The sequence below is a fragment of the Callithrix jacchus genome, chromosome 2 (assembly GCF_049354715.1).
Source record: "Callithrix jacchus isolate 240 chromosome 2, calJac240_pri, whole genome shotgun sequence".
NCBI lineage: Eukaryota > Metazoa > Chordata > Mammalia > Primates > Cebidae > Callithrix > Callithrix jacchus.
This window is the reverse complement of record NC_133503.1, coordinates 103,117,883-103,189,971: the sequence shown is the minus strand read 5'-3', so window position 1 is coordinate 103,189,971 and position 72,089 is coordinate 103,117,883. Positions and strand designations below refer to the sequence as shown.

The following is a 72,089-nucleotide window of genomic DNA, read 5'->3' as shown; positions in this document are numbered from 1 at the left end:
GTTTACAATGGTGTTTAGTAAATCAATCAGTCACAAGGAAGCATGAAGGTAAAAATTATGTTTAAGGAATCATAGTGGATAACAATAAAAGACAACATATGGCATTAGAATAAAAGCAAACAAACAAATGACAGAAACTAAGGGAATATCAGTATTTTAAAAGCACAAGAGAAGGGAGAGGCAAAAGACTGAAATGAATCTAAAGAAATCAGAGCAAAAAATAAGTAATTGGTTCTTTGGTTATTAAAAGGAGAGATATTAAAATTTTTTTTTCAAGTTTTATGCTGCTTACAGTTCTTAAAAGAATCATCATATTTGTCTATTAGTGTGCCTCTGCTAGAATAGTGTCACTGGAGATATGACAGCAGAAACCAGAGAGCAGGGGATTAAAAAGTGAATTTGAGGCAATGAAGTAAAGACAGCTTGATTCCATAGAGGAGAGAGATAAGGTGACAGGTAGAGGAGAGGAAATAAAATAAGAGACAAGAACTTTCACAAGTAGAGAAAGATTTGAGTTTATGCTTTTCTATGTAAAAGATACATCTAAGAGGGAAAAAAATGAAAATACAATGTAACAATAGAATCACTGAAGAAACCAGGCTCTGCAAAAATCAGGAAGTGATCAAAACAGAAAGGAGGACACTTCTTATGAAATGAGAAGGAAAAAGGTTCAAATGAGTGCAGGTATGCCTAGGTTCGGGAAAGGGGTGGGGAAATTAAGGGACTTATAACATATTTAATGCTCACTGCTAGAGGACAGGGCACAGATATAAACGGCTTAAGCAAAGTGCTCATACTTTAGAATACTCCTAAGTGAAATGGAAAGGACACCCAAAGATAGGTAGATACTCACATAGAGTGCAGCTGCCCCAAAGACTTAGCTAAGGCTGTGGACCATAGATTTCTGGTTGCCCAGTCTGCAGAATGACATGATTTCTCCCACATTGTGAGCTATCATGAAAGCAGATTATTAGATTGACCCAAAGTTATGGGTTAGCAGAGTAAATGCACAGATATTCAAGACAGACAGTGAGAGAGAGAGATTGAAGTGCTGATACAAAAGTTTATACTATTTTAAAAAATTAAACATATAACAGCATTTGTTAAGTGAATGATATGTACTGGAGATGATGCTGAGAAATTATCTCATTTAATCTTGTGAAAGGTGTCAGAATTAAAATAAAGTCACTTGTGTCAAACCTTGACCAAATGGAGCCAAGGAGAATGAACGGAGAATTTTTATGCACCAGTTCCTGATAATAAGAACTGTCACAAAAGACTCTGCAAAAACTACAACCTTGCACAAAGGCCACTACACCATATACATGCACACGAATGTATTTCTGGGAGGACTGGCCAGCAACTGCCTGTCCAATCTTGGACTGACACCACCCTTGCTATTGATCATTGCAGCCAAGGGTAATTATTTGGAAAAAACAAAAACTTGTACAATCCTCCTTATTTTCTTTTAAACACCCTTGTCTGTCTTTACCTTCCTGAATACACCCAAAGTTTACTATTGCACGGCATTCCTATTGCAAGGCTCATTCTCAAATAAATATGCTGTTTTAGAAAGCCTCCCTGTCTATTATTTAGGTTGCCAGTCTTAACCACAGCCCTAAGTAAGTAATATTATTACTCCCACTGTACGGTATAAACAAACAACTACTACCTTCATTGCATTTTAGAGAGGTATGTTTGTTATGTCACCTTGGATAATGTAAATGAGATGCCAAACTAACAAAAGCTTATTTCTCACTCTGAGGTATAATAAATGTTTAAGATAATATCAGAGTGCTACTTCACAAATGTGCCCAGGGATCATCTTCCCTCTGTCTTGTTGCTTTGTCATCTTCAAAATATAGTTTCCAACTCATGGTGCCTGATGGCTGCTTCTGCCCTCACCATCTTGACCTGGTTCCAATTAGCAAGAAGTTAGATGGAAGGCAGAAACAGAACCATATGGCTGTACCTGCAACTGAAGAAAGCCGAGTAGCCCAGCTAAAATTGAACGGCTGTATTACTAAAAGAAGAAAGTAACTATTTATTTGCAAAGAAGGATACCATTCTGAAAACATTTTGAAAAAAGAGGCTTGGATAAAATACTGAACATTTTTCTTTTTTATCCTGATTTCTATAATTTCATGCAACTTACATAAGCGTCAATTTATCCCCAGTTTTTGAAGGGTGAGGTAGCATCTGCATAATAAAATAAATAAGCAAATACAAACTAAACTTCTGCCATAACACATTTGGCCAGGCACTTAATATCCTATTGTACTTTTTTAATCTCTTGTTTGCTAAATTACAATAAACATAAACCAAAAATGGGAAAGGATATCCATTTTTCCAAATTTAAGGTAAACGTTTGTTACCATTCTTCTATTTATTTAGAGGGGGGGGAGTGGAGAGAGAGAGAGGGAGAGAGAGACCTGAGGACTCACTTGCAATTATTGCTTTATCTGTTTTCTGTTTGGGTAGAGAGAGAGAATCCCTCTTCTTTTAATTGGCCTATATCCCAGAGCTGTCCCAATTTACTTAAGATGATTCCAAGCACCAAATTGCTCTTACAGTCAGGAAATTGTTCTAGATAATCGGGTGACATTTGTTTTATTCTTGGTTTCCCTTCAACTCCTAACTAAATGACTCTGCTCTAGCACCAGAGGGGAGACAGCCCACCCTATTTGCATGCTCCTCATTCCTCATCCCTTACAAAACTCTCTGCATATTAATCCATCACCTATTTCTTTAATCAACTTTACTTGTACATCCCTGGACTAGTTTATAGGTATTTTTTGGATCCTAGATGGCCAAATGAATGGAGCTTTTTCTCATAGTATCACAGGGAGAAGAAGCATGTTTCTTTCCATTGGCATTGTTTTATTCACTTTATGGAAGCTTTTGTTTTATTTAAAGTAAGAAAATAAAAATTCAGATCTATATAAGTAATGTTAGATTTCATTCATCTTTATTGTTTTTATGCTGTTATTTGACATGTATTGCATGTGCATCAGATAAAGGTATATAAGTATTCTGTATTACTTAGCTTTGATTTTACCCCACAGTTTCACTTAGTATTGACCATACTGCATTATGGTCAGTGATAACTTAATAGGACAAGTCATTTTTTTCCTTCTAATGTCCATCAGGAAAGGATACTGTATCTCTACCCAACCAAACATCCATGGTGTCAGGGCAACTGCCTGCCTGACTGATGGCACATTAAATTGCACTCTGCCAGGTCTCAGTTTGTTATAAACTCTCTGACACTTATTCTGACAGCATGATCCAATATCCAGTTTGATAATAGTTTTTATCTAATTGAGAAAGAGAGCTAGATGTTTAAAAATCACAATTCTAAAATGAATTTTGATTCAACCAGAGGTATCTATGTGCATATAATTTAAAATATCACTGAAGAGGCTTGGTACCCAGGAGAATCTCTTACTAAAACGAGTTTTAAATCCTGAAAAATCAGTATTGGTTACATCAATTCTCTTTAGACATGAACACTTGACTAATGTTATTTGCTCAATTTCTATTCATAAGGCAAACATAAAGTGATGAAATTAATAGTACAGCATTAGTAGTTAAAACACATAGCACTTCTATGCAGCAGACACTTCACACGTCTTCACAACAATCTCATGGAGACTATTAGTAACTCATCGTAAATATGAGGAAACTGAGCCACAGACAGATTAAGTAACCTGGCCAAGATTATATAACTAGTGGGGGACCTGTAAATTAAACATACAAGCTGGCTCCAGAGTTTGTACCCTTAACCATTATGCTATAGATGTCAAAAGACAAGTACTTTTTAAAATGTCAATATTCTTTCTTTGTGATTAGCTGCTTGTTAAGAAAAATGTTGGTAAATAGATGATAATGAAAGGGGCAGTTTGAGACAAGCATCTATGTTACCTTGATAACAAGGAAGACAAACAGAAGCACAAAGATAACCAGGAAAGCTACTGAGCCCTCTGCCTAAACCCTGTCTGTCTCTCAACAATTGAATGATCATTCTTCAGGATTTTGTTAATATCAATGCTGTATTTTAAAATTATTTCCAATGTATACCTCTTGATAGTGATAATAAAATTTCCTATATTTATGATGTTTTTATAGGTCAATTATATTTCTTAGTTTCTGTTGCTTGCAACAACTCCCAGTTTAGCACAGGCTGCAAATTTCCCCAATGTGCTGTTCACAGATTCTTTTGTAATCATTAATAAATGATAAATTTAAAACATGATCAGTCCTAACACCACCTTTTGTCACAAACCCCTAAATACCTCCTATAGCTTTGTTTCATTGCCACTTTATTCCTAGGCTTTATTTATGGTCCAAAATCTAGATTTAAATCTATATGACTATTTTCACATCTCTTCTACACTTGAGTCAATTTAGAAAACAATACTTTTAAATTGTGGCATGTAATTGAAACATAAACATCTATTGCACTTACTTTAGCCTATATTTATTGGTATATCTTTTAAGTTGGAAAGGGAAGAAGTGAAAAAATGTTTGGTCACTCATTCGTATTTACTGAGTACTTATTATTTATATTAAAAATTGAGTTTAGGGCTAGTGAAAACAACATTCTTATAATAGCACAAAAACTGTAGTATTTTATACTTAGTTTCAAGTAATAAAGCAATATGTCCTCAAAATGATCACCACAACCAGACAAAATTGGTGATATAAAGCAATATAAAATAAACAGACTTAAAACCACTCCCTGAAATGGCAGGGTATAAAATAGGGAAAGCCACTAATCACAAGTATTTCATACCTAAAACACTAATACCTTATATATATAATTATACTTTAAGTTCTAGATACATATGCAGAACGTGCAGATTTGTTACATAGGTATACATGTGCCATGGTGGTTTGCTGCACCCATCAACCCGTCATCTACATTAGGTATTTGTCCTAAAGGTATCTCTCCCCTCGCCCCCACCAACCCCCACCAGGCCCCAACATGTTCCCCTCCCTGTGTCCGTGTCTTCTTATTGTTCAAATCCCACTTATGAGTGAGAACATGCGGTGTTTCATTTTCTGTTCCTGTGTTAGCTTGCTGAGAATGATGGTTTCCAGCTTTCTCCATGCCCCTGCAAAAAACATGAACTCATTCTTTTTTATGGCTTTAAAGTATTCCATTGTATATATGTGCCCCATTTTCTTTAACCAGTCTGTCATTGATGGTCGTTTGGTTTGGTTCCAAGTCTCTGCTATTGTAAATAGTGCTGTAATAAACATATGTGTGCATGTGTCTTTATAGTAGAATGATCCATAATCCTTTGGGTATATACTCAGTAATGAGATTGCTGGATCAAATGGTATTTCTGGTTCTAGATCCTTGAGGAATCACCACAATGTCTTCCACAATGGTTGAACTAATTTACACTCCCACCAACAGTGTAAAAGAATTCCTATTTGTCCACAGCCTCTCCAGCATCTGTAATTCCTGACTTCTTAATGATCACTATTCTAACTGGCATGAGATGGTATCTCATTGTGGTTTTGACTTGCCTTTCTCTAATGACCAGTGATGATGAGCATTTTTTCACATTTGTTAGCTGCAACACTTCTCTTCTTTTGAGAAGTGTCTGTTCATATCCTTCACCCACTTTTTGATGGGGTTGTTTGGTTTGTTTCTTGTAAATTTGTTTAAGTTCCTTGAAGATTCTGGATATTAGCCCTTTGTCATATGGATTGATTGCAAAATTTTTCTCCCATTCTGTAGGTGGCTTGTTCACTCTGATAATCATTTCTTTTGCTGTGCACAAGCTCTTTAGTTTAATTAGATACCATTTGTCAATTTTGGCTTTGCCTATGCCTATGTCCTGAATGGTATTGCCTAGGTTTTCTTCTCAGGTTTTTATAGTTTTAAGTCTGATTCAGGGATTTGACTTCCTGATTTAGTCTTGGGAGGGTGTCTGTGTCCAGGAATTTATCCATTTCTTCTAGATTTTCTAGTTTATTTGCATAGAGATGTTTATAGTATTCTCTGATGGTAGTTTGTATTTCTGTGGGATCAGTGGTGATATACGCTTTATCATTTTTTATGGTGCCAATTTGATTCTCCTCTCTTTTCTTCCTTATTAACCTGGTTAGCAGTCTATTTATTTTATTAGTCTTTTCTAAAAAAAAAACAGCTCCTGGATTCATTCATTTTTTTGAAGGGATTTTTGTGTCTCTATCCTTCAGTTCTGTTCTGATCTTATATTTCTTGTCTTCTGCTAGCTTTCAAATTTCTGTGCTCTTGCTTCTCTAGTTCTTTTAATTGTGATGTTCGGCTGTCGATTTTAGATCTTTCCCACTTTCTCACATGGGCACTTAGTGCTATAAATTTCCCTCTAAACACTGCTTTAGCTGTGTCCCAGAGATTCTGCTACATTGTGTCTTTGCTCTTGTTGGTTTCAAATAACTTATTTATTTCTGTCTTAATTTTGTTATTTACCCAGCAGTCATTCAGGAGCAGGTTGTTCAGTTTCCATGTAGTTGTGCGGTTTTGAGTGAGTTTCTTAATCCTGAGTTCTAATTTGATTGCACTGAGAGATTATTTTACTTCCAGTCTTTTACATTTGCTCAGGAGTGTTTTACTTCCAATTATGTGGTCAATTTTAGAACAAGTGCTATGTGGGCTGAGAAAAATGCATATTCTGTTGATTTGGGGTGGAGAGTTCCGTAGATGTCTATTAGGTCTGCTTGGTCCAGAGATGAATTCAAGTCCTGAACATCCTTATTAATATTCTGTCACATTGATCTGTCTAATATTGACAGTGTGGTATTAAAGTCTACCACTAATATTGTGTGGGAGTCTAAGTCTCTTTGTAGATCTCAAAGAACTTGCTTTATGAATCTGGGTTCTCCTGTATTGAGTGCATATATATTTAGGGTACTTAGCTCTTCTTGTTGCATTGATCCCTTTACCACTATGTATTGCCCTTCTTTGTCTTTTTTGATCTTTATTGGTTTAAAGACTGTTTTATCAGACACTAGGATTACAATGCCTGCTTTTTCTTTTCTATCCATTTGCTTGGTAAATATTCCTCCATTCCTTTATTTTGAGCCTATCTGTGTCTTTACACATGAGATAGGTCCTCTGAATACAGCACACTCATGGGTCTTAACTCTATACAATTTGCCAGTCTGTGTCTTTTAATTGGGGCATTTAGCTCATTTATATTTAAGGTTAATATTGTTATGTACGAATCTGATCCTGTCATCATGATGCTATTTGGTTATTTTATACATTAGTCGATGCAGTTTCCTCATAGTGGCATTTGTCTTTATATTTTGGTATGTTTTTGCGGTGGCTGGTACTGGTTTTTCCTTTTCACATTCAGTGCTTTCTTCAGGAGCTCTTGTAAGGCAAGCCTAGTAGTGACAAAATCCCTCAGCATTTGCTTGTCTTCAAAGGATTTTATTTCTCCTTCACTTATGAAGCTTAGTTTGGCTGGATATGAAATTCTAGGTGGAAAATTCTTTTAAGAATGTTGAATATTGGCCCCCACTCACTTCTGTCTTGTAGGATTTCTGCATGAGATCCACTGTTAGTCTGATGGGCTTCTCTTTGTGGGAAATCCGACCTTTCTGTCTGGCTGCTCTTAATATTATTTCCTTTGTTTTATCTTTAGCAATTAGATGTCTTGGGATTGCCCCTCTTGAGAAGTGTCTTAGTAGTGTTCTCTGTATTTCCTGAATTTAAATGTTGGCTTGTCTTGCTAGATTGTGAAAGTTCTCTTGGAAAATATCCTGAAGTGTGTTTCCCAACTTGGTTCCACTCTCTTCAACACTCAGGTATACCAATCAATCAAAGGTTTGGCCTTTTCAAATAGTCCCATTTTCTTGGAGGCTTTGTTCATTCCTTTTCATTATTTTTTCTCTAATCTTGTCTTTATGCTTTATTTCATTAAGCTGATCTTCAATCTTCTGACATCCTTTTTTCCACTTGATGGATATGGCTATTGATACTTGTGTATGCTTCATGAAGTTCTTGTGCTGTGCTTTTCGGCTCCATCAGGTCATTTATATTCCTCTCTAGACTGGTTCATCCAGTTAGCAGTTCCTGTACCCTTTTATCAAGGTTATTAGCTTCTTTACATGATCCTTTAGCTCAGAGGAGTCTGTTATTACCCACTATTAGTTTTCCTTCTAATAGTCAAGCCCCTTTTCTTCAGGTTTGCTGGAGTTTGCTGCAGGTACTCTCCTGTTTGCCTTGGTATCACCAGTGAAGGCTGTAGAACAGCAAATATTGCTGCCTGTTCTTCCTCTTTAAGTTTTGTCCCAGAGGGGCACCCACCAGATGCCAACTGGAGCTCTCCTGTATAAGATGTCTGTCGGCCCCTGCTGAAAGGTATCTCCCAATCAGGAGGCACAAGGGTCAGAGACCCACTTGAGGTGGCAGTTTGTCCATTAGTAGATCTCAAGTGCTGTACTAGGAGATGTGCTACTCTCTTCAGAGCCAGCAGGCAGGAATGTTTAAGTCTACTGAACTACACCCACAGCTGCCTCTTTCCCTGGTGCTCTGTCCCAGGTAGATGGGAGTTTTATCTATGGACCCCTGACTGGGGCTGCTCCATTTCTTTCAGAGATCCCCTGCCCAGAGAAGAGGAATCTAGAGAGGCAGTCTGTCTATAGTGGCTTTGAGGTGCTGTGGTGGGCTCTGACCAGTCTGAACTTCCTGGTTTTGTTTATACTGTGAGGGGAAAACCACCTACTCAAGCCTCAGTAATGGTGGACGGTCGTCCCTTCCCCAAGTACCAGCATTCCAGGTGGACTTCAGACTGCTGTGCTGGCAGTGAGAATTTCAACCCAGTGGATCTTAGCTTGCTGGGCTCCGTGGGGGTGGGACCCACTGAGTAAGAACACTTGGCCAGCTCCCTGCTTCAGCCTCCTTCCCAGGGGATTGAACTGTTCTATCTTGCTGGGGCAACTCTGTTCTGGCACGTGGTAAAGGCAGCAAAGAAGGACTCCTCAGCCAACAAGCTCAGCTACATAGCACCAGGAAATCAAGCTGCTCCAGCCAGAGCCACTTTTTCCCTGATGCCATTTTTAAGACTAGAATAGGAAAAATATGTGAATTATGTGATCAAAATGAACAGAAATGCGAAATAATGCTCTCACAATTCTAGCTACTTTAAATACCAGCTAAAATTTCTATGTAATCATTTTCCTACATCATTAAAGCTCTTGATTCATACAGGTTGTGTTAGTCAATAGTTTTAAAAGTTCTGTATTCTCTTTCCAGGGTGCCTTTCTTTTAGTAGGCTATTATTGCTTTCCTTTATTATTATTGGTTTCATTTGAGCAAATTTTTAGAAGATATTTTGGAATAACAAGATTTGCATAAGTGATGAGAACAAGTAAAATAAAAAAAAAGAAGTAATTAATTGGAATCAAACATTTAAATCCCAATTCCAGCAAAACTCTCAATATCAAAATACCGATGATAATTACACTAAATAAGGACATCTCTACACTTCTAGGTGTTCATAAAGGTGTATCGTACCAGTATCACAGGTCACAAGTCAATACGGTGAGCAATTATGGAGTTAAACTCAGAAATAATCCTTCTATTCAATCTTCACAATACCCTACATTTCTTCTTCACTAAACATACCACTATTATAGTGAATGCTATTTATTAGACTATTTGCCTAATGTCTGCTAGCCTTAGGAAAAGTGCAGGGCATTTCAAACTGTCTCAGAAACCCAAGATTTGAATAAACAATAAAAATGTCAAATGACCATAAACAGAATACACAATATTTTTAAAGTAGTAAAAAAATCAATATTTTCTTTGCCTCCTATACATATTTACTAAGAGACTAAAATTCCCAAATATAACAATAAGGAGATATAGATAAGAAAAATGCAATACTCTGCCCACTCCACCCAGGGGGATCTTCCAAACAACACTGTGGAGAGGCAGGCAAAGGCCAAAACAACCATTCTTCACACAGTCCATGAGCTCAGAGGGTCAGGTAGCAGGGTAAGAGAAGATGCCCTCTCAGCTCAGCAGAGTCACATGAGAAATATACCTGCTAGCAACTGAGATTGGTGCTAGGTATATTTTCCTGCCTTTCAGGCAAATATAGGAAAAAGGGATTTGACCAAGTATACAGCATTCAGGTCTTGTCTGGCGGCACATACTTGGCTTGCATTTATCTTTATTACAGAAAACAAGAAACAAAAATATTGGTTGAATAAATTAAGATATAAGTTTTATAAAATATTATATATATGACATACAACTATTAACAATTCTGTTATTAAAATTATAATAAACAAATTAAAATTGAATAAATGGTTAAAAATTAATTATAATAAATTGGGTAAAACAATTATAACAAATGAAAATTATTATTACAGTAATATATACTAATACTCCAAAATATGCCACAGGGCAAGAATAAATGCTGCAGACACAAAAAGAAATATAAAGAGAGAAAAAATATTTAAAATACTTAACCAAAATGCAAGCAGTAATGAGTTAGGATTTTTTATTTTGTACACCCTCCCTTTTGGTAATACTGAGAGTTTAAGGGTCCCTCATATTCTAAGTGTAGGAGAGTTCATTGAAACAATATTCCTAGAAAGCCATTTGGTGTGTTATATCACAAAAACCTTTAAAAAAAAAAAGATGGAGCATTGCAATTCTACCCAATAGATTCTAATTACAGAATTACAGAATGACTTATTTATTCATTCATTAATGTGTTCATGCTATATATGTTGAAGCCAGACAAGTAGAATGAACACATTAATGAGTGAATAAATAAATTTTTAAGGAACTCAATTCTTAATTATTTCAGAGCCAATGTTAGGATTCATTACAATTTCCCAAACCTTTACTTAGGCAGTCATATAAAACTCATGTTCTAAATATACCACTTCATTGGGAAATCAGATAATGATACATTAATAGCTACCATCTAGTGTGTATTCTCATGAAATTATCTGGCCACTAAGAACCCTAAGAGTGAGAATTTATCCAAATTTCATGATTATATGTCTATATCACATCACAACCAAACTGTTGATCCAGAGTGATTTTCAGCTTTATATACTGAAAATACAGTGGAATTTTTTAGAATTAAGATTGACTTTTAAAACATTGTTTTTGAGCTACATATTCTGACATTACAAAAGTAACTCACTTAAGTGAATTTCTTACATGGTGCTGTTTTTTCAAAGAGAGTAAGTGACAGAACTTCAAGGGACACAATTTCAGTTTATATATGAACAACAATTTTGTGTTGAAGTACAATCTTCCAGAAGACAGGTGTCATAGGCTTAATTCACACCATAGTAAGAAGTTTAAATATTGGTAGGGATGATAATATCATTTCAAGATGAATCTTTTTCTAAGTTCAGATTTCTATTAGAAACAATTTTCTATAATATATCAACTTGTTTAGGGGAAATTTTTCTGAATGGGATTGAATAATGTTACTTCTTTGTAAGCCATACCAACAGGAAGATTCTTTGGAAAACAACTTCAAAACCAGTTCCACTTAAGTTGAGGTTAAAAGAAACCTCATTTTACCTTTTTAAGGGATATTACTATAGAAAGAAAAAAGTTAAATTATTGCTAAAAAGCATGAATGAAGACATTTGGTTAATTTGAGCAGATAATGAATTTTTAATATGAAATGTTTTGCCTACCCATTACACAAAGTGTTACCTTATCTAAGTTTCTTTGATTAAATGGCACCAGAGAGTATTCGAATTGGTTTCTGGCCAGTTTCATTATCATTCTTCAGAACATTAGGGAATGTATTAGATATATTCTTTGACCTTTTGAATAACATGTTGAATTCTAGAATGAAACACAGTACAAGCAGCCATAATTTTTTTCATATTATTAAGTTATATCACATTTCATTTTTCTTCTTTTATCCTGATGAATCCTTAGAAAAATGAACATGCTGTGTTTCAAAGACATGTAGAAAGCATTTCTCTTGAATATAGACACTTACAAATCAATCTCCAAATATCAGGCAGAAAAAAAGTGCCAGTCAGTATGTATAAGTGGCCAAAGTGATAAAAGGGATGTGTGTAAGGTATTTAGATTACTGCTTCTCCAACGTTAGAGTGCCTAAGAATCCCCTGACATCTTGCTAAAATTCAGAGACTAATTCAGGAGGTCTGGGGTGGGGTCCAAATTTTTTTCCATTTCTAAAAAACTCTCGTGAGAATGGCTATTTTCAATCACCCACTTACTAAGCATAAGCACTATTCAGAAAACAGAATAAACAGGGCTAAGGTTCTCATCTGCATCTTTGGGGGAAAAAAAGGTAGCATCTAGGTCAGTACAAAGGTTTTCAGAAGTTCATGTCAATCCTGGAATAGCTCTCTATGAATCTTTCCACAGGGTTTCAGGGTTTTCAACACAATACTGCTCACAAATACTCTCTTCCAGCTGGAATGCAGGAACACCGCCATATCATAGCCACTATTAGGTAGTACATTTTCTACTATTCTTAGGTGCAAGAAATGGCAATAAGAGCAAGCAGAAAAGCACGTGGAAACCCTTGCCCTTGTGTTCTTAAAAGCCAACTGCCTGCCTGTGTTCCAGTTGTGGACATGGGTTTTGCCTTTGGGAATTTAAGATCTAGTTGCGGAAATAAAAAAGGGCAGCTACTAATATGAGATTTTTCATGCCCAGGACAAATTGAAGGGGAATATGGTACTTGACTGTGAAGGAGAAAAATGATAACTGAGAGAGAATAGTGCTAATAAGGAATCAGAGACACAGAGAAGGTGACTGGAACTGGATACAGACATTAATGGTGAGATTTGTTAAAAAAAAAAAAGGAGCACGTACCCAATATGTCATTATAATATATGAGAACTATTGTATTCTTTACTTTTTAGTAAAATTTTACCAATTTACATCTTCCCACAAGATCCTCCTTAAGTGTCCTATTCATTCTATAACAAGGCAATTGTGAAAGGAGAGATTAAATAGCCCTCTTATTGAATGGGCACTTTAAAACTATCAGACATTTTCACTGTACCAAAAATGTGTCTTTTTGGAGCATATTAGACTTTTCTTTATGAGAAGAAGAATGATATGCAAGATATACACAGAGACTACAGTGGGTCAACTTGCAGAAGAAACCCAAAGCCTCCAGGGAGAGGAAGGACTGATCTCAGAGACCAAAGGAAAGGAAACCAGGATGTGGAGCCGAGTGGAGTGACAGGAATTCTCAGGGAGAAAAGGTACCCAAGATGCAAGAAATCATATCTATTAAGAAGTCATTGGAAACTGAGTTTGGAGACCTGGGCTTCTCAGACAATGTGATGGCTTATTAGGGTGGCTGATGGTGGGATTCATATAGACACAGATACCCCAGAATAGTGGTTTTGTTGAGGGAGAAATGGCTGAACTTAAAATATTCACCAAAAGGGGGTACAGTCCCGGTCCACAGAGTAAGGCACCACTGTGTCCTGAGCATCAGCAGAGAGAAGCCAATGTTCCCAGAATTCGCAGACCACTCTCTACACACTATATGTCTACAGAAAGCTATCACTCTAGTTGCTCTTGTACTGATTTTTAAAAGCAAAATTCTACCCACTCACTCACAATTAAATATGCTCCTGAAGTTCTTAAACAAATTAGAAGTTCAGGGGAAGGAATTAAAATAAAGACAATTGAACTTTATGGTATTAGGAATGTATGATTAATTAGAAAAATAAAAAAATAATAGCATAATTATATATTTATATAAATTATAATTTCTTCATCCATAAATATATGTGGATATAGGCATAGTACTAACTGCAAATATTCAGAGAACAAGAGAATGAAAGACTTTATTTTTATAAATTTTACTATCTTGAGAGCCTCTTCATAAGGCCAGTCCCAGAAAAGCTTCTAAGCACGTATGGGTATCTGGACTGAGTAGTTGCTGGACAAGAGCTAATACACTCTCCTCCTGCATTATTTAAAGAATGGAGCCCTCAAGCACATTATAGACTCTCTCCCTTTAGGTGAGATGCTGCTAATCCTGAAAAGGATGATATTCCATATAGGAGAACCTAGACCCAGAGTCCCTGCTAGAGGGAAAAATGAGGCTGGGAGTGTTAAGGTAGTCACATGGCAGGTAATCTTTCAATATCATGAAACACATATACAATCCATCTTAAAGAATCGACCAAAATCGACATATTTATGAAAACACCAGAAGACAAAGAACACAAGGAAAGACCAATTTGCCTTAGAGCATGCTTTGTCAACACACAACTTTAGTCACTGAGATAAACTGTGCATATTAAACTCTCTCATAGTTACATATATTTTTCTTTCTAAGGCTGCTGCCATCAACTGATATCAAATAATTAGTGAACTAAAAGGCAAATTTCAAAGACTTGTAAAATGTTGGCCACTAAGGCACTTAATGACTGGCAGATGCTCAAAACTAATACTACACGTCAAGCTACAATTTAACAAGTTTAAAACTAAATGAACACAGATTATCTTCTGGGGTGGTGTGTCCAAAAACAATTTGAGTCATGCAATTTTTCATTTTCTGTGTCTGGTTTATATTTTTAAAGCATATCAAGTAGCAGCAGATAAGAAGACATTATGTGTTCTTTGGGTAAAATGTTTGTTACATGCCAAGTTTCCACTCAATCTAAAGGACTTTTATAAAGGTGTGCACTTACAGCTGGATATTTATTTTACTATATCCATACTCAAGATTTTGTAATTCAGGCTAAATATCATAAGCCATTCTCTAAAGAATCTAATGTATCATTTGCAGACAGAAAAGTAGGGATAGAGGAGTGGAGAAAGATAGAGAAAACTGTGGAGGCATTCCCAGACTCACGGACTTATGAGCCTTAATAATGAGACCAACTATGATAATAATCCTTTTCCATTGCCAATAATCTGTGGCTATCAAACCAGCTGGAACCAACACTCCTGTTGTTAAATGACACATTCTAATCATCACCTCAGAGAAGAATTACAGAACACATATACAAGCATAAGTGTCTTCTTGGCCTTCACAATACTCCCTTTACATTGAGATGCGAACTCAGCATCAGCACACAGCCTGCTGCTTGCTTACTGACTTTAGAGCTTGCACATTCTGTGTAGGGCACAATAGTCATTGCAACAAATTAAGTAGTAAACAATTTAGCTGATCGATTATGAATTCAGGTTTTGAAGATTTAATCTAACTTACATGAGATCAGGTCTGCCTTTTAAAAACCTATGTTTTTGGTAGCCCTAGTATTCTGGTGTCCCATTTGCTCCCTTTTACAATTACAGTTCCAATTGGCACCAATACCAAAACCTCTACACACTGTTCAAGTCCATCCAAAACAGCCAAGAGAGTAATGTGCATATTGGTTAAGAGCATATACTTTCCAACCAAGCATAACTGAGTTCAAATTCTGGTAAAGCAATGTTGATTGATATCGGGTAAGCCAATTAGCCTATGCCTCAATATCTTAAATTTATAAAGGGAATAATTATGTCTCCAAAGGTTGATTTGAGAATCAAATTGGACATTACATGTGTAGCATTTAGCATAGTTCTTGGCACATATTAGTACCTGAGGAAAGGTAATACTTGTTGCTGTTGCAGCTCATGCTAAGCAGACCAGTGCTACTAGCAAGACTTGATTTCTCTGCACTCCCTCTGATTTCCATTCCAGCCTAAGTTTTGTGCCCTTTCTCCAAAGCTGTATTCTCTGTTGATATAAACAGAGAAAAATAAATCTTATCAGAGAATACAGCAACATGTTGTGGCGGATAATTTAGGAGGCAGGGTCAAAAACCTTAAAAATGTGCGTAGTTTTTGATCCAGTTAATTCATTGCTCGGAAATAAACCTGAAAGTCAATAGAGGGTGTGTGTGTGTGGTGTTTTTTTTTTTTTTTTTTTTTGATAAGAGTGAGCATGTTTATAATAGTAAAGATTTAGAAAAGAAATGTCCAATAATACGTGCCACCTGAATAAATAAGAAGCACACACAATTGCATACTCTGTAGCCATTAAAGTGGTATAAAAAGAATATTCAGTGTCATGAAAAGATGTTCAATTCAATAAATAAATGGGGCATACACTATGCATGAGGCAAGTTTTGGCCAATAATAATCTGTTTGCAAATATATTTACCACAGGACAGAATTTACCTAGTTGGGGGTCTAAGTTTTTGAAACCCTAGATGTTTTTCTCTACTTTGCAAGTTTTTATAAAATGAGCATATATTAATATCATAAGCAAAAATATTGAAATTTTTTAACATGCCAGGCCTCTGAAATACCCTTGTTAATGTGAACCTGACAGTGGGATTCTCAGACAAGGTGCTAAAAACAGGATATTGGTTTATTTGGCTTCCCAAATTGTATTATTCCAAACCAGCCACAGTTCCAAGTCTAGCTCATTAATAATAAAGGCAGATGAATTCTATTGTCACTTTACACTCTGTATAAAATATATTTTCTTGAAAAATTTAATAAATGCTTTTCTCTCATGAAAAGACCTCCTAAATGTCTTTAACTTAATACATTTTTTCTAACCACAATCTTAAACTCATTTAGATTTAGACACTCCTGTTATATTATTTTAACTAAGTTCAATGTTAATACAAGCAGTATATTTGAGGAATGTGATGAAGCAAGTTGTAAGCCATATGTATGGTCATAATGTCCCTTTTGGGGAGAGTTTCATAAAATATCAAACATCACCTTCCCTTAACAGATATATTTGTTGACAAAATCTTATTGCATCAGGGACATGACTACCACTTCCAGGTGCTACTTCTTTACAGTAAGTGCTTACATTTGCTCTTCCCTAAACCTCTCTAATTGAAGTGCAGTCCTACAGGCAGGGGAAGGATTACAGTTTTAGAGACTATAACTACTGAAGAAGCTATATAGTATCTCACATGTACACACACAGGCACACACACACAGCATAAATAACTGTATGGATGTTCAACAAGGTTTGAATTTGTCTACAACGATGACTTATTTAATCTTATTTAATTTGCCATTTGAAATTAACTTTGTTTCTAAATAATTTTTAAATTTTTATTTCTTTTTGTTTTGTTTTTCTTTTCTTACATGAGCCCTGCTTTGTTCGTGTTCCAAATGTTTGCTTAGATTGCCCACTGCATAAATCTAGCACTAAGCAGCCTGAATAGTAATTGAATAATGAACCTATGGGAATAAATATTTAAGACTTGGTACTTGGGGGATGGTAAGAGGAAAAATCTTCCAATATTATTACATGTTGTTTAGGCAGTCATTCATCTAAATGTTCAAATATGAAATGGACTGTGAACGGAGGAACGGTCAAGCAGGAAGGAAAAAATGAAAATCATGTCCTCCTTTCCTTTGCAATGTCAGCATTTACTCAGCCCCTGGAAGGACAAGCACTTCTTTGCCAATCAGCTGCATCCAAGGGGTACTTAAGTGCTTGACATGCATTTACCACTTTAATCCAGAGAACCCTGAGATCACCTGCTCTTGTAATCTTTTAGGAATGCTGTCAAGGAGTAACACCATGTTATATGGTGTTACAGTTAAGAATTCATTTTTCAAAGCCAGAATTCACATTTGAATCCTGGCCTCACTATTTATTTATTTATATTTTTTGAGACAGTCTCATTCTGTCACCTATGCTGGAGTGCAGTGGCATAATCTCGGCTCACTGCAACCTCCACCTCCCAAGTTCAAGTGATTCTCCTGCCCCAGCCTCCTGAGTAGCTGGGACTACAGGCATGCCTTGCTATGCCAGGCTAATTTTTGTAATTTTAGTAGAGACTGGTTTTCACGATGTTGGCTAGGCTTGTCTCAAACTCCTGACCTCAAGTAATCCGCCCACCTCGGCCTCCCAAAGTGCTGGGATTACAGGCGTGAGTCACCATACCCGACCACAATTCGTTCTTTAAGGGACCTCTCTGTGCCTCATGTATAACACAGTTCTCATGCAGTACTAATTCATACGCTAATGTGAGGATTACAAGTAACCTGAGTCAATAGACACGAAGTGTGAAGCATTGTTTGAAACATAGCAAACACAGAGAATAAGTGGACCACCACTGAAGATTGCAGATAGAAAACTGATGGGAATTTAGTTTTTTGAGATAGGCAGGGTCCAGATCATACAGGGTTTTGCAGGGTCTGATATGAAGTTTGGATTTTTCTCCCTAGGGTAATATAAATATATTGCAGATTATGCAGTTAAATTAGATCATATATGCAAGGTATCCAGTATAATGCCTAAAATATTAAAGGTGTGTCTTTAATTATTAAATACATGTTTAACACAATGTGTGTGTGTGAGTGTGTGTGTGTGTGTGTGAGAGAGAGAGAGAGAGAGAGAGAGAGAGAGAGACCACACTGGCCAGCAAATAATTACTGCAGGTCATTGGAAACCTGCTACAAACTCTAGACCCAAAGGAAAATCAGCTGGTGGTCTCTGAGCCACATCATAAAGCACTGAATGACTGATTGCTTTTTAACAGCAGTAAGACATGGAGTAGTCGTTTATCTGAAGATTCAGAGGTTGGATTCGGGAAACCTGCCTATTTACGTAAGGTTTTTGCCAATCCTAGTACAAGCAAAGGTAAATTCCATAATGTGAATGTCTATTCTCTTAATATGAGCAGCTCCACAGGATCAAAGGAAAAGTGTTTTCTCTCTCTCTACTCAATCCTTTAGCACAAAGTGCCTTGGGGGACAGACCATGTTACTGCTTCCAGAAAGTGAAATGGCATTCCCATTTAACATAGATGTGTCTTATCAGAAGGCAAAGAATGGCTATTTAGAGTTATGCCAACTACTGATTAAAAAGAAACTATAAGCCCAGGCAACCTGAGTCTGCTGTGCACTAAGTGTCAACACAAGCAATCTGGTCAAAAAGAGCCGCAGGCTTCCCAGGGCCAGCACTATTTTGGACATAAGAGGAGTGGTCACTGAGCTGGAATACAGGGAGAGAATATGCCCACTCGAATGGTAAACACAGCTCTTGGTTGCTCATAAAATCAAGCTTGTGAAAGAAAGAAAAGGCAGGTCTGCATTGCAGTACTTAAAAAAAATGTACATAAACATTTTAATATAATAATTATATAGGGTCTCCCTACCATATAAAGTAGAATTTTAGAGCTTTTCATCTCAGAGATAACTAAGAGTTTAGCCTCAGGAACAATGTGACAAATAAAACTTAGCAGTTTGTATTAATATATGAAGCAAGATTATGAATTACCAACAGCTAGCAAAGTGTGAGTACAACTAATTTCTGTTAAAAAGTAAACCTTAGTTTTCAGGAAATGTAAGTATTAAGGATATTCAAAAGACAAACAGATATACAAGTGAGAAGACAATTGTAAGTGTGTATTAATGGTATGACATTCATCTTTGTATTAGTCCATTTTCACACTCCTGTAAAGAAACATCAAATGCTGGGTAATTTATTAGGCTGGTGCAAATATAATTGCCATTACTTTTAATGGCAAAAACGGCAGTTACATTTGCACCAACCTAATATAAAGCAAGAAGTTTAGTCAACTCATAGTTCCATACAGCTGGGGAGGCCTGAGGAAGCTTACAATCATGGTGGAAGGCGAAGAGAAAGCAAGGTTCTTCACATGGCATGGGAGAGAAGAGCACAAGCAGGGAAAATGCCAAACTCTTAAAAAAAACTCAGATCTTCTGAAAACTCACTCACTGTCACAGGAACAGCTTGGCAGAAACTGTCCCCATGATCCACTTGCCTCTCTTCCTCTACACTTGAACTTTGAAGGTCTCTACCTCAACATGTGGGGATTACAAATTTAGATGAGATTTGAGTTAGGACACAGAACCAAGCCACATCAATCATATTTTGTTAAGTACAAAAACAAGTTACAGACCAGCATGTATATCATAATCCCATGTTTGGAAAATACATTTCTTATAGATCTGCATGGGAGAAAGTCTGGAAGGATATGCATTAAATTATTAACTGTTCTCATCTTGTAAATTAAAATATCTGATTTTTTTTTCATTTTTTCTGTTACATGCAACTTTATTACAATAATATACACACATATTTATATGATTTAGTTAAAATCACAAAACTTTACATCAGATTGTAGATAGAAACTAACCTAAACCGTCCAAAATTTTCAGAAATTTGAATTGCCAAAGCAGATGAATGGGTTCACGACAGATTGAAATCCTTAATTGTTGCAAAAATAGCCCAAGAATCAATTTAAGTGCCATACTGAATATGGATTCTTTCATTTCATATTCCTGTGGCTTGGGCCTAGTGCTGAAACTAGAGATGACTGTGCTGTCGGGAAGACAGCTGCTGGCTGGCTGGACAGCATGCTCTTCTGACCATCTTGAGGGAAATGCTGTTACTGACAATGTTAGGAAGTGCACAGTGTGAGCCCAGGCAAAAGTCTGGATCAAGGCCAGCAAGTTCTTCTTCCCCAGATATCCAATGAATGCTAAATTAATACTTGCTGAATGACTGACTATTTAACCAAGATGTAATTGGAGAAACCTTAGACATTGCAACAGATGTACCTCTCCTCCAGTATGCCTTAGAGAGCTCTGTGATTTCACAGGCACCTGCCCATGCATGACACAATCACATGCTTTGCATCCACATGTACACTCAACTCTGAATGGCTTAAGTCAAAATCTGGTATCAATGGAACAGTGAAATCATGTCCACATCTTTTAGAACCCCACATCAGGGTATTGCTTACATTTGCAAGCTGTGTTAATCTAAAATTCACATGCACATTGTTCAAACAAGCTCATATTTCCACAAAACAGGCTTCTATTGCAGCTCCTAAAGAAGCTTCATTTCAGATTTCCAGAAAAATGTATTAAATGTCTAGCAATATTAAGAAATTTTACTTACATAAATTTCTTGCCTTTTAATATAGAAAATACAAAATTAAAATACTTAAATAATGAAACAAGTAAAACAGAAATGTATAAAGAAGAGTAAAATGTGCCCTCATCCACCCAGGGCTGCCACTACCCTGAATAGCGACTTTGTGTGAATTTAGAATATGTAACCTTTCCTCAAGATAAAAACAAAAACTTAAATTTGTGCTTTCTCATGCAATCTAAATCATATAATATGTTTAGGTAATGCCTGAGTGTAGTTTTCATAACAAATGTCCATAACAATCTCTCCAGATCAGTGAGGATGGGTTAGTGTGTGCTCCTGAGGGTGCACATGAACACACGTGCCAGGCTGGGTTCTCCTCCACTACCCGAGAGCTCAACAGAAAATCTTGGAACCACAGAGACTGTCCACACACTTGAACACATATAAGTTAAAATACATGTTACAATATGAATGATGGCAGAGAAAGCAGGAGTAAATGCTTGGCTGAAGTCATTTTTAATTTGGAAATTAATGACAGAACCCATCAGAGACGCTCTTCTGTATATGTAAAGTTCCACTGGATCTACATTAAGGAAAAATAGATTTTTTAACAGAATCTCTTTGAAAGTCTAAATGCCACAATGCAGCTTCAAGTGGCAGATGTTAACACAGCTTGTACTTTCCCCTACCTATACTTGAAACACACTTGCAAACTCAAGGGAAACTTTTCCATTCTATATTCAAATAGCAATAGGGAGATTTTGTAATACATGTCTGTATCAAATTTGGTGTGAAAATGTGTTTTGTGGAACTTGTGAAAACTCACATTTGAGGCATCTTTCTAAATAGGACCATGCGGAGCACATTTTATACCCACCAGGTTCTTAGACTTGATGTCTCTAAATGACAGCATATGGATTTCAGATTAAATTAAATAAAATGCTTAGGGTCTTCTTCCCATGCATTCTAAGATTCTATTTTCAATAGGAACATCAGAGCTTAACATTGCATTTCTATATGAATAAAACGAACTCTGAAGGAATAAAACAGATAATAAATGTTTTGTTTTATCATTCTTTCTACAAAACTATCAGAAACTAGTTTCAGATGTGTTTTGTAAATGTGAAGAAATACTGAAATCAATTCTTGAAAATCCACCTCTATATGTAGTCAGGATGCAATCCAAGGATTTCTCTCTTTTATTTGTTTCTACTTATCTGGAAACAGCCTAATTATCATCAACAGAAAAGATTGGACTAAAATTTGTTGTAGTTGCATAATAAAGAAAATCTTTGCATATATATATATAGTTATAAAAATGTATAGTTTATATATATATATATATATATTTTTTTTTTCTACTCATTTGTTTAGGAAAAGACTGATCCCAGATCAGGTTTTGAAAGAGCTCCTTTTCCTCACACTGCCGACTCCCCACAGCCATTCTTCCCCGATTCTCCTCTGGCCTTTCTGCTCACCTCCTCTTTCTCAAACACTTCACCCCCTTCTCATTTCCTGAGGGCTCTGACTTATGCAAGCTATTTTGATAAACGAACTCAGATTGAGGCAATTCTAATGAAAATATCAAAATCTGTCACTGCTCCAGCAACATTTTATTACATTGATCAGTGGTGAAAAGTGGTCATAACTAAAAAAAAAAAAGAGAGAGAGTAATTTGAGGAATGTGGGGTCTTTATGTCTAGGGAAGATTGAGATTAAGAGCAAAAGGCTCTTCAGCACTCTTCTGTTCAGCACATACATATTTCACACCATCTTCATGGACCCATCCATATTTCTGGTTCAGGAAAGGCACTACTACTTAAAAAAATCATGGTAGTTGATTTTCAGATTGAAAACAAGATTGGCGGACTTCCACACATTAGAGATTGGACCTGCAGACACAGGCAGTGAACTAAGACCGATTTTTATAGGTGGCATTCAGCCTAAATGAACCCACTCGTCACAAGGACGCAGCCAGACACACCATTTAGGCTAATAATTGAAATAGATTGGATTTCTCTACTGACTTGAATCCTAAATTCATAGAAATTTGGCAACTACAGTCAGAGTGCTGGAGAACCAATTTACTAAATGACACCCCAGTGGCCTGGAAGCGGGTTTGTTTCTCCCAAAGTTCTGAATTTCCACCTAGGTATTTCTTTCCTTAGTACTTCTCATTAAATAGACATGATGGAAATACCAGTTACTGTTAGAATTCTAATCTCAGTATTTCCTATTTTACTTCAATTATTATCCAAAACTGACTACCAACTGTTAGAGCTCAACAATATGGGTAAATTGAAATTGAAAAATTTAAATGCCAAACTCTCTACATTTGAATTCCTAGAAAAAGGGTTATTCTGTGCTTATCTATTTAACTGAAATCAAAAAATAAAATGTAACCACCACATTGTACAGTACATGCATGGTAAAGAAGTCAAGGGGGCAAAATCCAGCTGTCAAATAATTAAAAGAAATCCAATATATTATTCAGACTTCCAAAGAACATTAAAGGTAATCCAATTGTTACTTACAAAAACACTTAATCAAATCCCTTTTCCCTAAACCCATTTCTTTTGTAAACTGCAGCCACCTCAGAGCCCAGCACCCTACAAGCCTCCATGATTTTAAATACTTTTTACGCAGCTCTCTCACCATTTCTGTCTCTTCCTTTTCTCCACTACATCAGCTTCCTCTGCCCAGCTTAGTGCCCCCAATCTCCATGCCACAGCTGTACTCTAGTTTCATGCTACTCCTTCCCCTGATTATGTATCAAAAAATATTCAGAAACAAGATTGTAGAGGGTGGGTTAAAAAATAAATAAGTAAATTATATACCTCTCCTCCATTCTTAAAATATACAAACTCAGGGCAAAGAGATGGTCTCTCACAGCAGAAATTCAAATCAAGCTCTGTCTTCAACCTAGCTCATTTTATATTAGTCTTTTGGTCCTAGGTAAGTCATCATAGTCATATCACTATTAATATTTACATAACACTTTTAACTGTTCTAAGTACTTTTTCATCTATCCTTTAGTAATCCTCTGAGGAGGAAAGGCAGACATTGTCAGCCAAGGGGAGACCAGGCAATACTCGGACAGAGAGGTTCTATGACATTTAAGAAGACACGGATATTACCATGGGATTCATATTTTTGCCCAATGGGGTTGGACTTTTCAGCTTAACCCTTGTGTGGAAGTTCCTTTGATTACTTTTTCTTATCCTCAGGAGATAACTTCCAAGACCCTGAGTGGCTGCCTGAAGCCACAGATAGTACCACACTTTATAAATACCGTGACTTTTTCTATATATACACACCTATGAGAAAGTTTAATTTATAAATTAGGCACAGTAAGAGATTAATAATAATAAAATAGCACAATTATAACAATATAATAAAAGTTATGTGAGTGTGGTCCCTCTCTCTCTTTCTCTCAAAATATCTTATTGTAGTATAATCACCTCCTTTAGGTCAGATGTCTGACCTCGGGTAACTGAAACTGCAGAAAGTGAATCTGTGGATAAGGGGAGCTACTGTCACTAACACGGCATGGCCAAATAGTCTTTGAATACCAAGGATGCCCATGAGTACCAGTACAATCCTAAAGAAAAAAAGGGCTGGACTGCAGGAGAGACAATATTTGAGTAAACCACTCCTGGCTAAGTTTCCTACCAATACCTAATGAGGAAAATATAGACAATCACTTAAGAGCTTGACAGTATATTGATTTAATAAATAAGTAATTCTATAGGTAACTAGCATTACGCCACTGTTTTTATTCTGCAGTGTAAGTTCATCTATGCTATCTTATGCTTCTTTTATCATCGTAAAGCTCTGAGCTAAGAAATCCTTTATGTTTATAGATATCTAGACCAGATGAGCTCCTCCTTATTTACCATTCTTACATTTACAGTGCACAAACCAAAAAGCATCATTCTTTAAAGAGTATTGTTGTCATGGTTTTTATTCCTATTTGAGTTTGTTACGTGTCGCAGATTAACAACTAGAAAATGAATTCATTCAACAAACATTCAGTGAAAACCCATTAGATGCCAGACTATATGCTATGTCCTGGGGATGCAGGCATGAGCCCTTGGGGAGCTCAGTGGTTTTAAAGACAGACACGTACACAGGTAATTTATAGTTCAAATTTCTAAATGCTATTACTGAGCTCTAAAGGCAACTTCACAGAGTGGAGAGAGTGAGGGCAACAAGGAGAGGTGGAAAGTTACTATAGTAATCTAAAAATAAAGACACAATCCCCTTGTTTTATTCTAGCCATATCACTTAATACCAGCTTAAATTATTTTGTTCATTTTAAAGAATAATTTGTCATCTGTCTCTCCCAATTCATGTAGAGAGACAAATCCCCAATCCCTGGATTTTAAGGTCCATGAAATAGAACTCTCTCCCACCCCATGGTGTCTAGAACAATGCCTGATGCATAGTAACAGCTTCTTATGGGTTGAACTGTGTCCTCTAAAATACTTACACACACGTGCAGGTGTGTGTGTGTGTGTGTGGCAGAGAGAGAGAGAGAGTCCTAACAACCAGGATCTTAGAATATGACCTTATTGAGAGAAAGGTCTTAAATAAAAGTACTCAAATTAAATTGAGATCTTTAGGGTGAGACCTAATCCAACAGCAATAGTGTTCTTATAAGAAGGGGACATTTGGACAAAGAGATAGACATCCAATCGAGGGAAGACAATATGAAGAAACACAGAGAGGAGATGGCTGTCACAGGCCTAAGAAGGAACCGACTCTCCCAGGATGCTGATTTAAAACTTCCAGGCTCCAGAACTGTGAGACAATGCCTTTCTGTTGTTCAAGCCACCTAGTTTGTGGTACCGTGTTACGGCTTCTCTATCAAACTAATGCAGAGTTTAAGGTGTGGTTGTGAAATGAAGAAAGGAAGCAGATGAACTAAATTAGAGGAGATATCGAGTAAATAGCAGATATAAAAGATAGTTCCAATTGGTCCTTGTGATAAATTGGGTCTGGCGAGTTAGAGAAAATGAGGAGTTAAGTATAATTTAATACTAATTCCTACAGAAAAGATTAAGAATACAGAAGACAAACAAGTTTTGGTTGTTTATGTGCATGTTTGGGTATGTTTATAGGAGGTAAGGAGATGCGATGCCCAGCGTTTAGCTATAGATAAGCACCTGCACAATTTCCATATGAATATATGCAGCAAGCAGTGGGGAATATGGGTCTGGTGCCAGAAGGATGAGAAATGATGATTTGGGAGTCCTCCAGAATTGTGAATTGTGTTTGACAAGTGCAAATTAGAGTTACTAAGGAGAGCATACATGTTGTGAATAGAAGTGGATCAAAGGTGAGCCTTTTGTGGGGGAGAAAGTATTATTCATGGATCAGGATAAGAAATAAGGAGCAAAGAAGAAAGGAAGGAAGAACAGGCTAAATGGGAGAAAATCCTGTATAAAATTCCAAAATGCTTAAAACATATTTGTCAAAGAAAATACTTCATCAATTTAAATTTGATGTGTAAAAATGGTTATGGTAATATCATTAGAAATTTGATCATTATTAGTATATGAATTTTACTAATTTTTCATGGGAACTTTTATTTCTTAACATGGAGAATCCAGACTTTCAAAATATGAAGACTGAGTAGGACACTGGAGAGATAAAATTTAAAAGATCCATTATCGTAGAAGTGTTTACAATATTTTTGACTAGTTTCAGAATAAATTATTTATAACTAATTAAGTTCCCCATCATAATTTTTGATAGTATGCACCATGAAGTCAGAAACTTCATCTGCTTAGCACACCATTATATTCAAGTAACACAGAACCTGGCTCAAAATAAATGCAAAATGAATACATGGTGAATATTTATAGTGCTCACCTCAGTTACACTTTTCATTCACATTCATAATCTCTTGGACCTAAATATATCTAAATTCTTTTGTTTTGGAAAGAGTGAGACAAATAACTTAATATGTAGTATATTAAAATTAATGTGTGTCCAGGCTTATCAACTAAAACATCAGAAAGCATAAATGAGTATTTGTGGAAATTTTATTGGCATCATATTCCAGATAAAGTTTACCAAAGCAGAACAATGTGAATCTAATGCAATTTTTAAACTTCAAGTTTCAATAAACAACATTAAATGTTACTGCAACAATATCATTCTCAGCACAGTATGACTTCTTATAGAATTGCAGAGAAAGATAACCAAATCTGAGGTCAAGATAGGTGTTTTTATTTTAAGTTTCATATAAAATTATTTCACTCAATACACTTAAGGTGAAGATGGCCATTTCAACTTCCAGCTTTTTACTTTGGCTCCAAACTTAGTAGAAGACCTTTAACTTCTAACACATTTGATCACTGTTTATCATCTCTATAAAGATCAACTGCATAAAAAGATAATCTTTCACATATGAATATGAAACAAAATAATGAAGATGTATTTAAATTTGATAAAGGACCAGGCACAGTGGCTCACACCTGTAATCCCAGCACTTTGGGAGTCAAAGGCAGGAGGCTTTCGAGGCCAGGAGTTTGAGAACAGCCCAGCCACATAGCAAGCCCAGCAACACACACAATTTAAAAGTTAGCTAGATATGGTAGTATGCACCTGTAGTCCTAGCTACTTGAGAGGCTGAGATGGGAGAATTGTCTGAGCCCAGGAGTTCAAGGCTGCAGTGAGTCGTGACTGAGGCACTGCACTCCAGACTGGACAACAGAGTAAGACCCTGTCTCTGAAAAACAAACCAAATAAAATGATAAAAAATGTTTGTATTAGTCTGTTCTCACATTGCTATAAAGAAATGTCTGAGACAGTAATTTATAAAGAAAGGAGTTTTGATTGGCTCACAGTTCTGCAGGAAGCATAGTGGCTTCTGCGGAGGCCTCAGGAAACTTTGACTCATGGCAGAAAGAGAAAGGGACACAGACATGACTTACACAGCCAAAGCAGGAGGTAGGGGGTGGAGGTCCCACACACCTTCAACAACCAGACCTCATGACAACTCACACACTATCATGAGAACAGCACTCGGGAAATTTGCCCCATGATACAATCACCTCCCACCCAAACCCCACCTAAGATATTTGGGACTGCAATTTAACATGAGATTTGGGAGGGAACACATATCCAAAGCATATTAATGTTCAAATTTAATTCCGTATAACTCTGAAGTGCCTTCAAAAGTATAGGTTGGGAAAGCAGTTCATTTTCACTTACACTTAAGAGCAAGAATAAAAACTTTGCGTGGAAGAACAAAAACATCATCGTAGTCATTCTCACTATTTCATTCTCTCAACGTATGCTGGCAGAAATGTACCACAACAGTCAGAACAGTTAATAAAAAAGGATATGTTACATTGCAATGTTCCAAATAGGTCCCGGAATTGTTAAACTATTTTTAATGCCTTCATTTAAAATAAACTAATATGACTACCCCCATTGAAAAGTTTTTAAAAAATGCAAAACTCTTATTCAGTATGGAAAAGAAAGAAAAATATATTACAAATTAGGCAAGCTTTTTTACCACTTTATTAAACTTTGTTTAAGTTGAGAGGTACAAATAATTCTTTGTTATTCACACTTTCATAGTGACTCATATTCTATCTTTTTTCTGCCATAAACTAGTATTATAGCATTTTCATGAATGGATGCATTAATAATAATATGGCCATTTATATTCAGACTCTAGCAAACCTCACCTTGAGGGACCTTTTGTCTCATTGACTTGATTCATTATTAGTCTAACTAACAGGATCCCAGTTTCTCAGTATCAGTGTCCTATTTAGTTCTAATTTGTAACATCATAACCTTTGCTTAACCTCTCATTCAGGGAAGTCTTACAGTTCCTCTTCTAGACTGAAACATTGCATAAATATTTAAATGTTAATTCAGAGAGTGTAAGAATGATGTCAAAATGTCCCTTAGAGCCAAAATTTCATTGGATTTGGAGTAGTAGCATTATGATATGATCTAAAAATTCAAAAGGTGTCAATTTTTCTCCTCTGGCTGAAGTAGTGTTTATTCATGAAAGATTTTTAAAATACCTCAAAGGTCTGAGGGTATTCTCCCTATAGTCCTTTTATTTTAAAGACAAATGAGAACTTGTCAAACAGTTCAGAAAATCATGCAAATAATTATGGAGACACCAGTCAGGAAAGCTGCATTTCCTTACTTCTCAAATGTGGTTTGATAAGTCAAAAAACTGCTTATCTTGTACATTACGGCCACAAAATCCCTGAACTAATCATAGCTTATGAAACCATGTTGTCAAAATAAAAAAAATTATAAAGGTATATAAACTTGATATTAGATTGATTTCAGCAGTCATTCAAAGTAGTAATTTAAATACTGAATATGAGATAAATGCTTCCAGTATTAGGCAGAGATCTTATTTTAAGAAAGTAATATGAGAATTCTTGACATGCCAAGAGATCAAATTTAAAAGAACTATATATGAGAATTTCGATTTGGCAAAATTGCATACTCAAAAATAAATTGACATTCCACATGAAAAGTTATTCCAATGACAATATTGTTGCACTCACTATTTTCATCTTTTTCACTAACACTGCATAGAGTCAGACCCTTTTGGTTCAAAATAATAGAGGTAATTATTGCTTCTTCTTCAATTTTAAAGAGTCATTTATCTTCATGTCTCCTTCAGGATCTTAGATTCTTACTGACCAAATTATGATTTGCAGATTTCACAACTTGTGGTTTCTATACTGCATGTTCAGGCTGTAATCCATGTCGGTTAGTGGTCACTAAAGTCCACTGTGTCATTCAAAGAATCAAATGACAGAGTTCAGATCAGATAAGAAAGTGGTAAGATGCAGTATTGTTGCAGAAGGTCAAGAAGGTGCACTGTGGATTTCATACAGGTGTACAAATGGAACTTCAAGGTTTAAAGGGATGTTAGCCCAGGGTGGCTAACACTCTCTCAATCAAGCTTTGAGAAAACTGAAATGAAACAATGTAGCTAACAAGACACAGTCAACGGAAGTAACTAGTTGTATTTACAGAGCAGGAACATATTCGAGAAACTCAAACGTTATGTCGTTAATGTAATATTGCCCATACATTTGGTATTAGACGTATTTCACAAAAGAAGGAATTGAGACTCAGAATGCTCAAGAACACACAGCTGTTAATTGACAGAGCCAAAGCAATCCCAGTTGTCCTATGAGTAAGTTAACCGCTATTCCCACCAGACCATTTGTCCTCATCCATGGATTCAAAAACTTCTCTAAAATATGTTGGATGCCACCATAGCATTACTAATGTTTTATTTTGCCAAGGGCATTAAAATGAAAACAAAACAAAACAAAAGCCTGCCTCCATACATCATCAGTTCACCAAAGATAGGACATTTTACTCTTTTTTTTTTTTTTTTTTGAGACAAAATATCACTGTTTCACCAGGCTGGAGGGCAGTGGCAAAATCTCAGCACACTGCAACCTCCGCCTCCCGGGTTCAAGGGATTCTCCTGCCTCAGCCTCCCGAGAAGCTAGGAATACAGGCGTGCATCACCACACCCAGCTCATTTTTGTATTTTTAGTAGAGATGGGGCTTCATCATGTTGGGCAGAATTGTCTCCATCTCTTTTTTTTTTTAGACACAAACAAGTAGTTTATTTTTTCTGACTGTGACCAAAGTCAGCAAAAGAAACAACAGAACTTCAGTGCCCTAGAGATCTTCCTGGATTCAATGACAATGCATTGATGGCCGGCACAGGACTGGATTCCTTTTACGAACTCATCTCATAATCTGTCATCATCCCATGTCAGGACAGTGCCTTTTGGGACTGCATGAATCTTTAATAGCTACCCACATTTTCTCATTCTTTAAGTTACGACAGACAGGTTATCTCTCTCCATCTCTTGACCTCGTGATCCACCAGCCTTGGCCTCCCAAGGTGCTGGCATTACAGGCGTAAGCCACCGCACCCAGCGACATTTTACTGTTTAAATTAAATAAATTTATTGTTGTGAAAAGTTGAGTATTTCCCCTTTTTGGTCATTTCACGACACATTGGTGAAACATCTGCCTCCTAATGGAGTGGTTCATAGATCACAATTTAGGATCCTGTTCTCGGCCAGAACTACCTTCCAGTATCAGCCCAGAATCAGTGCTGGAATTTGATTGTAGCTGAATCATCTGCAGATAAATTTTGGAACACTCTCCAGAATATGTATTATATTTCTTTGATTCTAAATCACATTTTAATTTTTTTTAATTGGGATATGACTAAAAATTTCAATAGGCATTTAATATAATTATTTCTTTTTCTCCACAAATGCTGTATTTCATTCAGCAATGCATCTTTATAATCACTGATGTCATAATCTACACAAATGCTGTATGTTTTCAATGAACTGATATGCATTTAGACAAAAAATATATAAAGTATATTTAACAGTTTCTAATTCTCAATACCCAGTGACAGGAAAAGAGGAGTCACTTAATAACTGTCTGTTACTTAGAAGTGAAATAAAGAGACAGATTTCTATGTCTCTCAAGATACCTTTGCAGGATTCTAATTTAGTAACCAACATCCTCTAAGAAATTGAAGGTTAACAAAAAGCAGTCAGAACTTGAGGTTTAATTTATTTATTTTTGCCTATAAATAACTCTCTTATCTAGGGTATCAGAAAATGATGTGTTCTGGTTAATAAAATATTCTGGTTAATAGATTATTGCCCTACTTAATTCCATGCATATATCACTGATTATGAAAAATTAAACCACAGTAATATATACTTAGCACAAAATTAGACTGAAGTAAAGTATTATCTTTTCCTTAATGACTTAAGATGTACTTCAAAGCCTCAAGTTTATCATTCTGTAAAATCAAGTGCTGTAGTGTATAGATGAACCAGGTAATAGAACTCTTTTGCTTAACAAGACATTAAATAAACTGTATTTTCACATTTCTTGCTCTTTAATAGATTAATCAAAAATAACATTGCAATTATGAAGATTATATGATCTCAAAAATGGACTTTTTTCCAGTTTTGTTTTCTATATGTTTTGCAGAGATATAATGATGTATATTTTATCCTATATTTTTAACTGACTATTGCACCACAAATATTTTTCAGATTTAGTGGCAAAGTCTTGATATTTACAATTTTCAGAAACTGAAGACTATTTCCTCAGGTTGATTCACCATTATTTATTCCAACTTTTCTCAATTTTTGGCCATTTTAGTTATGCTGACATAAACATCTTACCTTTCAATACATTTCTTCAAAGCACTTACTGCTGTCTGAAACTATTTTCTTAATGAGTTATTTTAGTCTTTATTATTAAAATACGGTTTCCATGAGGGCAAGAACTGTGTGTATCTTGTGTATTGCTGAATCCCCAGAATGTAGCATAATACCAAAGATACAGTATGAGACCCAGGGACACATACTGGAACATGAATGAGTGGGTGAATCATTGTGCATATTTTTATTTGTTTAGGGATATTTCTCAAAAATGAAAACTTGGGCCTTGCTGTTTTTTTGCTTCTAGTTCCATGAGATGACTATACTCAAGTTACAAAGTCTAGATAGAAAAGTGGAAATCCCGAGTAGTTCCTATAAGGAGCTTTGTAAAACTCAAAGTTAGTAAAGAAAAGTGGTGTGAGGAAAACAGAATGAATGCGAGGATGAACAAGCAAGATTCTGGTCTCAGAAGAAAGCTTAAGAGCCTGAGGGAAGCAACAGTGAAGAAAATGTAGGTGAGTCAAGGGTATCAGAGAATAGGAATAATCAATTAAAATGGGTTCTTGGGGGATCATTACTGAGTAAAATTGAAAAGTATAGGGGAGACAAAGGGCAGTCAAAATAGAGAATAGAAAATTATCAGTAAATTATCCAATGAATCCCCAAACCAAGCTGATTATTAGACTCTCATAGAAATAATTTTTTCTCCTTTTTATAAAAATTATAAGCTTCAGCCCTGGAAATTATAATTCAGAATGGCTGGATATTGACCTACGAATTTATATTTTGAAAATATTCCCTGGATTTTAAATTAAATGATATTATTAGTTACAGAATACAAAAGACATGTAATATGAAGAAAAATTATGCTAATAATTTTAGGCTAATAATGCTAATATTTGTGACTTAGATTGCACCTAGATTCTGAAGATTTTTATAGGTATTGGGGAATTCTAAAAATAATTATATTTACTCCTATGTCTAATTGTCAAAAATACTCCTAATTCTTTTATTCAAGCTCCATTTTGTATATATGCATATATATATCAAGTGTTAGTAATTAAATAATGCACTGTCATAGAACAATTTCAATTGGTCTCTTCTTCAGCATGTGATTTTCTGAGCTCTAAGTTGAAAACAACCAAGTATATTTCATTCAATCGACAGAAAAGCTATGATGGTTTTTATAGCCCATTATTGAATTTTTATAGACTGCTTGCTTTAAACATGCAACTTCTATTAAAGTCAATGGAATCATACCAATGATGCCTGGGAAAAATCTGAAAACATTAATACAAAGTGCCTTCTAGTCAAGCTGTCCCAGTATCTGGTTGTTTTTATGTAATCATGCCTTCAAATTCAAATCATCTAAGTTATCTACCATAAAATATGACTTTTTGTCCTGTTCAAATTTGTTCTTAGTCACAGACTGCTTTTCATTTATCTTCTCTAAAGTGTCTAACTGATGGGAATGAGATGGTCTTGCACTGAAATCTCCTAGAAAAAGCTGCTCTCACAAGATTTGCAGGTCTATTTTATAGATCAAAACATTTGACTTTGCCCTGAATAAATAAACCCCAACCTCTTAGAACCTATAAAATGATAGCAATTTCTGAAAATGGGAATCAGGCTTACCTAAGAATAGTTCTGAAATGATGCTAGAATATATGTTGGGAATTAATACTGAAGGTTTAGAAACATTTCAGGAAATATATAAAATCCATGCTTTAAACTATTCATAGCCATTATCAGACTCAAAGGATTTTTAGATATCTCTTCTGTAAAGCCTTTTTTGGTAATTTAATTGGATGAGTAAAAAACATATTCACTTCTACAGAAAACAAACAATGTAAGAATTTACAGAGACCTTTCTCTTAAAATCAGACAAGTTATCTTCTATTCTTCTTTTTATCTCTCCTTGGCAGAGTGACCGTAAACAGGGACATTGTGTCTGAGTCTCAGTTGCCTCATATGTAAACGGGTGTAATTTCATCTGCCCCTACCTAGGCTGTGTCCATATGAGACCACATGGGCAGACATGTGAGCATGATAAAAATGTAAAGACCTATACACATTTAAGACATTTTTGTTGTTATGTTCCAGTAAGGCAGCATAAATGTTAAATGTTTTATCGGATTTTTTAAATACATTTTCACAGTGAATTTGATAGTGGAGAGTTTCTATAAGAGATTCTGAAATGCAGCAATACTGGTAATGAAAGTAATTCCATTAAACACGTGTAGTTCATTAAGTTATTCCACTACTCAAATCAGTAGTAGCCTAGATGTAGCAAGAAAGATTGTGAACTAGTGGTGACAGATGTAAATCTAATACAGAGACAGAGTTACTTTACATGGAGAAAGTATTACTCTAATTCTTGCTATGACTACAAAACACTTCTATTTATTTTATTTTTTTTTTAAACCAAGAGTGCCCATTTAGTTTTGAAATTTTAAAGAGTTTCCTTACAATCTTAGTTGGATCTTTTTAATTTTTCTTTTCTTTTCTTTCTTTCTTTTTTTTTTTTCTTACAAAACACATGGTGCAAATTGACTGTTAAACATCCACATCTAGTTCATTTAGCACAGAGCACTGAATCACTGTCTTGGCAATAATGAACTCACTTTCCAGCGTAAATCAAACTAATTATATTCTGGTTACTTGACTGTGAAGTCATATGACACCACTCTAATTTGTTTCTGCCATATTACTCACTGGTTAAGCGAAGATCTACTCATACGTTGTTCAGTGGAGAAGGTCGTTGCCATTATACACACATTAACATACTCATGATTCAATGATGTTGCTTCTGATGGGTTTATTCCCTCCTGTGAGCAAGGTTTGACTTGAGATGATTATGCCAGTGATAACTCTTAACCACATAATTCAAAAATTATAATATGCAAGCTTGTAGCCATTTGTATGCTATAAGCTTAAGTTAAACTTTGTCAATACTGTTTTCAATTCATCTAGAATAGAAGAGAAAGAGAGACAAAGTGAATTTATCATAGCTAATATATGACATGAACATCTGCTCATAATAAGCTAGTCAAAATTAGTTTAAGTCTATCAGGCACAAGGAGAATTTAAATGGTCCAAGACAAGGTATTCAGACTAATGAAGACTGCTGCAAGAATATTGCTGAGATACTTTAATTTTTTTATTATCTGCCAGAAATACCCTTTTTTAAATCCCAGGTTGAGATTGTCACATTGACATCTCACATTCCTTTCTCCACTCCTTAGGCTGGCTACTAGACCCAGAGACAAGAATTGTGATGTGATTCTTTTTCAATATTATTCTTGCATTTACTTTCCATCTCATTTTGACTTCTTTTTCTTCTTTCTGATTTAATCCTATAATCTCCTTGAACTTTGCCATAGGATATTTTCCACTGATCAATCATTTTTAACAAAAACCTTCCCTATCAGAAAGTAACAGATTCTCATAATTTGAGGGGACAGCTTTAGCCAAGCAATCCTGCTTGTAAACTTCCTCCTCTTCATATCACGTCTTCCACTCCTCCATGACTTCTATCCTAAGGCTATTTGAAAGAAACACAGAAGACTTTCAAATTAGTCCCCTGAGATTTCAAATCCTGACAACAATACTTATTAAGTGTCTGTGGCCTGGATAAGTTGCTTAATTATTCTGAATCTTAGTTTAATCATTTGTAAAATAACAGAGATAAACAATATTCACCTCATGAGATAGGGTAAGGACCAAAAGTGATCAACCATGTGAAAAATATTGGCATAGTACAGGATATGTAATATATTACTCTACAGGCTGTCATCATTGAATATGAAGTTAACACTTTTTCACTTCAATTGTGCCAGTTCTCTCCAATGTAATAATTCTAAAACATTCTTTACAATCTGATTCATACTATCATTTCAAAAACTGCTTCATGTGTATCAGTCAGCTTCTGATGTATAAGTCACCTTAAAACTTAGTTGCTTAAGACAATGGTGAATAATTACATATCTCTTTATTATCCATGATTGTGTAGACTGGTCAGCTGGTCTTCTGATCCAGCCCCAATGGTGGTGGAGAATGGTCTCACTCATATGCTTGGTGCCTCAGCTGGAGTAGTTGTGACAACTTGGTTAGAACAGCTGGGGCCTTTCTCGCCTCATGTCCATATCTTCCAGCAGGCCAGCCCAAGCTTCCTCACATCATGGTAGAAAGATCCCATCAACAAAAAAGAAGAAGCTTATGTCACATTAGTGCTACACTTCTAGGTACAGAGAAAACACCCAAAGAATATAATATTTGAAGCCCTACAAATCTCCAGTTAATACTCTATTTCTGCTACTATTTTTCGGAATGATCTTGAGCAAGCTATTTATCTTCTACACAAACCTCACCTGAACAGTAATTCAATAGTACAGGATTAGTGACAGAGTAAAATAGGATAACATGAATAATTTCATTGATTCAGCACTGGGCAATTGGTAGAATAAATGTTAGTTTTCATCTACCACCACTTGCCCCTCGAGTTTGTTTTGCTATTACCACCAACACAATTACTACTCCATTACCTCCCATAAAAACCCAAAATATTACAATGTCCCTTATCTGAGAACTAAATATTGCTATAGTTATTATATTAAAATGCTAATCTAGAATCATGAAATCTACATTTTTATACTCAGAATAAGAAATAATATCTATCAGAACTACTCCTACTTAGTTAATATTAAATTTTCCTCTAATTATTAGCTATTGTAAAGCTAAGGCTTTCACAGGTCAAAATTAAAGAATTCATGGCACAGTTAAACAAGTCTAGTTTCTCTTTTTTTTTTTTCTGAGATGGAGTTTCGCTCTTGTCACCCAGGCTGGAGTGCAATGGTGCAATCTCGGCTCACCGCAACCTCCGCCTCCTGGGTTCAGGCAATTATCCTGCCTCAGCCTCCTGAGTAGCTGGGATTACAGGCACGCGCCACCATGCCCCCCTTTTTTTTTTGTATTTTTAGTAGAGACGGGGTTTCACCATGCTGACCAGGATGGTCTCGATCTCTTGACATCGTGATCCACCCGCCTTAGCCTCCCAAAGTGCTGGGATTACAGGCTTTAGCCACCGCGCCTGGCTAGGTCTAGTTTCTCTAGTGCCTTAAAATAAATAGATTTTATAAACAAACAAGAAAATCCATGAGCCAACATATTGAGAAATGTTTTCTGCATAATAATTCCTTAAAGATACATAAAAATCCTTATTTAAGCACATGCAGAGATGTGTTTAATAAATATGGAAAATTACTCACAAATTACATAAGGTTATTAGGGTATTTTCTGCTGACCATACTTTAGTACTGTAAAAATTAATAGTAAAGAAAACAAATGTACAAATGAGCAAGACCAATATTAAGGACATTTAGATATTAGAAATAAAAAAGAGAGTACAATTCCTTACAATTTCTTTAGAGCATAAACTTTATTTGACCAGTATATATCAGCAATGATGCAAACATCTGTACCTCTCACTACTTTATATCTAAAACTAGGGGTTAAGAGAACACACGTTTTAGCCTGTAATGGGAAGAAAAATCTGCCTTTTCACTTCCCAAATCAGAGATGTTTCTCTTCCCTCCCCATATTGAAATACTCTGCCCCATCTTTCCCACCTGAGAGGAGAAAAAAACCAATAGGGTTGGTCACATTCTCTATTTCATTGCATTTACTACTGAGCAGAAACTCACAGGTCTCCAGGAAATGGGAATGGTAAACAAGGCCAAGGCCCTGTAAGGCCATGCTGTCTTGTCCTCTTCTTCCTTCTTCTCACATGTAGAATTGTTCCCTTGGGATTCTTACCTATGGGGACTGAGCAGCTGAGTAAGAATGAAATTAAGGCTCAGATGATAAGTAGAAGACTAACTGGTCATGCACCTGAGTCGGGTTCTCTCTGACACAACCGACCAGAGAGCTCCACTTTGCAGCTGTAATCATTTGTCAAATAACAGAGATAAACAATATTCACCTCAAGAGATAAAGCAGCCCATGCTGTCTCATTTGTCATTGTTCCTTGTTGACATAACATCTTCAAGAACTTCATAAAATTTAGGCATTCTCTTTTCCTTGATGATAACACTGAGTGCCACCACAATCCCTTTGATATTTACATTATTCACTGTAGACAACATTTCAATACATCTTTCATTAAAAACAGTGACATTAAAATACTAGCAGAATATCTCACTATAAACAGTTTTTATAGTTCTTCTGAATCTACTGAAATATTGATATAAAAGATAACCATGGCATAGTTTTATATTGCTATCATGAAAATCTGGCAAGAAGTTAAAATCCCAGATTTTCCTAGGCCCCAGCAGTGTGGCTTATTTAGCCAGGAAGTACTATTTTCCATAGAAAAGGCAAAACAAAAACTAACATCCACAGAATATTGACTTTGAACCAGGTACTGCTCTAAGACATCTGCATTATGTCCTTTTTTAATACTCACAAGAACGTGAGGCTTTGATGAGGTTTTGTGATTAACCCAAGATTGCACACATTGAAGGTGGTAAAATCACGATTCAAACCTGGTGGTGGTTTAATTCTAGAGCCTAAACTCTTAACTATTCCCCAGTGCTGCCCCTAATGAACAATACTTATTTCAGTGGAAAATACTTATTCAATCATTGAATATGTGATAAACTTCTATATGCAAAACAATCTGATGGATGCTGCATAAAATACAATAATGCATAAGCGATGGTGCCTGTCATCAAGGAGTTGATAAACCTGTAATGCAGTAATGCATCCCAAGTATCTGACATCAACAATGTACACAAATATGAGTAATGATATGGAAGAAGGTGAAAGGCATGGAAGAGGGAAAAGGCTGTTGCCTGACGGAAAAATCGTTGCCAAATCCTCTTCAGCTATTTCCTTCAAAGTACTATAGAAAATCTTAGATCACAAGTTACATTTTAGTATGACAGAAAAATAAATGACAGGACTTTTTCTGTTCCACAGCTGCAGAAGAATTGTCAGAAACATGGTTTATCCTGATGGAAGTTAGAAAACCAGTTAGCAGCTTTAAATTTAGATGGTTCAACATATGATGACCACATGTGTTTTGAAGTATTTAATAATCAAATGTAAATAAGGGAATAAGATCAAACTCTTCACTAGCTACTTGGTTTTGATGAGTTATCATCGCTTACTCCTGTTTTCTATAAATAGATTAGGCACAATGACTTTAATTCAGTGTATAATTATTCCACATCTACTGTGTACAAAGCATGGTAGTAAATCTGGTCGCCTGGCAGTAGGGCACATGAAGGTTAAATAGATCAGTGACTGCCCCAGGGAAGATTATACACTAACCTAGAAGGCTAAGGAGTACATAGAGTCATTTTAAACACTACCAAAAAGATACCCAAAAAAGCCTCAATTTTAAATGGTCAGAGCACCGTCTGTCTGTATTCCTTTCATCTGAGCTGCAAACTTTAGTAATTCATAATCATGAGGTCATATTCTCAGAGTTCTCTGTGTTCCACAAAGAAAAAAATGATGTGAACTTGAGTAAGCATCACTCTGATTATGTGTGTGAACAATAAGGATGATATTTTATGTATAACTATTTAAATTTTTATAATTTTCTTGAGTCAAATAAAGTTTATTATTATTATTATTATTATTATTAGATAGTGTCTTGTTCTGTCACCCAGGCTGAAGTGCAGTGATGCAATCTTGGCTCACTGTAACCTCTGCCTCCTGGGTTCAAGCAATTCTCCTGCCTCAGCCTCCAAAGTATCTGGGATTACAGGGGCTCACCACCATGCCCAGCTAATTTTTTTGTATTTTTAGTAGAGTCGGGAATTTACCATGTTGGCCAGGCTGGTCTCAAATTCCAGACCTCAGGTGATCCATCTGCCTTGGCCTCCCAAAGTGCTGGGATTATAGGCATGAGACACCATCCCTGGCCTATTATTATTATTTTTTAATGCAGTTGCTTTCCAAGATTTTGTTTTTGCCTTTGTTCTGTCCTGGAGGTCAAAGTCATAATTACATCACCCCATTAGTTCTTTCTGCTTCTTAGTCATTTATTCCTGTCTGTGGTTGAAGTTCCTTAACCCTTCAATTTTCCCTGATATGATGGCTTTCCTTACCAAATTTGATCTATCAGAATGTTCCATAGATGTAAATCAAAATAATAATAATAAACTCTATTATTTCCTAAACTGTATGGTCTTTCAAAGTTTCTAATTTCCCAAATTTGTTCAGATGTTGCTATTCAAAAAATAAATGGAACAGGTGTAACAGTAGAAATTAAGCACAGTATCGAGGAAGGTATTCCATAACCATTAAAGAGAATAGGTTCAGAATTACAAAAGGCAGGACAAGTGATCACAGATGCCTAGCATATTTCATTCTGAAATGCTTCATCCTCATTCTTATGTCAAAGGAATGTTAAAAATAATGTTACCAGTAGTACTAAAAATAAGTGGCACTTACCTTGCTCTGGTAAAAAACCCCCTCAGGAAAAGAATAACATATATATGCAGAAGAGAAAAGGAAGAAATGGGTATTGGTATTCTATGAAGGAAGGAAATATCACAGGAGAACTTAAGCAAATTTCACAATGTAATGGACAAGCTTTTTGAACTTTCCACTGAAGTATATATATGTTGGGACACATATCCTAGTTTCTGGTATCTGCTATGTATGACCTGAGAGACAGAATTTTCTTCCCTGAGTTTCCTCTCTTTACTTCCATAGATCCAAAGAAAGGTTTCTCTAGATTGACAAATACTCTATAAACAAAAGTTTTATCACTGAAAACAACCTATCATTGTAATAACTAAAGAAAAATAATACAAATGATTTGATAAGACAAAATTATACATACAAAGTAAACATGTCTTGGTTTTGTTTAAGTATAAATTAGGTGACATACTTGAAAGGTTTATAATAACTTTGCAACTTATGTTTTTATCTCTAGCTTAATAAAGAAGTAGGTTCCTGTATAGCTCACTGATGACCTTGGAGTATGTCGTTAGCTGAATTTCTATACGTAAGTTTTGTTTTTTTTTTTCTGTTTTGCAAGAAAGAATAAAAATTATTTACTTTTGGATCAACTTCTATCTAGTCTAGCCAGCTTGGCTGTTAGTAAAGGTCTCTGGGCTAGGTTTAAAGAAGCTCCCTCGGCTGAGAGTAAGAATCTTGTTTCCCCTCATCTACAAAAAAAAAAAAAATCAGTCTGCAATTGACCTCAGGCATTTCATGAGGATAATGATTGACCACCAAGCTTCTTTGTTTGTTCAGAGACAGCAGGGGGATCAGTTGTATTTCAATATCTTTTCTCTGGCTAGCGTTGCTAATATTTCTGAGAAATATATTTTGATGTTTTTGCCAATAAAATAAGAAGGAAATAGAAACATGGAACACAAAAATGAAGATCATCTTGAGTTTAACTCCAGGTTCAGGGGCAATTACATCTTTGACTCAATCATCAAAAATTGGGAACATTTCAGGAGAATCTCTAGCCCAGAGGAAATGAATCAACATGACTTTTAGTGATCAGATTACCATATATCTTGATGAAGATCAACAGCAACACAAACCTGCAATTTCCTTAGCCGACAATGAAAGCTTATAGAAGCCTAAGTTCACAGCTGTCAAAATAGCACAAATAGCATTCACAGCACAAAATAGCCATCCTTTACCTAATGGCTTTGGGGAATGTAATGAAAAGCTGGCTACAAAAACAAACAACAACAACAAACAAAAAACAACTCTGAGCTTCATGATACACAGTAGGTTAATAACAGAAACATAAGACAATCTAATATGAATCCATCATGACTTTTTCAGTTGGACACATGCTACAAATAATTTCACTATTTTCAACTTTATTTTTCTATGTGAAATTAGGGAATAAAGTTGTACATTACAAATATGTAGAGCACCAGAAAAGATACTTGAAAAATAGTAAAGACACCTCTTTGATGGGAGAAAATTAAGCTAAAACAGAATTTCCAAAGACACTGTCTTTTCTTTCTCTAGAACACCAACCTTTTCTCAGTCACCAAATATACTTTTTAATCTCAGGGAAACAAGTTATTGTAGATGCTGGAGGAATTACAATTATATCAGTACTTGGAAAGTTTCCAGATTGTAGAATGGAAAATAAAACAACAATAACAACAAAAAAAGCAAAAGAAAGCTACAGAAATTCAGCAAATTACAACACTATGAATATCATAGGAACACAGGTTACCCAGGGGAAAGAATATCTATACATATATATAATAGCCATAAAAAAAGAATGAACTTATATCATTGCAGCAACATGTGTATAACTGGAGGTGATTATGTTAAGCTATATATATATATATATAAATATATGCAAGTAACAAAAATGGAGCTTTAAAAAATAAAGCTATTATAAACTAAGGAAAACTAAACCACAAAGAAAAATCACTGAATGTTCATTAATACATCTGAATCTATGTAAGCTACATAGAAGTAAAATCTGAATATAATCTGTGTATCATTTAGATAGTTCTCTTGCCTGACATTTTCCCTAACTCCCTCCTTATAGAGAAATACAGATGCCTGTCCGCCTAGCCATTCTGCCACCTGGGAAGAACTATGACACCCATTTACACATAAAATTTCACTAAATTCAGCTTATACCAGATAACGTCAAGGAAAAGAATTAGCAAGAGGGAAGTTTAAAATACCCAAAGGGAACATTTTACTTCGAAAAGGAGCACCTGAGATCTAGGCCACTAGTAATGAAGTAATTAAGGCAGCACTTAAGTTGCTGAGTATCACAAGAAAGTAAAACTGTAGACAGGTTTAAAGCTTGCAAAGCTTTTGATATCAATTAAGGGTTGGAGATTTTCATTGTTGTTTTCTTATTTTTATTCTTTTCACTTAATTGACATAAGCTTTCCCATTTGACCTTTGTCCTGAGATATGTTTAAACTTACCTCAATACACTTCTCAATACACAACAAAAGTCAATCATCTTCTTAGTCCTAAAACAACTCACCAATGAACCGTCGACCAAAGTGTACCGAAATGATCTGCATGGCACTCTAGATCTCCTAGTCCAAAGTTCTCATTATGATTTGTTTATATTGATGTACATTTTCAAAGATATTAAAGTAAAACCCTTAGGTTTATAAACAGAAGAAATATCTTGGAATTCTATCAGCAAGGAACTTAATGAGATTAGAACAATTACCATTTTGCCACAACACTGAGAGAATCCAGTAAGGCAGAAAACCTGGCCTCAATATAAAGGAGGTCCTAAGTGCGTGTGCTGATTGACACACAACTTCAAGAAGTCCAATCTGTCCTCAGCTGATACTAGAATAGGACAGACACTTCTCTGGTTTGCTTCTGGAAGAATTACGTAACTCCACTACTTTTTAAAATAATGAACTTTCACATTTCCAGACAGATTGCCTATATTCTCTCAGTAGCCACAGATAAATAGGATCTTTTGACATCTGCAGAACATTACAGTTACCCAAATAGAACCTAGAATAGGGTTCTCAAACTTTCCCAGCAATGTCAGCATTACTTGCATATATGTACAAAATTGATTTGGAGGTCCCTCCCAGGGGTACTGAATCAGAAAGTCTGGAGGTGGGAGTCAAGAAATCTCTGGTTCAACAAGTCTTGCAGGTGACTCTGATGCTGCTGAAGTGTGAGAACCACTAAACAAATTGTTGTTCAATGCCTCCACTGCAAAGCAAACCCATAGTGTAATCATATGACAAGCTAAGCAAAGAGCTGAGTCAGGTAAGGCTTGGGTATTACTCCAGTAAATATCACCTGGGAATTATCTTGGTCATGAATGATTATAAGATAGTTGGTAAAAATGAAGACAATAAATATTTCACCATTGTACTTGCTTTTGATTCTAGTGTGCTCTGTTACTTATGAAGGAAGCGTAATTTAAAATAGTTTAAAGGGAAAGTTTCTGTTTATAAATAGGGTCTGGCCCATTTAATCATTTCATAGTTTTCCTTTTGATAAGGAACTGCGGATATATGGTGTTATGACATTTAAATTAAGATGCACACACTGAAACTCTAAACAAGCATGGTATTAAAATTTTCACTGAAATCAAAGGCCAAACCCAATAGTTATAGCCTTTCTAGCTTTAAAATTATTCCTCGGCTAGAAAAGAAAGATTTTTGTTTAGTTTTATTTTGTTTTACAGATATCACCCTAATACAACACAAAGCTCATTATCATAACATTATAAAGAGATTTGTGATTCCTAGATGGCTTTTTCTCAGAATATTTGCATAATCTTCAAATTCAATAACTGTTGAGAAACATACTGCATAACGAAAGTTGTAGAATATTCAATACATTTCAGGCCTGATTGAGGGTCTCTGTCATCTTAACTATGGAACAGGTTGTAGACTGTAGATAGATTGCATCAGAGCTCCATGTGCATCAAAAATGAGATGGGGGAACTATTCTAAAACAGTGGTTCTCAAAGCTTCATCCTTAGAAGAACAGTGTCAGCATTACCAAGAAACTTATTAAAAATACAAATTCTACATCCTATGCCAGTATATCAGATACTTTGGGGACTGTGCCCAGCAACCTATTTTAACAAGCCCTTCGGGTGATTCTGGAACACACTCAAATTTGAAAATCACTATTCCAGTGAAGTGGCTGTATATGCTTGTCTTTTAAGACATAACGTAATTTTCTTATGAATTATGGTAGTATTTCTCTAAATGAAATGCTTTATTTACTTATTCATTCAGCATAGTACCCACTATGTGCCTGGTGTTCTTTCCCTTCTGGTAATTCCATTGACACCTCTGCTTGATGCTTAAAGCCATAGACATACAGCAGGCCCCTTAATGAAAAACCATAGTCCTTAATGGTATTTGTAAGAACACGAAAAGCAAATTTGCTATGTGGCATTAAAATGTAACTTTCCTTTATTCATCTTCAAATTTTTAGTAAAATTAAGACACAACAAAGCCTTATGTTGGTACCAGAACGGGTTCTAGGGTGTAGCAAAGTTAACAATAGCTAATATGGCTTATTTAGAGAGGAGAAGGGCTTGGTCCATCTGTCTACTAATAAAAACGATGCATGTTGGGAAGAATGAAACTAACAAGATATCACTACAATAGTACAAAAGAATTAAGGATGACTACACTGGGAAACAGTATGGCGATTTCTCAAAAATCTAGAACTAGAACTACCACACAATCCAGCAATCCCACTACTGGGTATTTATCCAAAGGAAATTAAAAAGCATATCAAATGGATATCTGCACTCTCACATTTATGGCAACACTATTTACAATAACAAATATTTAGAATTAACCAAATTGTCCTATCAACAGAAAAATGGATAAAGAAAATATAGCATATATACACAATGAAATACTATTCAGCAGTAGAAATGAACCTATGTAATTTGCAGCAACATGGATGGAAATGGAGGTTACTATGTTAAGTGAAATAAGCAGGCATAGAAAGACAAATATCATGTATTTGCACTCATGTGGGAGCTAAAAAAGATTGATCTCATGAAGGTAGAAAGTAGAATGACAATTTTCACAGTTTGGGAAAGGTGTATGTTGGAGGGTTGGGGGATAAAGAGAGGTAGGTTGATGGGTACAAACATACAGTTAGAAGGAATGTGATAGCACAGTAGGGTGGCTGTAGATTGCAACAGTGTATTATATATTTCAAAGCAACTAGAAGAAAGAACTTGAAATGTTCCTGTATTAGTCTGTTTTTACATTGCTATAAAGAAATACCCCAAACTGGGTAATTTATAAAGGAAAAGTTGATTGACTCACCGTTCCACGTGGCTGGGGAGGCCTCAGGAAACTTGGAAATCATGATGGAGGGGAAGCAAACATGTCCTTCTTCACAAGGCTTCTGGAGAGAGAAGTGCAGAGTGAAGGGGGAAGAGCCCCTTATAAAACCATCAGATCTTGTGAGAACTCATTATCAAAAGAACAGCATGGGGGAACCACCCCCCTCCATGATCCAATCACCTCCCACAAGGTCCTTCCTCCAACACATGGGGATTACAATTTAGATTACAACTCAAGATGAGATTTGGGTAGGAACACAGAGGCAGAACATATCCGTTCCCAACACGTGGAAATTATAAATACAGAGGGTGATGGATATTCCAAATATCCTGATTGATCATTACACAGTTTATGCATGTAACAAAATTTCACATGGATCCCATACATATGTATAAATATATCAATTGAAAATTGAACAATAAAACTTCTAGGTGATTTTTTAAGAGAGAGATAAGGGTAATTGCTCACAAAGCCCCTTGGACTGACCACCATCAACATGGAGCCATGGATTCTCTCTGGGAGACCTCATCTATCTCCAGAACTGTACAAATGCATGGCGACTTGAAGAACTGAGAGGGAAGACAGAATGGTAAGGAATGAGTTAAAGGAATATTCTGCCATCTCCACACAGCGTATGCCACCACAGTGTCTGGGAAAGATGTGTTTGCTGATTCCTTAAATTCTCCATTTATATAAAGAGTACCATCTTTCTTACTAAGAATTTTCTTCATTCACATTGTCAAGATATTTATTTTAATAAGTGCTGCTTTGTTTGATTTGCTTCAGCAGCTATGCTAGAGCAGTCTGAAAGAGTAGTTCCATTATTTTTCCATGTTTTCCTCAGAGTTTATGAATGTGTATGTACTTATATATATATATATATATATATAAATGGCATATCTATGTTACTATATATGTAGTATATATAACAAATATACATCTGTGCCTCCTATATATGCAAACCCATCCTCTCAAACTAGAATAAAAATGTATACAAATCCCTAAGTAACATCTCTAGTTAGATGCAGCAGAAGCATTTCAAACTTAATACAGCCAAAAGTATGTATGTATAATAAAAAATACATGAGACATAATTGTCCCTTTATACTTGCCCTTTCTCAATCTTTACCACTTAGTCACTCAACAAATATTGTAAAAGGAAGGGAGGTTGGGGCAAATATATTACACTTACAGGACATATCACTTCAAATATATTAATATTTAGAAGAGGGCCGGGCGCGGTGGCACACGCCTGTAATCCCAGCACTTTGGGAGGCCGAGGCGGGTGGATCACGAGGTCTAGAGATCGAGACCATCCTGGTCAACATGGTGAAACCCCGTCTCTACTAAAAATACAAAAAATAAAAATTAGCTGGGCACGGTGGCGCGTGCCTGTAATCCCAGCTACTCAGCAGGCTGAGGCAGGAGAATTGCCTGAACCCAGGAGGTGGAGGCTACAGTGAGCCGAGATCATGCCATTGCACTCCAGCCTGGGTAACAACAGCGAAACTCCATCTCGAAAAAAAATAATAATATTTAGAAGAAAACATCTCACAAAAATTAAGGGAAATCACATAATATATACAATACTGAATTCAGTTAGCACGTCTTAAACTGAATTAGAAGTTCAATGCTTATATTCTAGCTCTGCCTCTATCTTGGACATATTTTGCTTCTAAGAGCCTCCATCTTATTTATTAAAAAAGCAATTCAGACTGCAGTTAAGAGATTCATCACAGTTCCAAATTCTGGGTTTTTTTTTATGAAGATACTGAACCCAAGAGAAGTATGCAATACTTTTAATATATATAGAAAAATACTTGTTTATATACCATTTCTTATGCCAATAGTTTGTAAATATTTTAACTAGGTTTTAAATCATCATCATATTGCATAGTCTTAAGCTGCTTAAATGCTCATAGAGTAAAATTTTAAAAAGCAAATTTAATCACAGAACATTAGAGAAAGTTTTGCTATAAAGACACTGAGCTAGTCATTAAATTGGAATTTACATACACATCTGCTTCTGGATATTTAATTAACCACAACTTAATTGATTGTTAAGCAATTGATAAGATCAAATTGGAACAATCAGACCCTTACATCTTTCTGCAGTAGGTATGTCAAGTCACATAGACACAGCCAAAGAGCCAGATGAAAACAACCCTGTTCTTATGAGAATTTCCTTTAGAAATTTCTAGGTATGGAAACCACATTCTTATTTGATGGTTTATTGTTCAAACAGAACTGGTTTACACAGTTGGGCTTTTATGTATCTGGTTGTCTTTGCAGACAATTCTACTTTTAAGAAAGAAATTCTCCAAGGAACTTACTTAGAAGGATATTCATGTCATAAAACCCAGAAAGGCCCACTGTGATATACTCCACGAAATTCATTCACATGAAGATTTCCTTAAGTAGCTATAAGCCTAGGTTTTATCATACTCACTTTTGTATCATCCCCAGGAAATAAGATTAAATATTAGATGAACTACCAATACTTAAGTAATCCATGTTTAAAGGGAAATGATGCAAAATAGCAAATATTTGTCTTTTTAGATAAGGGTATATAACTTCAATAAAACTTCTGGCCATTCATAGAGCTTCTGTTAATTTTTCATATCCCTCTTAGGCATTCATGAAGGAGGCTCAGATTATTTTCAGAAAAAAAAAATGTAGACAACATTTCCCAGGGCAGTGTCTTCAAATGGAAACACAGTGATGAGATAAGAATCATCTTCATATCCAAACTGCTGAATAAGAGCAAGTTCCACAGGGAAAGGCCCACACTGCCAAAGAGAGCTTGCTACTGGAGCATTGTAATACTTGAGATTTACTGCTTATTAAAATGCAAAAGGCCATTACTTCCCCTAGAACAAATTTTGTGAACAGAGATGAACCAAGGAAGCTTTTAGCCCATTTCCTGAATCATAAACAAAGTGCTCCATACACAGCAACTCTACAAGATGTAAAGGGGAGTATATTATATAATCCTTATTGGATTACTCAAAGCCTCAGTGAAGCTCCCTTCAAAAGTGATATAAATCAAAGCGAACTGCTTCCACAGAAAAGCAATCAAGTTTTCAAGAGAATATCTTTGTTCCCTGAGGTTGCACAGTAAGATTTAGATGCTTCTATTAGGACCTCTGCAATGGAGCATACTTAAGTAATTATAAAAATCTGGCCTGGAAAAACACCTGGACAGATGCCCAAGAAAATTAAATAGAGCTTTTGGTTTCAAATTTTGTGTACTCTACTGAAGTAGTTCCCCATCTACCTTATGAAGACACACACACACACACACACACACACCTACTTTCACTGTATTAAATTAGGATATTAAGTATGGTGAGTTCTAGAATCTTTCACTTTTTAGTATTATTTTCCAGTTTTAAATAAGCTCTGTTACGGACTTCTATAAAGATATAAGCTCCTAAAAAAGCTTAAATTTGAGGAAAAATTGTACGAAAATGAAAGGTATCTTTGGAAATATTGGGCATGGTATTTAGGAATATAAAATCATTCCTTCTTCAGAGCATTTTATATTAATCAATAGGGTTCCACTGTCTCACTAAAAGATGCCTTTAAAACTAGGCCAAATGTTAGCAACATCGTGGCTAAAAATAATTTCCTTCAAGGTGTTAAAGTCCTCAGTGGGTCCATAAGCAGGCCTTCATTTTTCTTTCTATCTCTCCTGGGTGGTCAAATATTTAACAATGCTCTAGGTTTAAAAACATATGGCAAATCTTGCTCTCTTTTGAAGCTGACTTTTGCCACTTGGAATAGTAACAATCATATTCCATAATTGAAACTTAAAAGAACTGACATTTATTTGTTGCTTACTTTGAGAATTTGAGCTAAACAAAATGCCATCCAGATTTTGTCTCTTTTAGGAAATATATGTGCAAAATCAGTAACAAATTTTCCCCTTCTAGGAAGTCTCTAAAAATGAACAATTATCCAGTTGAAAAGTACTGAGTTGTACTCTTGTGCCTAGAACTGTGCTACATTATAGAAAATGCAAATTAACCACAAGCTATAGTTTATGGCATCAAGGAGCCTGTAGTTTAGTGGGCAAAGATAACATGCAAAATATGTGAATAATACAAGGTAATAAATATGTGTTAAATTCTGTGGCAAAATTATAGGTGTTATAAGAATTCAGAGACATGAAAAATCAATAGAGCTCATCAGGGTTGGAGAATTTTGTAAAGAAAGCGCAACTTAACTTGGTGAGAGGGATTTAGACTTGATGTGACAAATTGTTCAGAGTAATTGTAGGTTTTTGAGCAAGGGAGTGACAGATGAAACCAACACTAGAGGAAAATTTATGGGGCATCAGTATGCAGGAAGTCTTAGATGATAGAAGAGGGTATGCTAACTAGAAGCCTAAAAAAACTACCTCAGGGACAATACAATAAAGGCTTGGACTGCAAGGTGGGTTGTGGGAATAGAAAATTGACATTATGAAGAAAAAATTAATAGGTCTTCACAACTACGTGGAAATAGTAGAGAGGGATTATATTATAACTTAGAATATATATTACACAAGTTAACAAGCAGGCACCCATAAAACGTAATAACACTGTCTTAGTTTATGTTTCTCAGAAAGCACAGCATGAGACAAGAGCATGGATGTAAATCGTTTGAGAAAATACCTAGGAAGGAAAGAGTGAGAAAGTGAGGAGAGAGCAGCAGAGAAAGGATAAAAGCCAATGAAGGATACCATTAATGAGCATTAATGAGCTACTTAGCAATGTCGATGAATAGGGTTCAATCCCACTGCGGACCCTCACAGAAACCATGACTAGCATGTTTGAGAATTGCCCTGCCAGAAGCTGAGGAGGCTAAGGAATTCATCTGCTGACTTCCTCATCCTTGGCTGAGGGTTGCCTTCAGTGGCATCATCTTCCCTGTACATCTTCCTGTAGACCTACCTATGGATTGAAGCCTTCTTTTGCTTTGGAGAAGGCAAACAGGGAAGGGACACTCAGTGATACAGGTCTAACGAGTAATGCTAGCAATGGCATTTTATAGCACGGCTGCACAGAAATCAGGTGGGGACTCAGAATATTGCACCATGAGCCTCTGCTATAATCAATGCAATTGAACATCTAACGTAAGAATGCCACAAAGACAAAAGCCATGGAGAAAGATAGACGTTAGTGGTCATAGGTCGCTGGGTAGGAATTCAGTGTCCTCCTCAGCAAGACTTTAGGTAAGTTATACTTTACTTTCTTTAAACTTCCTCAAGTCCCTCTACTGCTAAGTGATGACAATAATATTACCTAACTGGTTGTTACGAGAACTGAATTAATTAATGCATATAAAATAATTAGAACAGTGCAAAAACAATCCCTAAAAATATTGGATCACAGAAGTAAACTTTTAAAATTTAAATTCTTAGGGAAATTTACCAGCAATATTAAATTAGTAGTGATTGTCAACATAACACACCCCAAATTAAAATAAGCATTTTCATGTGCATTTTTATTCCAATGGCAGAATTGCTGATAGCCCTAATTAAAGTACTTAATAAAGCTCCAAAATGATACTAGCAGGTGCCTAATTACTGAATACTACCTTCTTCAATTAACACTCTCGCTTTCATCAAACTTTAATAAAGAATCACTCCATAGCCACAGCTTCTTGTCTCTGGTACCTGGAAAATGTTTCTCACAGCACTTCACAGGTAGTGCAACTGTATTCCTTCCAGGCCTCTAAGTAACTGTCAGCACCAAGGAGGACAGCAGTTACTCAAGCAGTCCTCCTCATGTAAATTCTCTGACGTTCAGACTCGACAAATACTATTCATTTCAGGTATGACACATGCATGCTATGAGTTCCATCATACACATCCACGTGCAGCAGATAGTACTAAGGAAACAAATTTTAATGATAGCTAAAGATCAACTAAAGAGCAATCTGCCTCCATAATTATGGTCAATATACACCTCATCTTTTATTGATTGTTAAGTCTCAAAGTCAAAGTTCTATAGAGGTATTACAGTAGTTTAACTGGACAGATCTCAAATAAATATTTATAGACTCATAAAAAATATATCAAAGGCACATTTTCATAAAATATTAAGTCCAGAAATTACCCCAACATCCAGACTTTTCATTATAAACAGAGGAAACAAATATCAAAATATTTACCTATAATCATGCACTGGTCTCATAACCAGACAAACCATGCAGACCTCATGCCAGCCAAACAGAGCTCCTTCTGCTTCACCAGATTAGCTCTCAGAACCCTCCCCCACACCATGTCCATGGCCCTGCCCATGCCCACACCTCCATGACCCATGGAGAGAAAGATGAGGTAAGTTTATTGCTTAGATAATTTATCCAGCAACATTGGAAGACATTTTTATGACAGAGGATTTCCACACCCAATGTATTACAGTAATGGGCCTCATAGTGTATCTGGAAGAATGTCCACATGGGCAACATGAACTTCATTCATAAATACTTAAGTAGACATGAGACTTTCCACAAATGCAAAGATAGAAATTAGGATAGGAGGGTAGGAGAGAAGGGAAAAATGGAAAATCTTCACAGCAAAGTAGTAGAGGAAAGGAAGAGAATATACAGTGTCTAAATATAGTACCACAGTGAGAATATATAGCTTGTGATTTTTGAGGATTCTTTTCTAACTATTAAAATACTACATTATCATTATAGAGAATTTTTTTAAATAAGATAAAAATGAAATCAAAATCAAATATTATCCTACTTCTTAATATTTTCTACTGCCAACTGCTTTTGTTTTCCTTTTTTGTTTCTTTGAAAATACAAACAAAATAATTTACAAATTGTTATCTAACTTTTCCACCTAATTTTATGTTGTAAACATTTTTCTCTATCACTCTTCAAAATATGATAAAAATATTTTGTAGTAGATATACTCACTGGGAAGCATGGAGAGGTAAATCTCCTGAAATAACATTTTTAAAATCTGGCATCTAATCAGAAATAAAGCTAAGCTTTCCTCCATAATGCACTAGAAATGACAGTTTTATGGAGAACTCAGATATTCTACCCCTCATTTATGTTGTTGCTATTTAGTTGAAATGTAAAGTAATATTTCTTCATTCTATATGGTGAACAGAAAAGGAACATACTGATATTCCCTAATCTTAAACATATGAAAGATGGTTATTCAAATGGTTCCAATAAAGCTGTTATCTCTACATGGTGCCTAAAATTCCCTTACCAAAAAATAAAGCCTTTTATTCTACAAGAGTCAAAATGAAAATAACCCTAAGGGGGGAAAATGATGCTATTTCACACTACATTACAAATGACTGATAGAAGAGGCTGTTCTGAGGGCAGATATGGACCAGAGACATGATAAACAAGATGTGATAAACTAAGTATATCAAGGAAAGAGTAGACCTTCTCAAGGCACAAAAGTCACCTTCCCAAGGCACAGATTTCTGTTGCAAACAGAAATCGAAGATACTAAAGACAAGTATGGAGTTAGACAAGCCAGCCCTCTTCTTTTCAAATAAAGCATCACTGCAGCTTTGCCCAGAGGTCAGCTGCTACAGATTAAGTAAATATTACAGGACTGGCATGAAGGAATTACAAGAAACCAAGGAAATCATCCAGCTCACTCACCTGTTTTAGGTATGTCTAAATCTCAAATATTTATTATTGAACCAAAAATTTTATTTCCCTGACTCTCACCCTGTGATCTGAATTTCTTCCTCTAGCTCCAAAAGAAAATCTAATCCCTGGCAGAAATGTCAATCTTTGAGATACTTTAGAACAACTACTATATGTCCCTTTAGACTTTTCTGCAAGCTACACATTTCTGGTTTCTCTCTCATTCCTTCTACTTTATGGTATCCCTCATCAGTTTTGTAATGTTAAATAAACTGCAGTTATCAATGAACTTCTTTTAGCCAGTGTCCAAAGCTATTCATGTTACCCAAGGTCTTATCTGACCAACACATAATTTGGCAGCAATTACTCTTGTGATATTGAAATTATATTTTCTTGTTTGTTCTCAGTATGAGTTAGCCTTGCTCATGTGTCTCACATTAGTTTTACAGTCACACTGCCATCTTGTTTGTTCAAATTTTCTTAGGATCTTCTAATTCTCAGGACATATTTCAAAATCACTACAACATGGATGAATGTCAAAATTTTAAAAAGTAATTGATAATGTGATGGGAAAAACAAGGATAAGGTCATAAAATTTAACAAAGATATACTCACAAAATGAACTATTATTCAGCCATGTAAAGGAATAAAGTACTCATACATGGTAATATGGATGAAACTTAAAAGCTAAATGAAAAAAGCCAGGCATAAAAGGCCATGTAATAATTGATTTTATGTATATATCATTCTATGTAAATAAAATATTAATAGTAGGCACATTCATAGAGAATGAGCATAGATAAATGCTAGGGGATTGGGGAGGGTGGAGTTAGGAGTGACTGCTAATAGGTGCAGGATTTCTTTTTGGGGTAATGGAAAAGGTCTGAAATTAGATAATGGTGGTAGTTGTACAACATTTTGAATATACTAAAAATCAATGCATTGTATACTTTTAAATGGTTAAGATGGTGAATTTTGTTGAATTTTATCTCAATTAAAAGATTACATTTAAAAATTTGGTGGCTGTTCTTATTATTCATTTGTAAATAGCAGTAGAAGTTACAATTTTGTACATTTCCATGTTACCAATCGTCTTTTTAGTTTGAGCCTGTTCAGATAACTGTGACTCTAGGTTGTCACTGAAATCACTGACCATCTTTCCCAGCTTTCTGTTTTGCTTCCTACATGTGATGCCTTTGCAGGGAGACATGTGGAATAAAACCACATCACAACATTGTCCTGTTCAGAGAGCTGGAGAAAAGCACATCTCTTTCTTCCTCTGTCCTCCAAAGCCTCATCTCACAAGTTGAACCATAAATGTCTGCAGGGTACTGAACAAATCCTCAAACAACTTTTACTCCCTGTGAAAAGCTGGATAAAACAAGCCTAACAAAATAGCATTTACAACATAATAATAATGCCAACTGCTACTTTATAAGTAACAAGTAATTATTAAGCTCTGAATATTCACAGAAAAGTCAGATAATTTATATATTCATTCCACAAGTATTATAAGATAGTGCAGTGAATAAGTTACAGTCTCTAAAATCTATTTTAATGATTTTATTTATATACTTATGTAGTATTGCAAGCCCAGGTTTTTATAGATGGGAACATGAACAGACAAAGCTAATAAAGTTGCTTATATTGCATCAGATTCCAAGGTGCCTGTTGCTGAAGTTTTCTAGGCAAACCTGCATAGTCACATAGTAGAGAAAAATTGGTTAAATGATCTTCACAATGTGATCAAAACTTAGAGTGTCATCTATTCTAAATTTGTTTTCTATAAAAAGCTACTCAATATTGTTACATTGTCAGTATATAAGACTAACAATTATTGTATTACCATCCTATTACAAATTACATTTTTGGAAAAAGAATACTACCCAAATTAATTTTAAGATTATTTCTTTTTTTTTTTTTTTTTTTCAATTCCTTATGGCTAGTTTTTTTTTTGTTTTTTTTTTTAATTTTTTATTGGATTATAGGTTTTGGGGTACATGAGCAGAGCATGCAAGACCGTTGCGTAGGTACACACATGGCAGTGTGCTTTCTTTTCTTCTCCCCTTCACCCACATTTGGCTTTTCTCCCCAGGCTATCCCTCCCCACCTCCCCCTCCCACTGGCCCTCCCCTTTTCCCCCCAATAGACCCCAGTGTTTAGTACCCCTTTCTGTGTCCATGTGTTCTCATTTTTCATCACCCACCTATGAGTGAGAATATGCGGTGTTTCATTTTCTGTTCTTGTGTCAGTTTGCTGAGGATGATGTTTTCCAGATTCATCCATGTCCCTAAAAACGACACAAACTCATCATTTCTGATTGCTGCATAATATTCCATGGTGTATATGTGCCACATTTTTCCAATCCAGTCTATTATCAATGGGCATTTGGGTTGATTCCAGGTCTTTGCTATTGTAAACAGTGCTGCAATGAACATTCGTGTACATGTGTCCTTATAGTAGAACGATTTATAGTCTTTTGGATATATACCCAGTAATGGGATTGCTGGGTCAAATGGAATTTCTATTTCTAAGGCCTTGAGGAATCGCCACACCGTCTTCCACAATGGTTGAACTAATTTACACTCCCACCAACAGTGTAAAAGTGTTCCTTTTTCTCCACATCCTCTCCAGCATCTGTTGTCTCCAGATTTTTTAATGATCGCCATTCTAACTGGAGTGAGATGGTATCTCAATGTGGTTTTGATTTGCATCTCTCTGATGATCAGTGACGATGAGCATTTTTTCATATGATTGTTGGCCTCATATATGTCTTCTTTCGTAAAGTATCTGTTCATATCCTTTGCCCACTTTTGAATGGGCTTGTTTGTTTTTTTCCTGTAAATCTGTTTGAGTTCTTTGTAAATTCTGGATATCAGCCCTTTGTCAGATGGGTAAACTGCAAAAATTTTTTCCCATTCTGTTGGTTGCCGATCCACTCTAGTGACTGTTTCTTTTGCCGTGCAGAAGCTGTGGAGTTTCATTAGGTCCCATTTGTCTATTTTGGCTTTTGTTGCCAATGCTTTTGGTGTTTTGTTCATGAAGTCCTTGCCTACTCCTATGTCCTGGATGGTTTTGCCTAGATTTTCTTCTAGGGTTTTTATGGTGCCAGGTCTTATGTTTAAGTCTTTAATCCATCTGGAGTTAATTTTAGGGTAAGGTGTCAGGAAGGGGTCCAGTTTCTGCTTTCTGCACATGGCTAGCCAGTTTTCCCAACACCATTTGTTAAACATGGAATCCTTTCCCCATTGCTTGTTTTTGTCAGGTTTATCAAAGATTGTATAGTTGTATGTATGTTGTGTTGCCTCCGGTGCCTCTGTTTTGTTCCATTGGTCTATATCTCTGTTTTGGTACCAGTACCATGCTGTTTTGATTACTGTAGCCTTGTAGTATAGTTTGAAATCCGGTAGTGTGATGCCCCCCACTGTGTTCTTTTTGCTTAGAATTCACTTGGCTATGCGGGCTCTCTTTTGGTTCCATATGAAGTTCATGGTGGTTTTTTCCAGTTCTGTGAAGAAAGTCAATGGTAGCTTGATGGGGATAGCATTGATTCTGTAAATTACTTTGGGCAGTATAGCCATTTTCACGATATTAATTCTTCCTAACCATGAACATGGAATGTTTCTCCATCTGTTTGTGTCCTCTCTGATTTCATTGAGCAGTGGTTTGTAGTTCTCCTTGAAGAGGTCTCTTACGTTCCTTGTGAGTTGTATTCCAAGGTATTTTATTCTTTTTGTAGCAATTGTGAATGGCAGTTCGCTCTTGATTTGGCTTTCTTTAAGTCTGTTATTGGTGTAGACGAATGCTTGTGATTTTTGCACATTGATTTTATATCCTGAGACTTTGCTGAAGTTGCTTATCAGTTTCAGGAGTTTTTGGGCTGAGGCAATGGGGTCTTGTAGGTATACTATCATGTCGTCTGCAAATAGAGACAATTTGGCTTCCACCTTTCCTATTTGAATACCCTTTATTTCTTTTTCTTGCCTGATTGCTCTGGCTAGAACTTCCAGTACTATATTGAATAGGAGTGGTGAAAGAGGGCATCCTTGTCTAGTGCCAGATTTCAAAGGGAATGCTTCCAGTTTTTGCCCATTCAGTATGATATTGGCTGTTGGTTTGTCATAAATAGCTTTTATTACTTTGAGATACGTTCCATCGATACCGAGTTTATTGAGGGTTTTTAGCATAAAGGGCTGTTGAATTTTGTCAAATGCCTTCTCTGCGTCAATTGAGATAATCATATGGTTTTTGTTTTTGGTTCTGTTTATGTGGTGAATTACGTTTATAGACTTGCGTATGTTGAACCAGCCTTGCATCCCCGGGATGAATCCTACTTGATCATGATGAATAAGTTTTTTGATTTGCTGTTGCAATCGGCTTGCCAATATTTTATTGAAGATTTTTGCATCTATGTTCATCATGGATATTGGCCTGAAGTTTTCTTTTCTTGTTGGGTCTCTGCCGGGTTTTGGTATCAGAATGATGTTGGTCTCATAAAATGATTTGGGAAGGATTCCCTCTTTTTGGATTGTTTGAAATAGTTTTAGAAGAAATGGCGCCAGCTCTTCCTTGTGTGTCTGGTAGAATTCGGCTGTGAACCCGTCTGGACCTGGGCTTTTTTTGTGTGGTAGGCTCTTAATTGCTGCCTCAACTTCAGACCTTGTTATTGGTCTATTCATAGTTTCAGCTTCCTCCTAGTTTAGGCTTGGGAGGACACAGGAATCCAGAAATTTGTCCATTTCTTCCAGGTTTACTAGTTTATGCGCATAGAGTTGTTTGTAATATTCTCTGATGATGGTTTGAATTTCTGTGGAATCTGTGGTGATTTCCCCTTTATCATTTTTTATTGCATCTATTTGGTTGTTCTCTCTTTTCTTTTTAATCAATCTGGCTAGTGGTCTGTCTATTTTGTTGATCTTTTCAAAAAACCAGCTCTTGGATTTATTGATTTTTTGAAGGGTTTTTCGTGTCTCAATCTCCTTCAGCTCAGCTCTGATCTTAGTTATTTCTTGTCTTCTGCTGGGTTTTGAGTTTTTTTGGTCTTGCTCCTCTAGCTCTTTCAATTTTGACAATAGGGTGTCAATTTTGGATCTCTCCATTCTCCTCATATGGGCACTTATTGCTATATACTTTCCTCTAGAGACTGCTTTAAATGTGTCCCAGAGGTTCTGGCACGTTGTGTCTTCGTTCTCATTGGTTTCGAAGAACTTCTTTATTTCTGCCTTCATTTCGTTGTTTACCCAGTCAACATTCAAGAGCCAGTTGTTCAGTTTCCATGAAGCTGTGCGGTTCTGGGTCTGTTTCTGAATTCTGAGTTCTAACTTGATTGCACTATGGTCTGAGAGGCTGTTTGTTATGATTTCAGTTGTTTTGCATTTGTTGAGCAGTGCTTTACTTCCAATTATGTGGTCAATTTTAGAGTAGGTGTGATGTGGTGCTGAGAAGAATGTGTATTCTGTGGATTTGGGGTGGAGAGTTCTGTAAATGTCTATCAGGTTTGCTTGCTCCAGGTCTGAGTTCAAGCCCTGGGTATCCTTGTTGATTTTTTGTCTGGTAGATCTGTCTAGTATTGACAGTGGAGTGTTAAAGTCTCCCACTATTATTGTGTGAGAGTCTAAGTCCTTTTGTAAGTCCTTAAGAACTTGCCTTATGTATCTGGGTGCTCCTGCATTGGGTCCATATATGTTTAGGATCGTTAGCTCTTCTTGTTTTATCGATCCTTTTACCAGTATGTAATGGCCTTCTTTGTCTCTTTTGATCTTTGTTGCTTTAAAGTCTATTTTATCGGAGATGAGAATTGCAACTCCTGCTTTTTTTTGCTTTCCATTTGCTTGGTAAATCTTCCTCCATCCCTTTATTTTGAGCCTTTGTGTATCCTTGCATGTGAGATGGGTTTCCTGGATACAGCACACTGATGGGTTTTGGATTTTTATCCAATTTGCCAGTCTGTGTCTTTTGATTGGTGCATTTAGTCCATTTACATTTAGGGTTAATATTGTTATGTGTGAATTTGATACTGCCATTTTGATGCTAAGTGGCTGTTTTGCCTGTTAGTTGTTGTAGATTCTTCATTATGTTGATGCTCTTTAGCATTCAGTGTGATTTTGGAATGGCTGGTACTGGTTGATCCTTTCTATGTGTAGTGCCTCTTTCAGGAGCTCTTGTAAAGCAGGCCTGGTGGTGACAAAATCTCTGAGTACTTGCTTGTTCGCAAAGGATTTTATTTTTCCTTCACTTCTGAAGCTCAGTTTGGCTGGATATGAAATTCTGGGTTGAAGGTTCTTTTCTTTAAGAATGTTGAATATTGGCCCCCACTCTCTTCTGGCTTGTAGTGTTTCTGCTGAGAGATCTGCTGTGAGTCTGATGGGCTTCCCTTTGTGGGTGACCCGACCTTTCTCTCTGGCTGCCCTTAGTATTCTCTCCTTTATTTCAACCCTATTGAATCTGACGATTATGTGCCTTGGGGTTGCTCTTCTTGCGGAATATCTTTGTGGTGTTCTCTGAATTTCCTGCAATTGAGTGTTGGCCTGTCTTGCTAGGTGGGGGAAATTTTCCTGGATGATGTCCTGAAGAGTATTTTCCAGCTTGGATTCATTCTCTTCGTCCCCTTCTGGTACACCTATCAAACGTAGGTTAGGTCTTTTCACATAGTCCCACATTTCTTGGAGACTTTGTTCATTCCTTTTTGCGTTTTTTTCTCTAATCTTGGTTTCTCGTTTTATTTCATTGAGTTGGTCTTCGACTTCAGATATTCTTTCTTCTGCTTGGTCAATTCGGCTATTGAAACTTGTGCATGCTTCGCGAAGTTCTCGTATTGTGTTTCTCAGCTCCTTTAATTCATTCATATTCCTCTCTAAGTTATTCATTCTTGTTATCATTTCCTCAAATCTTTTTTCAAATCTTTTCTCAAGGTTCTTAGTTTCTTTGCATTGATTTAATACATGATCTTTTAGCTCACCAAAGTTTCTCATTATCCATCTTCTGAAGTCTAATTCCGTCATTTTGTCACAGTCATTCTCCGTCCAGCTTTGTTCCCTTGCTGGTGAGGAGTTTTGGTCCTTTCTAGGAGGCGAGGTGTTCTGGTTTTGGGGGGTGTTTTCCTCCTTTTTGCGCTGGTTTCTTCCCATCTTTGCAGATTTGTCCGCTGGTCGTCTGCGTAGTTGCTGACTTTTCGATTAGGTCTCTGAGTGGACACCCTGAATGTTGATGATGAAGTATTTCTGTTGCTTGGTTTTCCTTCTACCAGTCTAGCCCCTTCGCTGTACGAGTGCTGAGGTCCGCTCCAGACCCTGCTTGTCTGGGGTGCACCTCTAGCAGCTGTGGCACAGCGAGGGATGCTACCAGTTTCTTTTTCTGCTATCTTTTTCCCAGGATGGTGCCTGCCTAATGTCAGTCTTTTGGATATAGAGGGGTCAGGGAGCTGCTTGAGGAGACAGTTTGTACTTTATAGGGGTTTAATTGCTGAGCTGTGAGCTGTGTTGTTCATTCAGGGCTGTTAGGCTGCTATGTTTGATTCTGCTGCAACAGAGCTCATTAAAAAAACCCTTTTTTTTCCTCAAATGCTGTGTTGAGGGGTTTGGGCTTTATTTTTGGATGTCCGTTGAGGTCCTGCCCAGCTAGGATGCAGACTAGCCACTGTTTGCCTGCCGAGGCTCCGCCCTGCTGTTGTGAGGCTCGCCCTGGCTCCGCTGTTCTGCTGTTCTCCGCCACGCCCTGCGGTGGAGTCTCTCTGTTGTAGCGTGTTGCCTCGGCAACGGCAGGCTGCGTCAGCAGTGGGCGTGTATCTCAGTAGGGACGGGTTGCCTCGGCAACGGCTGGCTGCGTCAGCAATGGGCGTGTATCTCAGTTGGGGCGGGTTACCTCGGTAATGGTGGCCGCCCCTCCCCCTCAGAGCATCTCGGCCGTCTGCACGGGGCTTGTTTGAAATCGCGGTTTTGTTCGTCCCACTGGGCCAATCCTAACGCTCTGTTCCTGCAATCCCCTGGGCTGGCCCACTGTTCAAGTCTAGCTCAGTCTCAAGTCCAGCCCTCTCACATCTCCAGTTGCTGGTTCAACGGGGCACCCGGACAAGTGCGCCCTGTGGGGAGCGCTGGGTAGGGCCGGCCGCCGCCACCCCGGCTGCCGGCTTCGCCAGGCGTAATATCTGCCTGGCGTCCCGCGTCTCCTCTTCACTTGGGAATTTCCCCGTTCCGTGAGCAACAAAGATCAGTCTGGAAATGCAGCTCAGACTCACCTCTCCGCAGACACAACGAGAACTCCAATCCTGGGTTGTTCTCACAGCGCCATCTTGAGTCCACCCATCAAGATTATTTCTAAAGTTAAAACTCTGTACAAGTAGAAAAAAAATTCACTTTGATAAAATTAAAATTTTAAATGAATCATGAACCTAACAGTGGTTCCAGATATATGTAATATCAGGAGATTTTTAACTTTGCATCAACTTACGGTGTTTTTAGTTTAAGCTCTTCTTTGTTAATTGGTCATTGTTCAAGATTATATGTGGAAGTTATAATAAGTTATAAGAATTTCTTTCCTTGTTGGCAAGAAAAACTCAATAAGAGCATTATTTAATGATTGCAGAATATAATTGCAAATAACTGTCCCAATTTAAGACTTTCTAATTAGTTATTTTCAAGATGGAAACAGACTAGGTGTCATTCACAATAGCAGAAAAAAACAGTGTTTTGTTTCCTTTTTAAATTCATAGTCATTTTGCTTTAAGTATTTTTCTAAAATATGAGTAACTCATTTTAAGACCTATAAAATAATTTATTGATCTGCAGTAAACATAAATATATATTTTGTGTTATTTATTGAATTTGATCAATAGTCCCAGTAACTTGACTTTTGAAATGTTTGTATGTGTTGAAGCCATTTCACAGTGCAGCATAGCAGATCTCTTGATTTCACCACACGACCACTCGGTACACTGCCTAGGCTGTGCCGAGTTGGGAGTGAAAGCCTACTTTAGAGAAAGAAAGAGGTACTTTAAATATCCTGAATGCCTGCTACCATTTCCCAATGGATTGGGCCAAACTGTTACATATAACTTATCATGAAATGCTTTCTTTTACTTGAAATACACTCCCAATTAGCCTTGATAGGATGTTACAGATAAAGATAAATTGTGACCTTTAACTCCCTTTGGCCAATCAGGGGCTTTCTTGGTGAAAGTTAACCAGAAAGAATCAGTTACCATCAACTCAGAGGATTCTCTTGGTGGAAGAGGGACAGAAATGTCTTTATATAGCAGATAATTTTTTTAAGCTTGACAACAATAGTGAGAACTGGAGCATGAAATTCAAGAAGATAGTTTATTACTAGGAAAATATTTATTAACTTATATAAGCCAAGATAGAGTAATCAAGAACAAGTAGGATTTCTGTTCTATCTTTTTTCCTGAAATTCTACGTCTCATATTCGACTTCTATCTAATCCAAAGGATCAGTCACATTTGTGCAGGCTCATTAAGGTTGTTAATATTTCTGAGTTCCCTAACCACTTATTTATCTGAGGCTTCCTAGTAAATAGTCTGCATATAATACAAGGCAGAAAGATTGGCCCCAGGTAAACGGTCAGTCATTTGTAAGCACAGTCATCTTTTGGTCACTAGTAACTCTTTACACAGAAAAGAAAAACGATAAATTCTGAGCTAATTAATTTGTTAATTCAATCAATAACAAATATTTCTAGGGAAAATACTTGGTATCAAGCTGAATAAAAAGAAATATTCTCATACCTCAGGCACATATTTATGAGGAAACAGCAATACAGAGAAGGACAAAACTGAGACCATGTGGAATGGGAGCTAGGAAGAACCACTCCAATTTGATACTCACCCCAAGGATCACAAAGGAAGTGTTTAGGACTGTACTATATACTCACCAAAAAACCCTAAGAACATGAAGCTTGAATTAGGCAAATATAATATTTCAGGGATTTTTTACCAGTAATTTGGGCACAGTAAGAGATGGAGTTGAGTGACAAACAGTAATACATAACATCAAACGAGTCACAACTTCATGTTTCTGAGTGGACAGTGATCAACATAGCTGTGATTACTGGTCACATGTTTTACTTTACTATGGGAGAAAAAAATCTGGAAGAAACTATTCACAGTTAAATCAATTTTTTAGCTTTAGCTAGAGTGGTGATTTGAAAATCAAGTAATGTAGCAGAGCATGATGATAGCAAAATCCTAAAATGCGTGCTTGTTATATAGATTCAAAATACACAAAGCAAAAACTAACCAAAAACACTGATATGGTTTGGCTGTATCCCCACCCAAATCTGTCTTGAATTATAGCTCCCATAATTCTCACATGTCATGGAAGGGACCCAGTGGAAGGTAACTGAATTATGGACAGTTCTTTCCCTCATTGTTCTCATAAATGAATAAGTCTCACCAGATCTGATAGTTTTATAAAGGGGAGCTCCCCTGCACAAGTTCTTTTGCCTGCTACCATGTAAGACATGACTTTGCTTCTCATTCACCTTCCACCATGATTGTGAGACCTCCAGTCATGTGGAATTGTGAGTCAATTAAACCTCTTTGCTTTATAAATTACCCAGTCTCTGGTATGTTCTTATTAGCAGCATGAGAACAGACTAATACATACACCATGAAATAAAAGATTTGTCCATAACTATATTCGACCTGTGAAACAGTATAAAATAGTCCAAAATATAAGTAACTGAAATCTCAGAAAGAGAGGATAAAGAAATTAATGCTGAAAAATTTAAATGGCTAAAATTGCCCAAATATTTTTAAAAAAAAAGAACTCACAAATTTAAAAAATTGAATGAGCCTTAAGAATGACTATAAAATAACTAAATCTAGGCAAATAATCATTAATTTTATAAAAACCATAGACATAGCCTAAGGAAAGGGCATTTCATGATGCTAAAGAAGTCATTTCCCAGTGCTAAAAGGATGTGTTCAACACACAACTTGAGAAAAAGAATGCATTATAAACAGGGGACCAACAGTAACATTAGATTTCTCATCAGAACAATGCAAAGAAAGACAATGGAAGAAATATTTAGAGTGATGGGAGGGAAAAAAATTCTCTTAACCTAGAATTCTGCATCTAGTTAAAATACCTTTATAAAACAAAATCAAAATTAAGGCATCTTCAGATAAAATAAGTTGAGAAAATTTGTCACAAACAGAGCAGAACTGAACTATAAAAAATATTAAGAGAAGTTATTCCATTTGAAGAAAAAGGCTACAATGAGATGAAGAATGTAGAATGATTAAAATTCGGCAAATGTAAAATGTTTTTCCTTATTTCACTGTTTCTTTACAAAACAATATATAATTCAAAAGTAAAAATAAAAATCATATGTTATGGGATTTATAGAATATATAGAATTAAGTTTATGCCAACAACAGTACAAAGAACAGGAGTCAAGTAAATGAAACTATAATATCATAAGCTTTTAATACATGGAAGTTTGTGATATTAATTCAGGGTAGTATTTGATAAGTGAAATGTGCATATTGGATCCCTTAAAGAAGCTGGCAAAAATAAAAATTCAAAAAGTTCAATTAAAAAGGCAATTCAGAGAACTAAAATGCAGTACTTAAAAGCAGCCAGTAAGCCAGGAAAGGGGAAAAAGGTAACAATGAGCAAATAGGAAAAAGAGAAAATAAATACAAGACAGTAGACTGAAACCTAACTGTAATGATATTTTAGTAGATATACAGTAAAATTAGTCAATGTATGAAACCAATTATGAGTCAGAAATTGTCATAGCCATTTCTAAAGTTTATAAGTAAATTACTTTAAATAAACAAGTACAGAGATAATGAAAATCAAAGAAAGGAAGATATATACCATATAGTCTATAAGCAGAAGAAAGCAGGAGAAGTTACACTAATATTGGGCAAATATACTTCAAGACATAAAATATTACCAAGAAATAAGAAAGATTTTTCATGATCATAAAAGTGTGTATGTTCACCATTAAAGAAAAAGCATTCTAATAATACTATTAAAAAAGCACAAAAATACATACAGCAAAAAACTCAAAACACTGAAGAGAAAAACAACTACATACTTGTAGGTAGAGATTTTAATATTCTGCCCACATTAATTGATAGACCAACTAGACAAAAAGTTAGTAAGAATATAATACTTGAAAAACCTTATGAATCAATTTGACCTAATAGTTATGGAGGGCAAAGTCTATTAATACATAATACCCATTCTTTTCAAGTCTGCATAAATAATTCACCAACATAAATAGACCCTGAACCGGACCATAAACAAGTCTTAGTTTTTTTGTTTTTTCTTTTTTGAGACGGAGTTTCGCTCTTGTTACCCAGGCTGGAGTGCAATGGCATGATCTCGGCTCACCGCAACCTCCGCCTCCTGGGTTCAGCCAATTCTCCTGCCTCAGCCTCCTCAGTAGCTGGGATTATAGGCACACGCCACCATGCCCAGCCAATTTTTTGTATTTTTAGTAAAGATGGGGTTTCACCATGCTGACCAGGATGGTCTCGAGCTCTTGACCTCGTGATCCACCCGCCTTGGCCTCCCAAAGTGCTGGGATTACAGGCTTGAACCACCATGCCCGGCCAAGTCTTAATATTTTTAAAGGATTAAAATCACAGAGTATATTCTCTGATCCAGTAAGATTAAAACAGAAATGAGGAGCAAAAATATACCTGAAAATTACCCAAATATTTACAAATTAAGAAAAACATTCCTAAATCATTCATGGATCAAAGAAAAAATTCTCAAGATAAATTAAAAGGTATTTCCAAATGAATAATTATCCTTTTAAAAAGAAAATAAGAGAAAATTCAATTCAGTAAGTAGAAGAAAATGAAGTAAATAATAAAGATAATAGCTGATATCAAAATAGTGGACAAGTTCAGAGAGAAAAATATATAAAAACAATACGTTGTCTTGAAGTGATTAACAAAACTGACAAACCCCTAGCTATACCAACATAAAAATTAAACACAAATGATCAATTATAGAAATAGTAAAGAGGCCATCACAACAAATCTTACAGATATTAAACAGATGAAAGTATATTATGGACACATTTACTCTAACAGATTTGACAAACTAGAGGAAATAGACATGTTATTTGAAAGAAACAAATTATCAAAATAATAATTGTCAAAACTAATACAAGAAGAAATAGAAACTCTGCACATTCCTGTATTGTTGTAGAAAATGCTTTTGGAATTAAAGCATATCTACAGGGAAAATGTTAAGGTACAAGTGAATTCTAGCAAACACTTGATGAAGAAATAATATCAATACCATTTTTTTTTTCACAATAAAGAAACAGAAAAAGTATTTTACAACTAATCATCCTGATGCTAAAACCTGACAAGTATAATAGAGAACAAACAACATAGACACAAAAAGTCTTAATAAAATGTTAGCAAATAAGATGTGGCAATATGTAAAAAGGATAACACCACATAACCAAGTGGGGTTGATTCCAGAAGTACAAAGTTGACTTCAAAATACTTTTTAAAAATCAATCAATACAATATGCATATTATAAATTATGTTGATAATCTAGATTAACAGAATGAAGAAAAAATGTATGTGTTTATCTCAATTGCTACAGAAAAATGATTTACAATATGCAAAAATTAATGATTAAAAACTCTCAACAAGCCAAGAATAGCAGGAAACTTATTCATTCAAGTAAAGACATCTATGAAAAGTCTACCATTAGCACTACACTTAGTGGTAAAATATTGAACATGTTCCTCCCAAGATTGAGAAAAGGCTAAGATGCTTGCCCAAACTTCTCATCTATTTGATAATTTACCAGAATGAGCTCACAGTATAATAAAGAAAGACACAGCAATAAAAGCATAAAGTTCATAAAGGAAGAAGCAAAATTCTCTTTACTCATAGACAATGTGATAGCTTTACATAAAAAATTCTAAGTAAAATTTTTTTAGGAATAAAATACTCAGACTAGTACATTTAATATATTATGTATATGATGTCAGTATTTTAAAAATAAATTCTAATTCTATGTATTAGTAAAAATTGGAAAATGCAGTGTTTAAAATATCATTTGAATAACTAAAAACAAATCTATATACACATACCCTTAACAATAAATTCAGTGAAAGTCGTACAAGACTTCAGTATTAGGTTTATAAAAACTATGCTGAAAAGAATAGACGAAAATAAAGAAATATGCCATAAATAGAAAGACAAGTATTGCTATGAAGGCAATTCTTTCCCCAACTGATCTTCAGTTATGTCATCACCACAGTCAGCATCGAGCAGACATTTTTACATAATTCACAAGCTTTTTCTAAAATTTATATGAAAATACAAAGGATGTAAAAGGAAAAGAGTGAATCTTGATAAAAAGAACAAATTAGAGGATTTACACAATATGATTTTAACGCTCTTAAAACAAAACTCTAAACACCAAATCAGTGTGGTGTTGGCCTAAGCATAGACAAACAGATAAAAAGAACTAAATAAACACTCTAGAAATATACCTGCTCTTGACTTATGACATCTGTTTCAAAGCAATTTAATGAAAAAACAAAGGTTTCCAATAAATAGCGCTGGGAAAAGGTGGTATGACCTCAGCTTACACAATTTATAAAAGTTGATTTAATATAAATTATAGATATAAATATAAAAATTAAAATCCTAATACATGTGGAAAAAAGGGAAAATATTTTATGACCTTGAATATGCAATCAATGTTTTTATACCAAGCACTGAAAACACACTATCCCAAAAAGTAAATAATTGGTGAAATGGGTTTCACCAACATTTAAAACTTCTGCTCATTAAAATAAGCCATTACCAGAATGAATGGCAAGTCACAGATTGGGCAAAATATTTGTAAAACATTTATTTGTAAAAGAAACCTTATCTAGAATATGTAAAGAATCTCTACATCTTAATAATAATTAAAGTCCAAAGAAAAAGCAAATTAAAAAATGGATAAAAGTCCTTAAACTGAAACTTTACAAAGGTAGATTCACAAATATGCAGTAAGCAGTTAATAATTCTTGAACATTATTGGGCAGCAGGGAAATGCAAATTAAATTCAGTAAAATGCCCCTATTTACTCAAAAGAATAGCTATCAACATATTGAAAACCTTAAATTTGGCAAGAATAAAAAGGAAATTGAGCTTTTCTGCATTGCTGGTAAACATGAAAAGTGGTACAACTACATTAGAAAACTATACGGAAATTTCTTATAAAGTTAAAAATATAACTACCTTTTGTTCCAGCAATTTCACACCTAGCTATGTACCCAAAACAAATAGAGCTAATATTCACAGCCAAGACAGATACAATAGTGATCATAGCAGCTCTATTAATAAAAGCCAAAATCTATTTGTAAACTGTCTATTAACAAACTAATTGTGGCGTATTCAAGCAACTACTACTCAACAATAAAAATGTACATGCTGATATTCACAACAATATGGATGAAATCATACACAAAGGAGTAGAAACCACATAATTCCTTTTACGTAAAAATCTTAGGACAGCAAAGCAAACTGGTGATAAAATCAAAACAGTGATTGCCCCTTTCGGTTGGGAAGGGGGATTGACTGGGTAGGAGACATAAGAATTTTCTTAGCTTATAAATGTATTCTATATTTTGATAGAGAAGTAGTTAACATAAATGGCTGCATTTGCCAAAACTTGTCATATTGTACACTCAAGATCTTAAGTGTGTTTTGTATTATGTCAAATATGTTCCAATTAAAAATAAAAAGGGGAAAATGAACTCTGATGAATATTAGAAACCTGATTTTAATAGCTCACATCTTCTAAACATGTATCAAGCAAATAAATTAGTAATTTTTTATTCTGCTGTTGTTTTTCCCTACTTTGACTATAAATGATCCTTTATCAGCACTCAGTGATCTGCCTCTAAGGCTGAAAATTACTGAGAAAGTATCTAAATTTTCTTAGTTCCCAAATCCTAGATTTGTTTCATTACATACGGATGGGAACTAAGAAAGTACCAGGTAAAACAAGAAGTATCAGGTAAAATATTTGAATTTGATTTTAGTCAAATACAGTCTAATGCTAAACAAAAAGTTATTTCATCCTAATGCAAAGTTCAGTACAAAGAAAATAGTTTTAACAATTTAAAATATGCCTTGTAAACTTCTGAACTCTTTTGCTTATGTGTTTACAAAGGTTAACTTAAACATTGACTACATTTATTTATCAACATCTTTTGCTTCTCAAATACTCCTTCATGTCATTATTTGCAAAAACTTACTTAGTAGATCATGATTCCCATCTCAACCATCTTTGGACACACAGACATGATTTAGGTTACCTTTGGAGGTTCTCCTTGATTATCTATTCAACAAAAAAAAGCTAATTTTGACCTTTCATTTTAAGGGCTTTCATTCCTAAAGTCAGAGACTCTTTTATTCATTCAATGGTAGTTTCTTTATATTCCATATTCCAAAGTGTCTGGGGCTGGTGATGAGACCTTTTTAATATAGAACTAAGATTTCTCCACTGTATAACAGGAACAAATTAGGGCATTCATCTAAAAAAAAAAACCAAAGTACCTTCAATAGTGCAATCTCTGATGAAGAATGGGCAAAAATGGCACTTGAGTCCTCTAAATTAGAGCATTAGTTCTCATCCTTTAGAAGGAAAAAAAAATCAGAAGAACATTAGACTAAACTAAATTGAACAGAAAAGCCAATAGTGAAGAATAAACTGGAAGGTGCTCAAATCAGGAGACTGAAGGTGAATGCTGAGAACATAACAAGTTTCAAAGATAGTATGCTTAACACCCAGGGATCTGAATCACATGACACACTATATTCAGTCGAGCCCAATCTAAGCGTCACAGTTTCTCAAGATAGAAAAAATAGTGTTACCAGTTCAGACTGAAGCTGTGGATGTTAGATGTTAAAATGGGGCCAGGACCTTAAGGAAAATGAAATGAAAGGGTAAGAAAATTATCTGGATACTTCTGGTTAAAATTTGTGTTTTTATTAAAGCAAACATAGATTTTTTTAGCTTTTTGAAATGTAGATTTCAGAAAGACATGGATTAGAGGACTTGTGAGTCCCTTCTGATTGCTAGAATACATACATCTTTAACAACTCAAATATCAGAACTTGTCAAGCAAAGATATTTGGGGCCTAGATATTCACTGCAATTATTCAATTAGCTTTGCACATGTAGACACATTCTCAGTGGTGATTTGTATTCCATTTGGGAACTGTTTTAGTTTGGTGGAAACGGCCCCAGGGAATACTCTCAGTGGAAACCCAAGACTATGACACATTTACAGAGCTGGGCTAGCAGTAACACACAGAGGTTTGAGGACCATATATTTTCTGTGTAATTGGGGGAAAAAAGAGTTATGATGCCAAGATTTTGAATTTGAAATTAAAATATTCCCTGCTTTCTAAAATATCTCCAAAATGAGGTTTTAAGCATCAGATGGCTTAAATAGATAAGCAACGAAATTGTTTTTTTTTTTCTGGCCTCTCTTTCATACTTCAGAGAATTATGTGCCTTTAATCCTTAACTATCATAGAAGTATAAATATCATAATTATGTGTTTAATATAAATAATTTTATATTCAGAACCATTAAAATTCAGGTTAAATATGGAAAACACACAAAGCCAAGAAGAGACTCCTTAAATCTTTTTTTAACCAAGTGCACTGTAATCAGTTCTTTTAAATGTATTTCTTTGTAAAGCTAGAAAATCAAATCATATTGAGATTTTGTCTTAATAAGATGACTAGGTTATTACATGTAGCTCAGAAAGAGGCTAGAGATGTCTTCCGATTACCAAAAAAAACTTATTGAAGTCAGGAACCCAATTATATTCCTCTTTTTCTCTCATAGCACTTTCCTCACAGGAACTGCTCAAGACGTGATATCCTATCTGAATTGGTGACAGAGTATATATCCATGCTAGCAGGAAAGGTGAGCTTCTCAAACATTCTCTCCAAAAAATTACTTGAAGCTCCTGTTAAAGACAGAATGTCCAGTTCAGCCCCAGACTCTCAGATTCAGAATTTTTAGAGTGGAGCCAGGAAATCCATTTAACAAGCACCCTCTGTGATTCTAATGATCAAGCAAGCTGGAAAATAGCACAGCATGAGATTAAACTGGAAGCCTCTCAACAAGAAGAGACAGGTCTGTAAAATTCCAATACAACATTTTAAGGACTCTATAATTTCACCCTACCTTCACTTTCCAACATTATCTCCCTTAACTCAAACAAAATCCTTTGTGAAGGTCAGGCTGGTGTACTGAAGGTGGGCACAGGGGATGTGGGTAGAAAGTATGGCATTACCATCAATATACCTGGGTTGGAATCATGGCTTATATTAGAAAATAGTTTTGTTATTCTGGCATCATTAGTAACATAGCTTGTTTATGCACACATGGGCTTGGCTACGATTAATGACTAGGACAGTATACACTGCACTTAGCAGTTTAGGAGGAAATGTCCTGGCTCTTTACTGCAATGAAGATGACTAATCTGGACTTGCCCTGTTGCCTGAAGTCCAGCCAACTGCTGACTCTCCCTC

The 72,089-nt window shown here is 35.7% G+C and overlaps 1 long non-coding RNA gene across 1 annotated transcript; it reads right to left on the bottom strand.

Moving 5' to 3' along the window:
- Positions 1-38,147: 38,147 nt before the first annotated feature.
- On the bottom strand, positions 38,148-52,563 carry LOC144581573 (uncharacterized). Its single transcript, XR_013532560.1, has 3 exons — positions 46,405-52,563; positions 45,898-45,979; positions 38,148-38,219 (listed from the first exon to the last, which is right to left on the bottom strand). It is a non-coding gene; the product is annotated as an uncharacterized LOC144581573 (long non-coding RNA).
- Positions 52,564-72,089: the final 19,526 nt, after the last annotated feature.